Here is a 72089-nt window from a genome sequence, read left to right as displayed (position 1 = left end):
CCAGGTTTTCGACTTGTCGTGGGCTTATACCCTAGGAAAGTTCAATTTTTGTTTCAAAATTTGCAAGAGTGATATGATAAAATTTAATGGTACAGGACTCTAGGCTGGCTACACCCCTGGTATTGTTGTGTTCCGTCTTGAGCCATCCGACTTAACTGCGGTGTAGCAATCATGGTCTTTAGAAATACGCTAAAACTAACAGACTCAAAGTGTCAGGTAGATGTACATGTTACAAAAACAAAGAAACAAAGAAACAAACCAAAAGCGGGAAAAAAAAACAAAAGAAAGATGAACTACCACTACACGCCTACTCGGATATAGCACAATATGTTCCACTCCAACTATACTAAATTACCGTACAATGATTAGTTCAGACAACTAGGTTACTAATTATTGTTAACATTAAATCTAAAAAAAAGAGACCAAAAACCAGATTCTTTTACTAAGATGTTACCACACGACCATACATATTGATTACTAGAATTATTTTTTTTCTTTTCTTTGAACTTTTCTAGTTTTTCTCCAGCACTCGCAGTCTCCATACTAATGGCAATGTTTTTGGCTCTTGTAGACTGTCAGGCGCAAAAGAAAAAAGCATGCTAATCAATGAATGCAAAAGTTAATTATCGATTAGTTGTTTGTTTGATATACTGACCCGACAATCAGTCAGTCTAGCATTAAATGTTTATATGTCTGCATTGAAGTGTATTGCAGCCATAATATAATCTAGTTAGTAATAACCATGCCCACTGGCCAGGTGGAGAGTTCGGAAAACAGTCAGGCAGATAATCAGCCCATCTGTCAGTCAGCCAGTAGTCATAGCTCAGGTAGTCGATTCAATTTGACGGCTTACCGGCCAGTTCGTCAGAAAGTCAAGTGACCAGACTTTCAGTGAGTAAGCTGGTCAGTGCTTTAAGGACAGAAGGCAGATATGAATATACAAGCATATACAGAGAGAGTACTCATCAGTGCGGCGTACTCGCCACCCAGAAGTTTTTTTTTTATTATAATTTTTCAAATCATACATCAACAAAAGCAGAGAAAAAAGTTGATCAATTTGAAAATGTTTTGGTACCCTTACTGCCAACAATGAAGGGGATAGCTGAAAAAAATTCGTAAGTGACTTTGAAAAAAGACAAACAGCATATTATAGCAATAAAAAAACAGACTTCCTTCTTCATCTCCAATAACTTCAATCATTACAGTTGCGGTGAAATCTCAAATTTGAAATTGGTTTGAATTAGCCAAGGATTTTAAAAATTTAGCATGGAGTTCACCCTACATCTCAAATATTACACGTATTCTATAAGATTAGAAAGATGCATGTAACAAAAAAAAAACATTTTCTTTAGAGGGATTTGTTTTCCACAACCCTTTAGTCAGCGGTATTCAGTATTAAAGCAGACGTAATAAGCATTTACCTTGGTTCGAAAACAAAGAACTAAAGTCTGGTATCAAACACCTCTTCTTCCCCTGGATGGAATACGAAAAGAGATTGAAATACAATGCGCTCATTTTCTTTTAAGCGATACAATAATAATTTTCACAAACACAGAAAAGAGGGCTGCCACTTATCAAAGCTCATTAAATTTTTGCATGTCTGTGTTGAGGTGTTTTGAAAACTGAGGTACACAACATCAAAGTAACCATGTCCTTTCAATGAGCTGGGGTAAGAGGCGGCTATGTTTTCTGTATCTGGGAAAATTATTTCTGTATCCATAAAAAACCCAAACAAACAAACTAGTTAAACGGCTTCATAAATTCATAAATGTTTGATTTTAGCATTGTATAAAAAGTAATGGCTCTTCGTTACGAGGAGGTATAATAATGCCCAGGTGGTGTCGTTTTTTTTGTTTTTTCTCAATGAAGTCACCTCCCGATATGAATTACGACCTTTCCACTAAGCACTTCAAGTGATCTTCAGCCAATTGAGTGGACTGATTATGCATCACCTTATAAAGCATGTGTGGACCAATTTGAATTTATCTCTTCTGATTTATAAAAAATGTTACCTTCCTCTGCGACAACCATGTCAGGCTCAGGCGCCTTCTCTTCTTCTTCAGCTTTTTTAGCTCCTTTAAAAAATGATTTATTTGATACGAAAAAAGTTAGTATACAGTCATTAAATTCTGTGTTTGTACTTAGAAGTTGAAATCATTAATGGTTGGTGACCAATCAAAATCCATTATCTCCTTTACCTTTGTTACTGGACACCGAAATCTCTTCAACCTCCAACTGCTCCTCAGATTTACCAGCTGTGTGAAATCAGATTTATTATTAAAAGTTACGTTAGTTACATTTACAACGCAACTAAGTCTTAAGTCTTTGACGACAACAAACTTTCCAATAAGACTTTTTTAAATTCATCTACCCATTAGGTTTAGTAACTGAGAAAGGGTTTTGTACCTTACCTGAAATAGAGACCGACAAGCCGCTCTCGTAAATTTTTTTATGTGACAGACTTAGAATCGTGATTTGATTGGTGATTAAGCGTTAACATGATAACCCCAGTCTTATTGGTGTGACATACAAAACCATGCAATCAAGTATACCAAGTGCGCCAGCTTGATAGCACCAGCCACCATTCGTTGTTTTTTTTTAGAGTTACGAAATTTCCGAAAAAAAATGAAATGAAAATTGAAAAGGCGTTTACCTTCCACAGTCTTTGAAGTGGCTGGTCTGATGTCAAAATCCTCCTGATAATCTGTTTTAAGGAACAAGTAGAGTAAAATGTTTCATGATACTTATGGTTCATGTGTTATTCTGCAATAAATATCTCTACAAATTTTATTTTAGGTACGTCAGAATTTCAGATGTATTCAATTATTTATTAATTTATGAAATAACACCGAGTTACAAAGCTCACATTTAAATCTGAAAGTTAATTTGGGCACATGAAAATAGTTGCTGAAATAATATCTCTGCCAAATACAGTTGTTAAGACGCATTACCTTTTTTCATTCTGGCGATTCCTATGACCGTTTGTAAAAAGCAATTTGCAGTTGAAGTCACATTGGGCTACTGTGACTTTTGCAGTACTATTACTTCTCTTAAATCAAGCAGTTGTCTACGCCTTCTTTTCATATTTCTTTCATAAATAAATTTTTACCTGAGGAAGATGGATTCGCATCCCCTCCACAGGCTTGTTCAATTGCTGTCAACAGAGCAAAGAATTATCATTAAGTTATTCTTCATACAATATAAGTGAAAACTGGAAACAATGAAAGATCATTGTCAATATATATGTATCATTTATTAACTACAACCGTGTCATATGGGAGACGATGGTATCTTCCGTCCATAATACACTGTACAGGTTACCAATGTAAAGGAATGGGGATCTCATGAGTGGAGGTCTTAAAAAGTGCGTATAGCAAAATAACACCAGAATGTCTGGAGGTAACTTATCAACCAAAAGTAATTTAACCTAATTTCGTCACATTATTGTCATATGGGAAACCATTCCTTAAAACAGGAATTAAGTATCTATCCTTTCTCAAAAGGCACCTACAGAAATTATCAGAGCCGAAAAGGAATGCTATGGTTTCTATAGGTATTTCAATTTGAGAGGACTAATATTTGCTAGGTTAATTGATTAAAATATACACACCTGCCAAGAGAGTTGGATTGCAAAGTCAATTACAGCTTTATAGTTAGCATCAAAACTCATATATTTATTAACTGACCTGGTTGCGGTGCAGGCAATTCAAGGGCTTCCACTTCTGGGGTTTCGTTGTATTCCAATACCTGCTTTTCAATTTCCTCTCCTACGGGAAAGAACATGAAAAAAAGGAATTAATATCTATCCTTTCTTAAAATGCACCTACAGAAATTATCAGAGCAGAAAAGGAATGCTATGGTTTCTATAGGTATTTCAATCTGAGAGGACTAATATTTGCTAGCCTAATTGATTAAACTATAGATACCTGCCAAGAGTTTTGGATTGCAAAGTCAATTACAGCTTTATCGTTAGCATCAAAACTCATATATTTATTAACTGACCTGGTTGCGGTGCAGGCAATTCAGGGGCTTCCACTTCTGGAGTTTCGTTGTATTCCAATACCTGCATTTCAATTTGCTCTCCTACGGGAAAGAAAATGAAAAACAGGAATTAAGTATCTATCCTTTCTTAAAATGCACCTACAGAAATTATCAGAGCAGAAAAGGAATGCTATGGTTTCTATAGATATTTCAATTTAAGAGAACTAATATTTGCTAGGTTAATTGATTAAACTATAGATACCTGCCAAGAGTTTTGGATTGCAATGTCAATTACAGCTTTATCGTTCGCATCAAAACTCTTTTATTTCTTAACTGACCTGGTTGCGGTGCAGGCAATTCAGGGGCTTCCACTTCTGGGATTTCGTTGTATTCCAATACCTGCATTTCAATTTGCTCTCCTACGGAAGAGGAAATGAAAAAAGGAATCAAGAATAGAAAAGAGAAAGGAAAGAAAAGTATCATACAGAGAACCCTACAAAGGCGTGGAGAAGATATTTCGTATGTGACTACACTAAGAAGCACTCTATTTTTTACCCTCTTCGACGTTAGCACGCTCATCTCCATTTCCAATCTGTCCCTGCTGATCATTATCTGCTTCTTTTAGATAAAAAAGTAACACCAGTAAAAAATTAATGACCATTGTCAGGTTTATATATATATAAAAAAAAGCATTCTACAATCCAGAATCTCAACCTTATGATTTAGGACAGAAGTATAGCAATTCATACTTTAAGAATTGTTCGCAGAATGAGTTTTGACTAGCACGTTATTTTAAACATTTGTCGCAAATGGCATCCATTTGTCTCAATGTTCCCTAATACATAGTTTTAGAGAGACTAACCCTCAAAAATCGAACTGAAAGCATGATTTCAATCATTAAAATTGATGATTTAATACATTGATCCCCTCTCTATTTAGAATCACTCCTGTTTCCTCTTTTACGTCTGCTACAACTTTACATATTATCAGTTGTACCTTTGTGGTTTCAATAATTTGCTCAGTTTCTTATTCGAAAAAATTGAAAAATATGTGTGTTTTCCACGATTTTATCCCAGTTTTACTCTCTTCCTCCCCTTGAAAGCCTTGGGAGTAAAAATTACATAAGTTACTTAAAGAAAACTGGGTTGCTCATCCTCAATTCGATAAAAGTTAAAGTTTGTTCATTTCAAGGTTTGGAATATAGTTATTGTTATAATGGTTTTTTTCAATGGAGTTTAAAACTGTACCTTCTTGATTTTGTGCTCTGCTGAAAATAGATCGAAAATTTGACCACAGCTTCATCAGTTTTGCTTTCAACACAGGCTGAACCTAGACATTCAAAATATATTGAATAGCTTGCGTATAAAAGACTTTCAAGTAACGTATTTAGAAGTCACGCTGGTCTCTATGGTTAAAGTCGACGGTGGAGATGCTAAAAGATCTGTCCGATCATTTACTTTTCATGCTTGTTTTGTATGTCAATCGTTACAATTACAAAATTAAATTGCCACCCTGCTCTGACACGAAACCAAATTTGAACATAACGGTAGGTGCTATTCCAAAGAAACAAAAAAAAATTTACCTGCGGAGTAGAAAGCGTATACAGCAATGGGTTGATAGCTGAATTGATCGGCAGAGCAAACACTGCAATCCACACTGCCAGATCACCAGGTGGATCAAATGTTTTCTCGACGTGGGACCGGATGCCGATAGTAATGATTGGCATCCAACACAAGAAATCGGTCAGAATAATGAAGAAGACTCTCTTGGCAAGTGCTCTTTCTCTTTTAGCTTGTGCACTTTGTGCTCTTGCTCGTATTTCACGAACAGTTCCATGTGCACCAAGCCGTCTGCTTGACGACCATGATTTCCACAAGATAGCAACATAACCAACCATGATGAAGATGAATAGGGAAAAATTCAAAACGATAAAGATGGAAGTGGAGTATTCCCAGCCTTCTTGTAATTCAGGAGAAAGCTGCAGGGGCAGGCACACTACATTATTGCCGTAATACCTCTCACTGAAATAGTGCATTCCGGATAAGGGAAGGAATGCCATAACGCCTCCCACCAGCCAGATAACCACGCACATTATACGGGTCTGCCTTGGGGTAATTTTTGCAAAGGTGTAAGGAAACACGATGTTCTTGAGTCTGTCCAATGCGATCAGAGAAATCATCATCACTGACACTTCACTTGAAAAGACAGACATGGCACCATTGAAATGGCAAAACCAACCGGTGCGCCACTCATAGTCATGCAGGTAGTATTCCCCTGACCATTGGAGGTCTTTTATGCCAATAATGATAAGGTATATCCCCATGATGCCGTCAGATACACCCAGATTCACCAACATGATAGACTGGACCACATTGTTATCAGGGTAGAAATACTGCCACCCAACTACGAATAAAGACCCTAGCAACGAGAGAAGACCGACAATCCAAAGAGTTCTCCTTGGAGCATGGTGGCGGAACATGGAGTGGCAGCTTGCGAAATTGTCATTGAAGGAATATTCGCAATCAGCATCCTGCCTGAAAAGATCGAGATGGCAGCACATCAGGTTGGTGTCCAAAGTTCTGGAATTCGAAAAAAGAAGAAAAAAAAAGAAGAAATAACACTATTATTACATCGTTGAAATCCCTTAATAATCATTAATTGATTAATAACATAGACTATTATTAAAATAATTGTTTGAAGGGATGAGTGAAGGAAAGGATCGTCATGGAATCTTACACTCTGATGATGTGCGTCAAATGCTTGAAAAAGCCTTTGGGGAGCTCGGCCATCAGGTTGTAATGCATGAACCTGTGATTTAAAATAATCATAATGTGAATTTTAAGTTGGTTTATATCATAAATAACCTAAAAAAGTGAATCTCAATAATAAGATTCATTAAGTTAATGTTAATGTTCAAATTGACTGTCCAAAAAGACAAAATCAGGAACCTAGCTGAGGATCTTCAGTACGGACCCTAGCTTGATGTTTTCTCGAAGATTCTTTCAAAAGTAGTCATTTAACCTAAGATAAGTCTCGTCTTGCTTTCTTGGAAATTTTCGATGGCTACTGATTTTATGGACGTGGCAGCCCATTCGGTTGAGGTCGTTCGCTGTACAAAAGCCTCTTTCCGGACTCTTCCAGGGAAATATTCCTTTAGTATATTTATGTTATTTTCCAAAATTACTTTGCACGAGTCTTTTCTTTGACAAAACGAAATGAAAAGAATGTTATCTGATGTCAATATATGCAACTAAGTTTAGTTGCCTAGATAAACATCTGTCATTTGCAGTAAACTTACAAAAATCGCAATTCGTGGGCATAGTTGAAAGTCGTGCTGGTAACGTTTTGTATCCTATTGCCGAAGATATTCCTGAAACGAAGAACGTAACTATTTACAACTAACACCAAAACGGGGACTTGCAGCAGTCACATTCCTCATTCTAATAAATTCTCATGGAATTTCAGTTAAGACTACATAGATCTCCACAATGTTTGTTTCCGCTTTTTCTTAATATCCATCTAGGTGCACCAAAAGTATGTTATATAAAAGCACATTTTTAGTGCAATATAAATTAAAAAAACATTGCTTTGTTGAGGAAGATACCTGGCACCACCCCTGTTCTACATCGTGGTAAATTTGTAGACAAAAATCTCAGATTTTGAACACTGATATCATATTCATTCTATCACTTCAAATATTCTGGATTTTTTTGTATGTGATTAACTGTACTTACAGAGATCTGAGCTTTTTAACGCCCTTGAAAATTTTATCAGGCAGAGCCTCGATTTTGTTCTCCGAGAGATATCTTAAACAAAGGAAACAGATAAGGAAATAAATATTAAAGTACAGTAACATAATATGATTGGGTAAGGCAAATTTTATTTGAGCAATGACGGAGTTAACAGTAAAAAAATATTACTGTATACGGTTTGAGATTCAGATCATTATGGAAAATGGTGTAAACTCTAAATGCACTTACAAATCTAATAGCTCCACCAAGCCCTGGAACTGATCTTCATGAAGCTTCTTAATTTTGTTGTACTCCATTTTCCTGAAGAAAGCATTATGTGCAGTTTAGAATGAAATGTGTAGTGATATCTTTAGCTCTACTTTTTTTTTGTAAGATTTGCGGTTAAGGCAGGGAATAACAACGTTTTCCAGTAAAATAGCTCCCAGTCTTTATATCTTAATCTTTAAAGAACACATTAGACTTATCTATAATGATCTCAAGATTAAGCGCGAAGACTCTCAAGTTCACTCTCTGCTACAAATTACAAAACTAGTGCCAGGGTAGCTTGATGTGGCAATACAACAAATTCTTAGATATTGTAAACTCGGATAAAAAGGAAACAAAACAACCTTTGCCTTCCAGAAGTAATTTACAATGTAAGTTGTCATTCACTGAGAAGCTTTTATAGTCACCAAGTGCTGTTATTTTCAAGAAAATCTTTTAAAACAATTCTTAATATTTTGGGACGATATCAATCTTACTTACAGAAATTTTACCGCTCTTATGTTTTTGAAAGCATACGCTTGCAGATTTTCAAGTTCATTGTTTGATAAATCCCTGAAAACAATTATTACACAGTTACTAAAATTTCGCTTATGTTAGAGCTACCAACTGAAATATGGGAATTGTTAAGGTTGCTATTTAATCAGAAGCTATAAAACTCTTACACCACAAAGTAACTTAACATTACTAACCGAAGCACAAGAAATACATAAGATAGCATCGTCTACTTCAATTTAGATTTGCTGATACGAGCTGGAAAACTTCATGATGTTTCAACTATGATGGCTGTGCTTTTAAAAAAAATATTTTAAAAATGATCTTTTGTTTCTGTCCAATTATCTCCTTGGTTAAATAACTAACTCACTTACAAATATGTCAGCTTGGAAAGGCTGTTAAAAAGTCCGTCTGGTAGACTCTTCAACTTGTTATTTGACAGATAGCTGATAGGAATGACGAAATAAGAAAATGCATTTTCATTAAGTCTGCAAACTGAAATTTATAGGTAAAAATACATAAAGATTCTGGTCATCAGAAACAACCAAAGAACAAAAAGAAGTACATAGAGATACACATGTAATGTTTTGTCTTACAGTACAGAGAATATTCAAGAGTCACTTCATTCATTTAGTTTGGTCAATATTTATGACAAAAAGCAATTGAAGGCCGCCGAAAACTTGAAATCTGCGTGCATACTGAACTCTTTTCCCCAACACTGGCAATGGCTGCCTCTTGGATCAATAATGAAATCATTAAGCTCGTGATCTAAGAAAATATGCCAACATGGTTCAAAACAGAGAAAGATAACCCATAAAAACAACTCTGATATTCATAACATGCGTGAATTTCATTGTTGTATGTATGATCGTTGTCACTGAAATGTTAGTTCAGCAACAAACACAAAATTCAAGATGGTTCAATTTTAAAACGTGTTATAAGTGCAGATAGAAATATTTTATAATCTGCAACTGGAAATTTTCTTTCTATATGCTCTAATTAGATAAAGGGACGAAAAGTATGATACCACCAGAATCTGTGTTAAAGACACTAGCAGTGATTTAACAAAAGAAAGGAAAATTTTACTACGTGTTGGAACACTTTATGTAGTCATTGACTTAAAACAAGGGAAAGCTTGGAATGAAATAACTTACAGTTCTTTCAAGCTTTTTAGATCTTGGAATAAATTAGGAGGCAATTCAGTAAAGTTGTTGTCTTGCAACCATCTGTGTTGAAATTTAAAAAAAAATGTATGTGACCTGTATGTAAAATATGTTTAGTTTCATTAAAACAGTTATTTACCGAATCGTCTTTTGACCACTGAGTGGAAGGGAAGAAAAGAGAAAGGAAAAAAGTTAATTTGAAAAACAAGTATAGACAGGGCGCTAAGAGAGGGGAATGCTGCTGCGTTACAAAAACAGTTTTCCTTCCACAGCAGTATTGACACACTAACTTACAGTTCCTCTAGCATTGTCAAGTTTTTGAAGGCACTTCCATTCAACCCTTTCATGTCGTTGTCATTCAGGCGTCTGCGTTATTTACCATATAAAACTGACGATTAGTTTAAAGATCCACCAGAAGTTTATCTGCTTAGATAGGGGTACTACTGAAACCTTTCAGGGCTGTTGTCGAAGACAGTTACGGTTGTTTTGACTTGTGAGCAAAAGTCGGCATCACTGTCATTGAGCGAAGAGTTGTTTGTGCTAACTTCACCGTTTACTCATTTTACAACATAAGATTATAATCAAATTTGACATAGATATGGAAATTTGTTAATGATGGAAATTGGAATGATCTTTTTATTTAATGAAGGCACTTCTTGATGCCTTTTATACAGAGGACAGAATCTCATAAACGGTCAGTCCTGGACAAAGATCCAGAATGCAACAGTAGATATGTGATCTTTATGATATTTCATATTAATTATTGATTTACGAAGCGAAACGAATAATCTGATAAATTTAATAAAACAACGATAACAACAAAAAGAAGTTGGAGGCCTGTAGAACTGTTGTGCAGCTGGTCTGAGATTAGAGTTCTTATTCTGCAGGTGCGAAAGTTGACTAGTAGTGTTAATTAAAGATGAATTTATTTTGTACTTAAATAGCTACATATTATGAATGAAATATTTTAAAATTTTGTCAATCTTATTAACGCTTATATTGCATCACTAAGAATCTAGGAGCGCGGATCAGACAGAAAAAAATGAGGTTACTTACAGAATCCTTAGCTGTGTGTTCTTGTCAAAGATTCCTGGAGGTAGGTGGTGCAATTGTATTTCAGACAAGTACCTATGAATTCGACGAAAATTTAGCACACTAAATAAAGGCCAGAGCTGGGATGCATATAAAGTAATACATCAGATGACTAGTGGAAAAAACTCAGTTTTTAAATGCAGCTTGTGGATTGTGTAGACAACTCAAAATGATTATTATTGAGATTTTACCGTGAAATCAAAATGGTGCAGCCATGTACATATGTTTTAATATTCTCACTTGTCAAGACGAGCAAGGTTTTGTCAGTCGCGGTTATCCTAACTCAGTTATGTACCCTTTGACGGAGAAACAAGCTACTCATGAGGCCTCGAAAACAATCCTCCAGCTACATCGGTCTTAGGCCACCTTTCGGACCTTTTCTCATGATAGATGAACTGAAACAGGCTTTCTTTTTTTTTGGCGGTTCATCTTACGATAATTTCTGGTTCCCCGTTTCCTTTCCGAATCTGTTGCTCCGAAAACATGTAGAAAGGTTATCTTTATGATTCTCGAATACACCATCGTATTTTCCTCCTTACATGATTCCGAAAGTTCTTGCGATATCTTGTCTTGTATTTTGATCCTATTTTCTTAAGAAATAAGTTTCATTTTGACCTGCAGATGAAAATCAAGTACAATACTGCTCTTCGCAGGCGCGGTTGTGCAATTGCATCTTACCTGCAAGGATCATTGCTTTGCTTGATTTTCATCCGCAAAATTTATTTCATCAAAAAATATAATACTCCTCTACGGGATAGGAGAGCCCTCCAAAATGTGCCCTGATCTCAACGAGTGGTGTCTTAGCTCAGTTGGTTGAGGCACCCCACTAGGTTTGGGGAGGCACGGGTTTGAATCTTGTTGAAGTCTGAATTTTTGCTCGGGCTTCTCAGTTTTTGCAATTGTATGAAATACAGGTCAACTTCGAGGATCATTTTCCAATTTATTTTATTTTATACTCTTTCCTTAAAGCCTTTCTAATGTCGTCATATGATCTGTTAGTCTCAGTGTATAATCATAATATCAGAGTGAAATTTTTCTTGTTTTTCAAACTAAAATTGGTACCCAAACATTTATAAACACGTAATAGTGGGTTAATGTGTTTTAAAATACAAAGACAAATATTGTTTGATGTCCCTTAATAGAGGAAAAATTAACTTACAGCCAAATCAATTTAGTATTTGTAGCGAAAATTTCAGATGGCAAACTCTTCAACGGGTTATCAGACAAGTCTCTGAAAGATAAGAAACAAAAAAAATTAGAAATGCAATTTGAAATTGTTAATAGTGGCCTTCTTTAAGCTGTCAGTTTGACATTGTCAAGTGAAACATCGATATGCATAAGAAATTTGTTATACTGATATAAAGAATAAAGAAAATAAATGGTTATCCGATAAAACGCTCTTAACATAAATCGCCTCCTTTACATGTCAGAATGTGTCACTTAATTTACGTGAAATACCTTTACGTTTACTCACGGTCAATCCTCGTGGAATTACAAGATTATGATTATAAATATAGACGCTGACACGGAGTCTGCCTAGTAAAAACATCATACTTCTACCTTCTGTACTTCTAAAAGATTAAAATATAGCAAGTCATAATACAGATTTGCATGGATGCCGTGCTACAGATATAATGAAAGGAGAACTGACTAAAAAATTGGGACGGTTTATTAAAGTTTAAATTCTGTCAGCGATGACGCTTGACGCAAGTGGCGACCTAAGCTATTTCACAACACTGCATTGCCGTAACTAGAGCTTCACTTCAAAAATTCTGAGAGGAGAAGTGCAATTATGATCAGTATATTTCTCAGATTATAAGAAGTAAGTCGTTCCTTTCAATGAAATTGGACTTTAAATATTCTAAAGGCTTGCTTTTTCTTTTTTTCAGTTGTTTTTAAGTGGCTTTGTAATATGTCAATTTGCTTTCCATCTCCGCCAGTTTAAGTTGGAGAACCCCTCGATTATGTCCATCTAAATGAATTGGTTGGTTCATGATCAGTTGATTCTCGATGAGATTGATTTCCGACCGGACATTTTGGACCTCAGAAATAATTCCACTTTTCGACGAAGCTTTCGGTTGCCCGGTGCCACGCACAAATTTCTCGTGGTCCTTGTTCACACTTTTAGATCCCATCTGAGCGTTTTCAACTGTCGTCGTATTTCTGGAAGTCCAGTAGACTTATTGCGTACAGAATCTATGGGCGATTTCTTGAAAATTGTCAGGTGTTACAGAGAGAGACTGGGCCTTACTTGGTATTGCCACATGTGGGTTTGTCTAACTGTTTAGTCTAACTTTTGCAACAAGGAAGCCTTCCGAGATTGTGTTTTTCAAGCTCTGAAGCGTTGAGGGACAAGCCGTCTCTCTCTCTGTCTGGATGTCCTTGAAGTAGTTGTCTGGAAGGTAGTGATAGGTATGTGGGCGTTCGACCTCTACTTCTGGGGGGGAACGCTCACAGTCCTTTATGTAACCTTTCCTAGGCTTGTAGCGTATCTTGTAGTCATACTGCTGAAGTCGCGACAAAAGCAGTCCGCAGGATGAATTTCTTACCGAACACATATAGGTGGTTACGCTGTATACCAAGGACCGGGCCAAAAAAATTCCTTCTCGATCTTTGAGCACTTCCTCACTGCCAACGGGAGTGCCCCACTTCTAGATGTCACTGGTTGACCATGCTCCATCAGTAAAAAGCTAAGCTTATCCTTGGACGCATCTCCTTAGTCCTTTTTTGGGTCACTCTCGCTGAAGTACTTAACTATTGGTGCTTTGAATCTCTTGAGTTCAGATCCACTCGCATTCTTGTGTGTCAGGCGGCGTAATGGTCTCACATTTCTGAAAGGTTTTGAAGGAATTTAGGAAGGTGCCTCACTAGCCCTATAAATCTCTGCACTGCTGATACATGTGCTGTTCGCTCCATCTTGACTGTTGCATCCGATTTCCTATGCTCTGCCTTCGAATTCAATCCATTCTTTGTCATCACATGTCCAATGAATGGCACTTTGCTTCATTTGAATTCGAACTTCTCCTTCTCCAGCTTGATGAATTTTGCTCAACAATGGTCTTACCCTATTATGACTGAAATTTGTTTAGCGCTCGTAAATTGTGTTCGTCTTGCCTACGCGGTAATTAGTCAACGACTCTAAGACTTTATCGATCCTACCTTTCTCTTCCTCGGAGGCAAATGGTGAACCAGAGTTAATATTGACGGCTTCTGACCTGATACATTTGATGAAAGACGCTACTCGGTACTGCGAGTGTAAATTGAGGGTAAATTCCATGTTTGAAGCCAATTTTTCCAATTATTTTCCAGATCCACAAAAAGATCTAGCCTCAGAAGAACTGGTAAACAGAAGTAAAGATTTGCTGCGGTGTTTGAGGCTTAGAACTAATGCGCCGCAGCTGCTATCTGCTTGGGACGTCATATTTGTCTAGGTTCTGTCACCGTGTCTCGGTTTAAAGTCAGCTTCAATTCGACTAAAACACAAGTTAAAAGTTGCTATATGTCTTGCTGAGAATTTGCCACGCCACCATTAGCGTTAGCAGCCCGACATATCAGAAAAGACAGGGTAAACAGAACTTTAAAAAAGAGTTGATGGCCTACCATCTCAAAACACATAGTTCTACTAGGTCACGATAGGACTCTTAGAGAGCCTTACTGAGAGACTCGAATAAATGTTATGAGTTTTCTTGTTGTTCTCCAGGCCTTGCACATTCATAGAAAATAGGCACCTTTCATGCGCTTTACTTTTTACGCGAACTAATACAGGTTTAACTGGTAAGTAGTTTTGACCTCTAGAGGCTTCAGTTAAAAACCGGTCACATTGAGAACATTTTTTACGGAACGAGGAGTAACTCGGATGCTATTATCAATTAGTAACCTGTGTACTTAAAATGTGACCAGACTTTGCTTTGATATGTCACATAGCAGCCTTGAGACTTTGTCATGTTACTGCATTGATGTTTTTTTGTTTATCTTCCGGCCTAAGTAACGAACTTTTCCCTATAAGCACATTCAAAATCAAGCTCGATTCAACGAGACAACGAGGCGCCCTTTCCTTAAAATAGCAAAAATTGGCCTCTGGTGGCCATTCACTACCCCCTTTTCCCAACTCGACGGTCTAAAGGGAATCAGGCTGAGAAGTGCTTGAATGAATTACTATATATTAATAATTAATGATTGATCAGATTTTATCAGGGTAAATATTCACCAAGTAATTAAAAAATTATATTACTCCTTCATATAAGATAGATTCCAAGCTTAGCTTTTTTTATTCGGAGCTGAAGAGTCATCAAGACTGATGTATCATACATCAATATAAATCTGTGACTTTGGCGACAAAGTCTATAAATTTTAATGCCTTAAATGTCACTAACTGTCCCTGAAATTATGTGTTTATGTACTCTTGCCTTCCTTTCGACTTATTGATATTTTAGTTTGTTATTTGGGACATATGAAACAGCTCTATAACAAGTTTGTAGAAAAATTATACGCGTCCACTTATTGAAGTTAAGCAACACATGTTCAACATGGAAACTCATCGCGATGGCTTTAACCTGAAAAACTTCGAACTTCGAATTCCTATAGAAACTGCATGCCAAATATAAAGAACTGACTACATGATAATAAACAAATTAGATACTTCATAATATTTTGACGCTCCTTCCTGTGCAAGTTAAACACTATAAGTGTCACTAACAAGTACCTATAACTTTCATGCCACAAAGATAAAGAAATAGGTAAATTAAGGAGTGCCCCACTGATTATTGACCTTACCCTGTATCAATTTGTCGCATGGAATTTAGAGATCGACGCTGTGTAGTGTTCCTTCATTGTATAGATTTCTTTATCTGATTTTCTGGATTTTCTTTAAATAAGCTGAGGCATTCTGTGACTAAGGAAGCTTATCACGGGAAAACTTGTAAAAAGGTGAAACTTAGAAGTGAAGTATTTGACAAGGAAATTGTGTAAAAACAAAAACAAAAAAACTACGGATAAAGAGGAAATTCTCGTTCAAAGCACTAAATTCAGAACATACTAACTTTGAAATAGACGTCAGAAGTTTTCTTTGATAATTTGTAGAAGGAGAAAATTTTTTAAAGATTTATAAATGGGAATGGCGTGATGTGCTCAGCAAAAGTGAGGAAGGGATGTAGCACAAGGGTAGGAGGGAAGTGTCTATGGGTGTATTTGACTCACACCCCAACCCCATTTTACTTGTCGAGGAAATAAATTCCATGTTCATGAAAATAGAAAATTCATACTTCGTAGCAGATTTCATTTGGAGCCAAGAGAACACTGCTCGTATCTACTGTTATTTTTTACCAATGCGCGATGGATTTGAGGCGTTCCTTACACACAAATGAAACAGAATCCAAACTTACATCCATCCAAGCTGGGTGTTGCTACTGAAAATGCTTGATGGTAATTTCTTCAACTGGTTGCTGTCCAATAACCTAACAAAAGTAACAGAAAGGGGCTGGTGGGTGTTGAAAATGTCGTATTTTTCTTAATTTTCTGATCTTCTAACAAAGTCACATGTCCAAGAACCGATGTCTTCTTTTCAGTTACAGATAAAGAGACCTAAGGTAGCATTACGAATCATAATCTAGCTCAAAACTAATTGACTTGGTTTCTTTTTGTTAAGCACTGAAACAACTGAATGCCTTACATATGCCTTTTCTCCCTTCTTTCATCACCCAGCGATGTAAGACACAAGGCTTGTCATTCAGAATAGTCTTCATCATGAGCCAGGCGACATTGATTGCAGGGAGGGGAGGCTAATATACCGCGAAACAAATTATCTGGATAGTTTTGTTTTAGTTTACATACACAGTGTCTTCAGCACAAGTGATAACGCCATGTTCAAACTTATTGCAAAATTTTAAGGGGTTTTCCACTAACTGAAACAAGACTCTTACTGAGGCTCTTACAAAATTTTCTTATATAGTTATAGTTTAAAGTCTTTATCCACGTGATGCCACGTGTGGAAAGCCCGTGAAGAGAGTGGTGTTCAAGGTTAGAAACCAACATTTTAAGCATATTAATGGAGCGGAAAAATTATGCCTCAGAGAAAGATTGAATAATGTATGTTACGAGTGACAAAGGACTGTTGTCGGTCGCGGCGGACTGTTGTAGAAAAGAGAGATGGAGAAATCTTTGTCGGTCACCCAAAGCCAAATGTTTGTCATCTCACCTATTAATCGACCGAACGCCGACAGATCGCAGCACGGTTATTTGTATCGAAATATCTGTTTCAGTAAAAATTGTTTTGTTTTAGGTGTTGATGAAACTTTCTTAAGTACTGTCTGGTCATATCTGTTTTGATATAATCCTACGTGTCGCAAAAACATTTGAACAGCATCACATAAGAGGCTTCATGAGGTTTGAAGATACGCTCGTTTTGTACCCCAAAATTAAGTCATTTCAGCGTATTAGGGCACTGGGAAGCAAAAGTGTGGATAAGCACTAGAAATATTGCATTCTCCAGTGGTTCTAATAGATCGTGGATGTCGGGCAGTGTTCTTAGAAAGTAAGTCCAGCGATGTTTCAAGCCGAAGGTGAAAGGCGTGGCATGCCTTTTGTAAACTCTACGAATTGAACTATTTCACAGACCAAATCAGACACCTTCTCAGCAACGAATTCCTCTCGTGAGCCGATCGTCGCTCTTTAATGGTTCTCCCTTCAATTGTCATATTAATGTCTGTGTCCTTAAATATTTCTTTCACACTTTCTTTCTTTCTTGTCCCGCTTTGCGATAATCCAGCACTTCTTGGCGTTTGAGAAGTAGCCAAAATCTGGACCCAGGGTACTCAACATGTCCCACCATCTCTTGATTTCTGTAGTGGAGCCTGCCCCACCCGCATCATTGGCGAACCAGCACTGCTTTGTTGTGGACCTCACCTGTAGATTCGTGCATAGAGGCTGGATACTAAGGGCACAAAGGACCGTAGCGATGGGATCTCCCTTTGTGGTCCCTTCTTCTCAGTGGCGGGATCTCTTTACCGCCAGCAATAAGTTAGCAATTGTCACTACGTATTAGTCTCGAACGTACTCATAATGTTTACTTATGTTTTTATTGATTTTGTAATGGGTCCTTTGAGCATCACCATGCGTATAGAAGAGCTGAGTTAGCATCCTTTTAGAGAAGTTTTCCTTTTGATTTCGAGTGGCCTACCATTCTTATTCCTTTGTAAACAAAGCTGACGCTGGTTTTCCACCAAAACAACAAACTTTTTTCGCCAGGGATTTGGCCACCGAGGAGGCGATGACCAGGTGTGCCCGGTGCGGCGATTGCGATTTTCGCCAATCCCCGCTATCGGGGTATAAAATCGCCGATATCTGGCATGTCAGATATCGGCGATTAAATTGGCCGGCATTCGCTAAGTCGGCCCGTTCCCGCGATTTTCTCTCCTTTCCTCTGGGAGTCGGCAGGAAAATTAACCAGTCAAGTTGGGCGATATTATCACATGATTTTTCAAAATGGCGGAATTTATCGAAAATTATTTCTGAACCGAAGAAAAAGAGGTAAATTTGACCACATTGTGGTCAGAAAAGCCATGTCTATTTGGTGTAACGTCGAGCGACTACGGTAATCGTCTCAAGAAAGACTGCGTTTCAATAAATCCATGTCTTTGATCATACTTTTCCATTGTCCCACTTTTAAGAACGCTTCCTGGAGCGCTTTGGGTGCAAAATTATGGCAGCAGCCAACGATTTTTCCGCTTTGCTGGCGCCATTCTGTTTGTTTATATTGGTTCGCGCAATTTTTAAACGTCAGCCTATGGAACCTGGGATGAAGTGCCACATTGTCGCGATCGGCAAAAAAAATCGCCAAGTGTGTACGCAGCTATCTGTGGCGATCAAATTGGCTGCAATTGGCGCATAAAATTCCAAGGTGTGTCGCCGGCTTAAGGCAAAAGGTGCTACGAACTTTGTAGCCATATTAAGGATGCTCTACTTCGGTTGATAAATCTACACCTGCTTCTGCAACATATTTTTATATTGTGACGTAGAGGGTTTTAAGGTTTTAGAAGGTTTTAGTGACGTAGACGGAAACTTTTCCGAAAACGATAGTCTTGTCTGTTTTGGTTTGGGTTTCTCCTCGTGAAAGGAAAACAGACAATGGGAATTTAAAAAATGCCACCATTTTGCCTCGATAGTTATGCTATGTTAGTCAAAGGGTGCATTTGACTTACACCACTACTCCATTGTACGTGTAGGACAAAAAAATTCCATGTTTACAAAAATAAAACATTCCTCCTTCGTAGCTGATTTCTTTTGGAGCTAAGACAACGCTGCTCGTATCTGTTGTTATTTTTATCAATGCGCGATGGATTTAACGCGTTCCTTACATAAATAAGACAGACTCCAAGCTTACAGCCCTCTCAGCTTGGTGTTGTTACTGAAAATACCTGATGGTAATTTCTTCAACTGGTTGTTGTTCAACCACCTACCAAAAGTAATATAAAGGGGTTTTAATTACGTTGTGCTTATCAACATGGTGCGGGCACCGTGTATGCTCGAAACTGACCTATAATTTAGAGTTATAATCTACTAACAAAGTCATATGGTCTGATAACCCGATGTCTTCTGTCCGGTTTTACATATAGAGACCTAACATTGCACACTGTCATTTAGAGCAGTCCTCATTATAATCCAGGCGACATTGATTGCAGGGAAGGGGAGTTTAAGAAATACCAAGACACAAATTGTCTGAATAGTTTTTTCAACTTTACATACACATTGTATTCAATTGTACCAGCACAAATGATAACGCCATGTTTAAACTTATTTCGCTAATCAAACTCTAGATTGACGCGATGTGATGTTTCTTCATTGTACAGATTTCTTTCTCTGGTTTACTAGATTTTCTTTTCGACAAGCTACGCCGCTGTTTGACCAAAGAAGCTTATCATGGGAAAACTTTTAAAAGGCGACACTTGGGAGTGCAGTCTTTGACAAAGAGATTATACAATATAATAAACTACGATTAGAAAGGAAATTCTTTTTGAAAACACTAACCTCAGAGCACATTAACTTCGAAATACACTCCACAAGTTTTCTTTGATGATTTATAAAGCGAGCAAAATATGAAGATATATAAATGGGAATGGTATGCAGTGTTCAGCAGAAGTGAGGGGAGAGTGTAGCACAGGGGATGAGAGGGTGGAGTCAGAGGGTGCGTTTGAGCTACACCACTACTCCAATGTGCGTACAGGGTAAAAAAATTCCATGTTTACAAAAATAAAACATTCCTGCTGCGTAGCTGATTTCATTTGGAGCTAAGACATCGTTGGTCATATCTGTTGTTATTTTTATCAATGCGCGATGGATTTAACGCGTTCCCTACATAAATAAGACAGAATCCAAACTTACAGCCATATCAAATGGGTGTTGTTACTGAAAATGCCTGAGGGTAATTTCTTCAACTGGTTGTTGTACAATGACCTACCAAAAGTAATATAAAGGGGTTTTAATTACGTTGTGCTTATCAACATGGTGAGGGCAACGTGTATGCTCGAAACTGACCTATAATTTAGAGTTATAATCTACTAACAAAGTCATATGGTCTGATGACCCGATGTCTTCTGTCCGGTTTTACATATAGAGACCTAACATTGCCCACTGTCATTTAGAGCAGTCCTCATTATAATCCAGGCGACATTGATTGCAGGGAAGGGGAGTTTAAGAAATACCAAGACACAAATTGTCTGAATAGTTTTTTCAACTTTACATACACATTGTATTCACTTGTACCAGCACAAATGATAACGCCATGTTTAAACTTATTTCGCTAATCAAACTCCAGATCGACGTGGTGTGATGTTCCTTCATTGTGCAGATTTCTTTCTCTGGTTTACTAGATTTTCTTTTCGACAAGCTACGCCACTGTTTGACCAAAGAAGCTTATCATGGGAAAACTTTTAAAAGGCGACACTTGGGAGTGCAGTCTTTGACAAAGAGATTATACAATATAAGAAACTACGATTAGAAAGGAAATTATTTTTGAAAACACTAACTTCAGAACACATTAACTTCGGAATACACTTCACAAGTTTTCTTTGATGATTTATAAAGCGAGCAAAATATGAAGATATATAAATGGGAATGGCATGTAGTGTTCAGCAGAAGTGAGGGGAGAGTGTAGCACAGGGGATAGGAGGGTGGAGTCAGAGGGTGCATTTGATCTACACCACTACTCCATTGTGCGTGCAGGGTAAAAAAATTCCATGTTTACAAAAATTAAACATTCCTGCTGCGCAGCTGATTTCATTTGGAGCTAAGACATCGTTGGTCATATCTGTTGGTATTTTTAGCAATGCGCGATAGATTTAACGCGTTCTTTACACAAATGAGACAGACTCCAAAACTTACAGTCATCTCAGATGGGTGTTGTTGTTGAAAATGCCTGATGGTAATTTCTTCAACTGGTTGTTGTCCAACAGCTTACCAAAAGTAATAGGGAGGGGTTTTGATTACATTGTGCTTGTAAACATGGTACAGACCCCGTGTTTGCTCGAAAATGACATTTTTTTGGAATCATAATCTGCTGACAAAGTCGCATTGTCTAAAAACCGATGTCATCTGCCCTGTTTTACGAGACCTACGACCTAAGATTACACACTGTCATTTAGAGCAGTCTTTATTACAAGCCAGGTGACGTTGATTCCAGGGGCGGGGGGAGTTTAACATACCAAGACACAAATTGTCTGAATAATTTTTTTTTTTAACTTTACATACACAGTGTCCTCCCTTGTGATTTTTATCTCTCAATGGATGGATTTGTTATTGAGAGACTCCAAAAAATGATGTTATGCCTTAGTCTTCTTCTTGTCTCTGTAGGCCTCGTACAGTTATCGAAAATAAGTACCTTTCTTCACCTTACATTGAACGTTAAGTTCTATACTTTTCACTGGTGAGTACTTGTGACTCTTAGATCCTCATAAACTTGTCAGATTGAATCAGCTCTTGGACGCAACAAGGTTCAACTGGGATGCTAGGATAAATTAGTAACCTGCCTATTTTAAATATGACAGGACTTTGTTTTGACATGTCACATAGAGGTTAAAGACTTTGTGATGTCATTCCATTGATGGTGTATCGTTCATCTACGGCGTAACTAACAAACTCATCCTTTTAGCAGATTCAAAACCAAGCACAATTGAACGACACAACGAAGCGCCCTTCTCTTCGGGTGGCAAAAAAAATAGGCCTCTAGCAGTGGCCATCTCCCCCCTCCTCCTCATCCCTTTTCATAGAATGTTCTTTAACTCTTTTTCTTTCCATGACGTTGTATCTTATCTTTTCTTGCCTTATTAAATCCTATGATATCGAAATTTATCGCATTTCAGTGACAAGGCAGCCGGTGTACAGTCCGAGTGTTAAGGTTAGCAAACAAGGGCCCATTTTGTGGAAGGAAAAAGCAACCATAGCACTAATAACAATGATAATGATGAGAAAGATACAATTATGACAGTACTTTCGAGTACTATCATATTTTATTCTTATCGAAGTCACTCTTCCTGCCGGTGGCGGCAAATATGAGGAATGTTAATGTTTCGTATTAAATGTCGAGAACTGTCCTTGATTAGTGGTGCTTCTTCTTATTCTAACGCATATCTGTGGGTCTTTTGTGACGCTAGGCTCTTACAGGACTCGGCATTTGGGTGGCAAACCCTGACATCAAAGAATGCCGATCATTTGTGCTCACAGAATCCACGTGCACGAATGACTAGTCTTGTGCTTTGTTAGATCCCCTGTTCAGCTGTAATATCATCCACTGGCTAGTCTTATTGTAGTTTGACAGCAGTACGGAACTCCTGTTTAATCAGGTTGGCGCCCAAGTCTTGGAAAGGAGGAATTGACAGCCTTTTCCAGATACTAGGTCAAGCACTCGCTTGATCTTTTGTGGTTCTCCTGGTCTTTCGAAAGTGACTACGTTCTGTGCCGACTTACTAAGAGACTCGCCTTTTAGCTGTTGTGTTTGAAATGAATGAGATACTTAACGAGGTGCGTTGACACTTTGACTGATGAAGCGTACTTCCGGCTTCGATTTGCAAGGCACAGGCGCCTCCAAGGAGAACATTAGAGCTAGCATGTCTGTATCTAGCTGATGACACTTGCGTTTCGACATTCCAGGAATAAGTCTCAGAGTTATTGCTTTCTCCAGTGGCTCTAGTAAATCCTGATGCCTCGGGCAGTGTTGCCAGAAAGTACGTCCACCGATGTTTTAAGCCCAAGATAGAAACCGCATAGCATGCCTGTGGCTGTGTCAGAGCGAACTCTGACAATTACCCTACTTCACTGACCCAATCAGACACCTTCTCACTAAAGAATTTTTCTTGATACTCTCGTGAGCCTATGGCCGCGCCCCGTTGTGCCTTCTATTCTACAATGTTATGTCAATGTCCTTTTCTTTAAATACTTCCTTCACACTTTCCGTCTTGTTTGAATTTTCGATAATCCATTACTTCTTTTTGTCTGGGAAGAAGCCAAGATCTGGACCCAGATTTTGGCTTCACATGCCTTACTACCTCATTTCTGTAGTATAATCTGTCCCACAAGCATCATTGGGGAACCAGCTCTGCTTTGCCGTGGACGCCACCTGTAGACACCTGATCAATGGCTGGACGCTAAGAACAAAAAGAGCCACAGCGATCGGATCTCCCTGCGTGGTCCCTTCTGCCCAGTGACAGGATCTCTACCGTCATTAATAAGTTAATAATTGTGTTCACGTCTCAGCCACGAACGTACCTATAACGTTTAATTCTGTTTTTTTGTTTTGTTTTGTTTTTTTCTTTGTAATCGGTCCTTTGAGCATCACCACGCGCATATAAAAGCTGAGTCAGCATCCCTTTCAAATAATTTTCCCTTTAATTTCGAGTGGCCTTGACCACCTGGACCTCTTGATGCTTTTTGACTCTTGACCCTAGGCTCAAGCAAGACCGATATGTAAGTGCCTTTGTAAGTTTGGTTTTAGGTCTTTGTCTACAGCTATGGGCAAACATTACAAAGGAACATATCTCTTTCATGTTCTACATGAGGCCCTAAAACACACCCGCTAACAGACTCTTTTGTTTCAGAGCGATGTTTTCTCTTCGCATTTCATATTAATGCCTTAAAAAGATTAAAAAGCTGCCCAAAAATGCATGTAACGGGTAAGATTATGTTCAGTCACGTAGTGTTGTCTTCATAATGTACCACAAAACATTGATTGCAGGGGAGGCTAGGGGTTGATAACCGATAAAGGAAAAGAGTGGGAAATTTTAAAATAATGACGCAAAATGTCTCAATTGTTCCATTTAAAATTATGTGAAGCGTGTTCAATCCAGCAGGTGCAAAGAAGAGCGCTACGTTCAGGTTTATACTGCCAGGTATAGTCATGACCTGAAATCAAAATTATGTGCAAAATAATCTAATTTTTATATTTAAGAGTTCAAAAAAGTTGATTAAAAGGGAACTGGTATGTTGGTCTCCTGATCAGGCTTTATGAAGCATAATTTGCATGCCCTATAGTCCCTGATCAGATCTAGTGGTCCGACATCCACTACTTAGGGCTTGTCCGGTATTACAGACAGAGACTGAGCCTTACTGGTGTTGTCACTATGACTTTGCCTTGTTGTGAAAATAATACTTGAGCGTCTGCTGGCAGAGGTACTTGAGGCTCGTCTGGAGCGCCTGGGATGGATTGTCGTAAGGAGATCATCTTCTGCAGTAAAGAAGCCATTCTTATTTGGTGGATACGCTCAATGCCAAGGACCGACGCCAAAAATTACTTCTCGACCTGTGAATACTTCCTCTCTGCCACCGAGAGCGCCCCACTTCTACATGTCTCTGGTTGACCATGTTGCATCATTAAAAAGCAAAACCCATCCTTGGACGCATCTTCTTGTCCCCTTGTTGGGTCGCTCTTACTAAAGTAACTGAGTACTGGTGCTTTAGAAACAGCGTCTTTGAATTCTTTCAAGGCATCTTTCTGCTCATGAGTCCAGATCCACCAGGCATTCTTGCGTAACAGGCGGCGTAGCGGCTCTAACATTCTTGAAAGGTTTTATAGGAATTTAGAAAAGTACCTCAGTAACCCTAATAATCACTGCACTGCTGATACATGTGCTGGTCACTCCATCTTGACTGTTGTATTCGATTTCCCTGAAATTTGTTGAGCGCTCGAAAATTGTGTTCGTCTTACCTAGGAGTAATTAATCCACTCTAAGACTTTATCGATCCTGCCTTTCTCCTCTTCAGGGTAAAGGGTAAACCAGTGTGGATATGGAGGGCTTCTGACCCGATACATGTAATGAAAGATGGTACTCGATAGTCGTCCAGCTTCAAGTGTAAATGGAGGATAAATTCCGTGTTTCACGTTATTTATTTCAATATTTTTCTAGATCTCCAGGAAGTTCTAGCCTTGGAAGAACCTGAACATTAGAAGTGAAGATTTGCTCCGATGTTTGTGGCTTGGAACTGATGCATTGCCACTGCTATCTGTTAGCGACGTCATATTTGTCCAGATTCTGTCGCTGTGTCTAGGTCCAGAGTCAGCCTTAATTCGACTGAAACACAGTTTAAAAGCTACTACATGTCTTACCGAGAATTTCCAATCCCACCATGTAGCATTAGCGGTTCGAATTATCAGAAAAGACAAGGTAAACAGGACTTTCAACCGGTTCCATGGCCTACCAGCTCAAAAACACATAAGGTCACCAAGTCACGATATCTCGCACTACAGTCCTACCATTGTAAGACCCTCTTACAATTTTGGAGGGAAAACAACATAACATGCATAGTTTTAAGCAAGTCGAGGTTCTTACTCTGCATTGGATGTTTTTTCCGTCATAGTATATCAAAAAGCTTTTTCAGATTTTCTTTAATTAAGAAATTGTAACTTTCGACCGATATCCTCTCCTGATTATAAATAATTATATTGCAAATGAAGAGAATGCAACTAGAGGGTATACCACTCGACAGCTTCGCATAGTTAGTATTCTAACATAAATAACTTATACCTTGTTTAAGATAGATTGTCGTTATATCGTACAATTCAACCTTGCAACCCGCATTCAAAAGCGATAATCACATCCTCTAGAGTAAATGCACAGTCAATAGGACTTTTAGAGAGCCTTATCGAGAGACTTGAATTAATGATATCGTGCCTGAGTTTTCTTGTTGTCTCTCCACGCCCATCCGTTGGAAATAAGCACATTTCATGCGCTTTACGTCGTACGCTTAGTACTACAGGTTTCACCGGCGAGTACTTTTGACCAAAATCGGTCTGGAGATAAATTTTTCCCGCAATAAGTTGCAACTCAGCTGTTAGAATAATTAATAGCCTGCGTACTTAGAATGTGACCATAATATATAACCTTCGCGACAAAGTTTAATCATTGTTATACCCTAAATGTTACAACTGTCCCTCAACTTACCTGTTTATGTCCTCTTGTCTTCCCTTTACAAATTCAGTAGACCTGAAGTAAAACTATTGAAAGTACTCTTTACTTTTTTACTTACAGCTCTATTAGGTTGATATTGTTACTGAATATGTCTTTTGGCAAGTCCTCCAACTGGTTGTTGTGCGAGTACCTTTCAGCAAAAGACGACAGTTAGTATTTGTAACAAGTATTGAGTACCTCTATCAATCTAAACGCATTATCATTATCATTATCATCAATATTTTGACCAGCTAGAGTTGTTTTGGATAAAAACCGAACAAATCTATTTCTAAATCTCGCTCTTCGTTTGCTGATGTCTATAACAACATCCATCTATGATTTTTTCGATTACATCCTTCTTAGGAGGAATCCCGATAAACACAATTGATTCCCTTTTTACCATTTGCGACTAATTTGTGGTAGGACTGCCAGGGAAAAGGCTAATTACTGGGATACCTGTGGTAGCCCAGTCATAAAATGCCTTTGTTTTTTTGTCGTCTTTTTTTTTTTCCTCCGCCACAAAATGGAAAAATTGCGCAATAGTACCCAAAGGTCATTGGGCCCCCAACACCATGACAACTAACTGTGATCCAATGAGGTGTTCACATACTGATCACGCGTGTTATCCCTCAACACCATGACAACTAACTGTGATCCAATGAGGTGTTCACATGCTGATCACGCGTGTTATCTTGATGATGATTGACGTTGTCATGCACAGACAGGGCCGGGTCACATGACGAACACGAGATTTTGCTTATAAAATTCTTTGGTCAGTTATTTTGTATTTCAACGTATTTGGATTGCGATCTCCTGGAGCATTATAGCGCAAACGCGCAAAATACATACAGACGCATATACGAGTCGTATTAATCGCGGCTAATCCACACTGAAAGATGTTATTGAGCAGTAGTTTTGGAACGGATTGAGTCGCGAACGCTTGAAAGCCATGAAAGCCTCGAATGCCTTGTATGCTAAGTATGCCAATGTCTTAGTTGAAAAACGTTCACTTGTAAAAAGCAAAATCTGAAATCTGAAACCAAACTGCATATACTCTATGCAATCTATTGAACAACGCTACTACCGTGAGACTGAAGAACATAACTATAAGGGATGCAAACTGCTTATGAAGAAAGACGACATGTTGGATTCACTCGATGGCAAGGAACGTAGCTACGATAACAGTACGAATAGTGTTAATTTCACGATCAGAAAGGTGAATCTTATGTTTGTTTTCATTGTAGTTGTATGGATATTCTTTTTTAATAAATACGTGACCCAAAACCATGTGTTTTTTTGGGTATAATGTTGTTATGTTAAATATTGTTTACGCAATTGTCTTGTTACAAGCGGCCCAAGCTCACGTCTCGAGAAAAAGCCAACGATTAATTCATGAACGCGTCACGCGTTGTGTGACTCGGTGTTAAGTTACGAGAAGAACTGCACGTTATAAGGAATAATACAGGGAACGAAGTATGATCGATTTACAACGATACATATTTCGAAATATGAAAATTTTTCTCGTAAAGTCAATAAAACTTACTCATACCCTGTGTATCCGTTGTATTTTCTGGCGATTTCTGCCGTTTTAAGCTCGCTTTACCATCACTGTTGTTCACATCATCTACTTTTATTACGTTGATAAAATCTCTTCAGACATCAAACCAACCAACTCGCGCGCAAAGTAAGAAGACTATTTTGAAGGCTTGAAATAATATTGCGATCGATTTTCATCAAGAAATGGGCCAGGAATATTCCACAATAGTGCAAATAATCGTGAAGGAGGATCGCAGAAAAGCGATTGCGTGACGCTCGGTAAGCTGTAAGATGACATGTTATTATATACCAGACGTAAAAACTCTTCACATTCTTAGTCTGCATTTTGTACCCACTCTGCAGTCTGCAGTGTATATTTTGTATCCGGTCTGCAGTCTGCTGTCTGCATTTTGTACTAACAGGTATCCGTGGCACCAATACAGTTTATTTTTGGTTACATTTATTCGCAAAACACACATAATCTACCACAAAATACCTGTGAGTGAGGTAATTTGACATTTTCGTTCTTTCCTAAATTAATATTCTTCTCTCCTTTTGTAAGAATGTAGACATCACTCACAATGTTTCAAGTAATCCACCCACCCTACAAAAAAGGAACTCTTGCACGCATAGCATGCCTATGTTTTGAAATAGGTGTATGCCCTTGGCCAGACTTGAGCGCACTATTTCAGTATACTAGTCCGACACCCGTAGTATTACTATACTTGATTCCAAGGATCCAGTACCATCCAGGTATCCCAGTTACCCTTCTCACAGGGTCTAGTTTCCCATGGTCACGGCAGAATAAAAGAGCCGCAAATAGTGTGTAATTTTACAACATTAGAACTGCAGTCATCTTTGAAAATAGGCTTCTGAGTTCTGAAGCTGATAAAGTTTCACAGAAATATCAATTTATAATTAATACCGATAAGGAACAATCGTAACTGCAATTTAAGTTGTCTCCAGTATTAGTACCATAACCGCAAACACAGAACTTTGGCTTACGAAGGATCTTACTTGAAGGGTTAATAATCTTTAGGGACGCATGAACCAGCTCTATAAAAACCTAAAGAACACTTCTGGACTCAAAGCGAGTACTTCCACTTTGTTCTAAACCATTTTCGTATTTTGCCCAATGGTCGTATTGAGACTTGGTTCATAATCCACCGACAGCTCGTAAGCGTAAAGCTGTAAACTCTTATAGTTGATTATTTGATAGCGGTACACATAGCACGTTCTTTAACTCTTTTTCTTTCCCTGACATTGCATTTTATCTTTTCTTGCCTTATGAAATCCCATCAAATCGAATATTGATCGCATTTAAATGACAGGAAGCTGGTGAATATTCTGAGCGATGAGAATACCTAGCAAAGGCCCATTTTGATAAAAAAGAAAAAAATTGAAAATCAAAGTGTCAAATAAATGATACAACCACAGCTTTGACAACAGTGGTAATGATAACAGTGGTATTCACAATAGCAGTTGTGACACTACTTTCGAGTACAATCATATTTTATTCTTATCGAAGTCACTCATTCTGCCGGTTGTGGTAAATATTAGGGATGTTAACGTTCCGAGTTCAATGTCGAGAACTCTCAGCTCATTATGTCGTTGTTTGACAAATCCGCCTTGTTTACAAATCACGGCGTTGTCTAACGTACAGACTTGTCCGCATACACTCGTGGATACGTGGAGGGAATGTCATCGACTGGCCAGCCATATTGTGGTTTGACAGCATTACAGAACTCCTGTTTAATCAAATTGGAGCCCATTTCTGGGAGAGGAAGTACTGTCAGCCACACCGATGACCCTTTTTCAGCTGCCAGGTCAAGCACCTTACCTGGTGTCTTTGTGTTTTCCTGGTCTTTCGCAACTGATTACCTTGTGTGCCGACTTACTAAGAGACTCGTCTGGTAGCTGGTGCGTTTAAGATGTTTGAGATGCTTAACGACGTTGCGTTGTCACTTTGACTGAGGAAGCGTACTCCCGTCTTGGATGTGAGAGGCACAGGCGTCCCCCAGGTAAATACGAGCGCTGGATGTTAGTATCTAGCTGATTACACTTGCGTTTCGTTATCCCAGTGATAAGTCCCAGAGATATTACATTCTCCAGTGGCTCTAGTAGACCCTAGTACCTGAGCAGTGTTGCCAGAAAGTAAGTCCACCGATATTTTAAGCCTAAGGTGGAAACGGCATGGCATTCCTGTGACTGTGTCTAAGCGAACTTTGCCAATTAACCTATTTCACCAACCCAATCAGGCACCTTCTCATTGACGAATTCCTCTTGATGCTCTCGTGAGCCTATCGCTGCGCCCCGTTGTGCCTTCCATTCTATACTGTTATGTTAATGTCCGTTTCTTTAAATACTTCCCTCACACTTTCTGTCTTGTTCGGCTTTGCGATAAGCCATCACTTCTTTTTGTTTGGAAAGAAGCCAAAATCTGGACCTAGGGTACTCTGCATACCCTACTATCTCATTTCTGTAGTATGACCTGTCCCACCAGTATCATTGGAGAACCGGTACTGCTTTGCTGTGGACGCCACCTGTAGACACGTGATCATAGGCTGGACGCTAAGAACAAAAAGAGCCATAGCGACCGGATCTCCCTGTGTGATCCCTTCTGCTCAGTAACAGGATCTTTTTACCGCCAGTGATAAGTTAATAATTGTCTCCACATCTTAGCCACGAACGTACCTATAACGTATACTTTTGTGTTGCTTGATGCTTGGATAAATTAGTAACCTGCGTACTTAAAATTTGACCGAGCATTGCTTTGATTTATCATGTAGTGGCTAAAAACTTTGTGATGTTGCTTCATTGATGGTTTTTTCAGTGTCTATCCTCGGCGTAACTAGCAAGCTCATCCTTGTCAGCAGATTCAAAAATCATGCACGATTGAACGACACAACGAAGCACCCTTTTCTTCGGGTTGCAAAAAAAAAGGCCTCTAGTGGCCAGATCTCTCTTCATCAACCTCCCTTTGTTTTTCTTACCTCGACGTTCTAAAGGGAATTAGGCCGAGAATTGCTTGAATGGATTACTATATCTAAATTGTTAAAGAATAATCAGGATACATTATCGCCGAGTAATTAAAAACTATAAGGCTGGTCCCAAAATGGACCTTGTGGAACCCCGGAAGTAACTGGTAGGTCACGTGAGAATGCACCAAGTACGGTGACACTTTACCACCGGTCTATGAGGTAGGAACTAAACCATCTTGGTAAGTTTCCGCCGAAAGCCGCTTCTTGGAGCTTGTGCAATAAAAGGTCGTGTCTGACTTGGTCGAACGCCTTAGACATGTCGAGGTTAACAGAGCCTATCTGACTTCCCTTATCCCAAAGTAAGCCGATACCGTCCAGGGATTCGAGCAAGTTGGTTATACATGATTTGCCACTCCGGAATCCATGTTGCCCGCCAGATATAAGCCCGGACAGTTGTTCCTTGATATTGTTAAGAACACAACGTTCCATAACTTTGGAAGCAATACCGAGTAAGGAGGTAGGGCAGTGGTTTTCGACGTATGTCTTATCATTCTTCTTGTGGAGAGGCACTATGTATGCCAGCTTCCACTTACTTGGAATGTTATCCTCACGTAGAGATATAATGAACAACACGGTTGAAGATGGAGCGATGATAGGAGCGGTCTCTTTGAGGAGTCTGTTAGGAATCTCATCGGGACCGATAGCTTTTTCAGGTTTTAACGCCTTAAAAATTGATTGAACTTCTTGAACAGCCAGAGAAATGTCCGAAATGACGGAGTTTGATGTAGAGTCCTCTTTAAGCAGGATGGGTTTGTATTTGTATTGTCTACAAAAGCCGGTGTGAAGTATTGATTAAACATCCCTGATATATCTTTAGGGGTATCAGCAGTTGATCTTGTATTGCCTGTTTCCATGGAAACCTGCTCTGGGATGCTACGTGTCATGGAGTTTATGTTAAGAACTGACCATAGGCGTCCAGGATTGGATTTGAAGTCAATGTTCACAGACTCAAAGCTTGATCTGATCTGATCTGAGCCCGTAAGCTACGAAATTTCTCCCTCAGCTTGACGGATGGATGCTACTTGAGCTTCCTCCGTACAGACTCCTTTTTCTTGACCAGGTCGAGAATTCCACTTGACAGCCAAGGAACAGGGCAACGACCTTTCACGCGTTTTGTAGGAATAATGTCGTCTACAGCAGCTAAAAAACGGTCTTTCCAAGGTACATATATCCAGCAGGTATGCACTGTGATGTAATACTAATCTTTATGAAAAAAAAATTATTAAAATAAAACGATATGTGGCTAGAAATTGAATCCATGTTTAAAATAACTACGCTTAAAATATCGATCAAAAGCTGATGAAATCTAAAATTTCAGAGTCGAATTCCTTCTCTCCGTTGTCTTGACGTCAAACCCAGCATTCTTTGCATCGCAAGGCACTATTCGCGTTAGAACCCCTCGAGCAGGTGTAGGCGCATTTTATTAAGGAAAAAGATGTTTTTGCCCTACTTTGCATATTGCTCTCTCTTCGTTAAAACTCTCATTTTCACGAGATGACTGTGTTATTTGAAGCTGAGCATTCTTAGCCCATTCCACCGGTTGTGGTAAATATTAGGGGTGTAAATGTTCCGTGTTCAATATTTTGTGGCTCTAGGCTCTCGTACGACATGGTATTTGGTTGGAAAAGCCTGACATCGAAGGATGCCGATCGTTGGTGTTCGCAGAATCCAGGTGCAAGAATGAGCAGCCTTGTGCTTTGTTAGCTCCTCTGTTCAGTTCTTCTCTGCTGATATCTTGAGGGATGGGTTGGCCTTCCACATTGTTGCATACTGCACTTAAGAGTTCAGGGTCCAGGTCTCTTAGCTCATTATGTCGTTGTGTGAAATCATGGCGTGGTCTAACGGAAAGAGTTCTCCGCCTGCACACCTGGAATTGTGGAGGGAATATCACCGAATGGCCAGTCATATTGTTGTTTGACAGCATTACGGAAATCCCGTTTAGCCTGGCTGGTTACAATTGTGTTCCGTTATTGCAACAACAAGTAGTAGAGATTTTGCATTCTCCAGTGGCTCTAGTAGATCCTGGTTCTTAGGAGGTAAGTCAACGGATGTTTTAAGCCTAAGGTGAAAGCAGCATAGCATGCCTGTGCCTCTTATCTGAGAAAACTTTGCCAATTGAACTACCTCACTCACCCAATCAGACGCCTTCTCACTGATGTAATCCTCCTGATACTCCCGTGATATGGCTATGAACTCTCAAGCGGTAGGTGGGTGGGGTTGGTGTTCTATAGTCTGCCATTCCGTTATAGTTATGCATGGTCCTGCAAGTAACTTGACGGCTTTGACAACCGTTCAGATCTAATGGTCTGGTCTCCACTGCTTGGAGCTTGTCAGGTGTTACAGAAAGTGACTGGCCAGTTCTTGGTTTTGCCGCTGTGGCTTTCTCTAGTTGTTAGGTCATATTGTAGCGTCTGCTAACGGAGGTGCTTGAGGCTCGTCTAGAGCGGCTCGGATGGATGACTGCTGGAAGATCATCTTTTGTATCAGGAAAGCCATCCAAGGTTGTGTTTTTTAGCCTCTGTAGAGTTGGCTCACAAATTTCTCTCTCTGGGTTTCATTGAGTTGAACGGAAAGGAAATGGTTGGTATGAATGCGATCGACCACTTGTTCTGCGCGGGTAAGCTCCCAGTCCTTCATGAAAGCTCTCGGCAGCATCCTTTTCCTACGCTTGTTGCTTATCTCGTAGTCATACTGCTGAAGTGGTAACAAGGCACTCTAGCTTCTTGGGTGCTGATGCGAAGGACTTCTGCATAATAAAGACCAGGGCTTTTTGATCGGTCCGCAGGATGACTTTCTTAACGAACACATATTGGTGGTTATGCTCCGTGCCAAGGCCGGGAACAAAAATTACTTCTCGATCTTAGAGTACTTCCTCTCTGCCAACGAGAGTGTCACTGGTTCACCATGCCGCATTAGTAAAAAGTCAAGTCTATTCTTGGACGTATCTCCTTGGCCCTCAGTTGGGTCACCCTTTCTGAAGTACTTAAGTTCTGCCGCTTTTTTTTTTACAGCGTCTTTGATCTCTTCGAAGGCATCTCTCTGGTCAGGAGTCTAGATCCACTTACATTCTTACATGTCAGTCCGCTCTACTAAGACTGAAATTTGTTTAGCGCTCGAAAATTGTGTTCGTCTTGCCAAGCAATAATTATTCCACATCTCGAAGACTGTATCGATCCTACCTTTCTCTTCCTTGGAGGTAAAGGTTAAACCAGAGTGTATATATTGAGGGCTTCTGACGCGATGTATGTGATGGGAGACACTACTCGATAGATACCAGCTTCGAGTATAATTCGAGGGTAAATTCCATGTTTGACAGGTTTGATGGCCTACTAGCCTAAAAACACATGGTTCTACAAGGTCACGATATCTTGCACCACAGTCCTATCATTACAAGACCCTCCTACAATTTGGGAGGAACAACAACAAAACATGCATAACTTTATCAATCATAGCATATCGATTTTATCGATCATAGCATATCATAAAAATCCTATTCGGATTTTCTTTAACTGAGAAATTGAAACTTGCGACCGGTATCTATACTTGATTACAAGCAGATGTATTGAAAATGAAGAAGATGCTACTAATGGGTACATCTCTCGACAGCTTCGTATAATCAGCATTCCAGGATAAATAAAGTTTACCTTGTTTTATACAGATTGTCTTTTTATCGCAGAATTGAAACTTGCAACCCGCATTCAGAAGTGATGGTCACATCCTCTGGACCAAAATTAATGCACAATGAATAAGACTCTTAGAGAGCCTTAATGAGAGACTCGAATAAATGATGTAGTGCCTGAGTTCTCTTTTCATCCATCGAAATCAAGGACGATTGAACGACACAACGAGACGCACTTTCCTTTTGGGTAGTAAAAATAGGCCTATAAGGGCTATTCCCCCACTTCCCCCTTTTCCCAACTCACCGCTCCAAAGAAAATAAGGCTGAGAAGTGCTTGAATGAATGACTGTATAAATCATTAAAGATTAATTTGATTTTATTGGGGTGAATAATCACCAAGTAATTAAAAACTACATCCTCCCTGCATGTAAGATGGATTCCGATCTCAGCTTTTTATAGCGGGGGCTGATGGGTCTATCAAGACTAATGTATCAAGCAATAATACAAATCTGTAACTTTAGCGACACAGTCTAATTGTTATAAAGCCTTGAATGCCACTAATTGTCCCTGAAATTATCTGTTTACGTTCTATTGTCTTCCTTTTAAAATGTCAGCAGGATTAAGACTAAGAAGAATAGTCCTTACTTTTTACTTTACATATATTTTAGTTTAATATTGGGGACCTATGAAACAGGTCTATAAAAAGTCAGAAGACAAACTATGTGCCTCCACTTATGAAAGTTAAGTGCAGGAACTGTGTATGCTAGAAATTTCTTATTTTTTTAATGTTCTAATATCCTAACAAAGTCATATTCTACAAGAACCAATGTCTTCTTTTCCGTTTTTTACACAAAGAAACCTAAGGTAGCATTACGAATTATAATATGGCTCAAAACTAATTGAAACTTGTTGGTTTTTTTTTTTAATTTTCAAGCACTGAGAACAACTGAGTGCTTTACACATTGTAAAGCTGGAAAAGTGAGATAACATCTCTTCGCAAGAAGGTTCAACTTGAATGTTAGAATAAATTTGTGACTTGCATAAGTTAAATTCGACCTGACCAGTTGTCTTGTTTTGTGTTGCTTCATTGATGGTCTATTGTTTATTTTTCTTTCCCTAACAAACGTATACTTTATAGCAGATTTAAAATCAAGCGCAACAAGAAGAAACTTTCTCATCTGAAGGCATTCTTTACAAACAGAAGAAAGAGTCCGAACTTACAGGCCATACAGCTTGGTATTGTTACTGAATATGCCTGATGGTAATTCCTTCAACTGATTGCAGCTTATATTCCTGCCAAGAATAGATAGAGGGTGGTGTTTCACGATGTATTCCACAATTACGTTGAATTGAAGGGTGTATCCGGTAATGCTGTATTTCCTTGTATGCTTTGATATGATATCTATCTTGCCCTGTGCGAGATGGATCTTAGGCATTCTTTATAAAAAGAAGAAAGGGTCTTAACTTACAGGATGGACAGCTTGGTATTGTTACTGAATATGCCTGATGGTAATTCCTTCAACTGGTTGTTGCTAATATCCCTGCCGAGAATTGGTAGAGGGTGGTGTTCATTACCATGTATTCGATAATTACATTAAATCAAAGGGTGCATCCGGTAATGCTGTACTTTCGTGTGAGCTTTGATAGGGGGGCTCAAACAAATCTATGTAATAATTTCTTTTCTATCAGCTATGAATATAGCCTATTTTGTGCTTAACCAGAACTGTAAGTGAGCTCGTTCCATTTTCACGTTAGGTATTTTTTCTTTATTTTTGGAGACTGTGCCTTAATTCTTAGATTTGGGAGCTCTATGTAAACCCAGAGCCTGAAGGAGGGGGAGGGGCATTGGTTAAATACCCATTAACACTAAAAAAGCAGGGGTGGGGGGGGGGATTTCGAAATCTCTAGCGGGAAGGCTCCTCAAATTAAGAAGAATTTATCGGGTAATTATTATTGTCCGGGTGAAAGTTGTGCTTCGAAGGATTGTGTTCGGAACCAATTCCAACGTTTTGATAAGTCCAGCGGAGGTTATCCTAAGGGTCGAGTAAAGAAATATTGTCAGTCGACAACTATCCTTCGCAGGACTACCCCCATCCGGACGATCAGGCCACAAGATCACACGTCAGTCCGTGTCACTGACACAGTGACTGAAATAATGAGTCCAGGTACACTTCAGGTTTTCATGTAAAGGTTGGGCGAAGCTAGTCATGATTTTTGGGAGCTAGAAAGACTCAACATTACAACCGCAGATTACTCGGGGAGGAGTCCTTTAGTTCACTGTTACTCAAATTCCTATCATAGAATCATTACAAACGTGTCTGACACAAATAACAAATAGTCTTGGCTTACAGCCACTCCAGCTGGGTATAATTACTGAAGATTCCTTGGGGCAAGTCCCTCAGCTTGTTGTGTCTTAAGTGCCTATCAAGATAACGTTAGAACGTGTAAAGTACATGCTGAGTACAACCGTTACGATATGTGTGCTGCAACCGTTGTTGAAATCGAGAGTTAAGACTTAAAATGAGTTTAGATTCTTCGTTAGCGTGGCTTGACAGCTAATTACACTCTTTGATCAACCCGATAAAGCAAATCCTTCAATTCCCACTTTGTTATTAAACTACACGCTGTGTTTATAACTGTTTAATTACACTCACAATTTTGACATAGCAGGCGGAAATTTCCATGCAATTGAATTAAAGCTTTTTCCACGGCAATTCACACTAACGATAGTTAAGTGGAGGACGTCACATTCGCAAGAGCCTGGGCACTCTAAAATGAGGCAAGAAATTATTGGCCGTTAAAATTCGTCAACAAAGGCTTCAAATTTGTAAGACTTAAGTCAGTTGTTTGGGCAACGAAGAATATTTCACTTTGATAGAACATTACTGTAAAATCAGAATTACCAAGATTAAACGAACACTTCAGAGTTACGATATAAATTAACTGATCATGAATCAAAGATGAAAACTGGATTGAAAACACGAACTTCAGGTACACTCTATGCAGGCGCCAAAATCGACAAACTGATAAAGTAACTTCACTTGGAATAGAAACAAGTTTAAGCGTACAAATGTGAATTTCCTTTGGTTATCATCATATACGCCTTCCCCTTCACCAGATAACTATCATACCAATAATTAACATTCAAACCTAAAAACAACATACAAATTAAATTAAAGGGATATAGAAAGATCACTTTTGAAAGTTCAAATAAGATCCAACCACCAAAGTAGCTTAAACGTTTTTGGGGTGGTTAGAATTTTGAGCAAATGAAAAAGTACAGGTTTAGACAATCCAATTATACAAAGTAATGATATACTTCAACAAAACAATAATACCTCACCTTCAATTCTGAGGCTGATGTTTCTTCTTAATACCTCTCCATCTCTTCTTACCTCGCAGCTGTAATTCACGTTGTCTTCTGAAGTTACTTGAAGCTTAAATGTTATGCTGGTACTGTTTTGAACAGTGACACCATCTTTTCTCCATACAATGTATGGAGCTGGTACACCTTTCACTGGGCACCACAGTTTAGAGGTTCTGTTCAAAAATACATACTGCGTATTTGTAGCTTGATCCAACGTAGGATTAACTATATTAGATTTCAAAGAAAAAAGGAAAGCAATTGTTGGAATTATTATGGTGTATGTATGCAGAAAACCTTAGAAACAGTTCGGGAGGATAATTCGTACACATGCACATCAAAAAATATTCTAACTCTGACACAATTCAGTGTTCAGGCCAAAGTAACATACGGATTCTATTTGTATCCTTCCCATTTCTTTGTCTCCACCTGTCTGTCTGTGGATTTAAGGATACGGTAGACCTTCGAGTGCCAACTTTCTATTTTTTTATGTTTTAATTTTTTTTTCATGTCAAACTAAGCATTATTGATTTCACTGTGATTTTCAAGAACATTTTGGTGAGATATTGAAATGCGGGCGAAAATCTCTGTTATCCGTCTGCGTTTAAAACTAAAAACTTTAAACTTTGAATGGAGAAAAATAAAAAGGAAAAGAGTCCATAGGTGAAAGTAAAAAGAAGCCTGGCTTTCAGCAAAATAAGTAAAGAAATTCCTCGCGGAATGGCGAAATAATCTCACAAAGTGGATAAAACCTTGTAGTTTTGGAAATTTTCATTTCTTCGTTCCACGCTCGAGACCAGACCAAAAGCATCTTTTTCTACTTTTTTACCAAGCTCAAAACCTACCACTTCTGTTACTCTATTAACTAAAAGTCTACTTGTTTCTGGAATTTAAAATTAGTAATAGATATATATCTATATGCATATATATAGGTATATATTGATTAATTGAAAGAAACATCATGCCTGTTTCATTGATGGATCTGGCAGTATAGAATACGTCGAAGTTATAGAGATCTGCCCGGATAAATTTCAACCACATGTATCGTCCACTGGATCTCACTACTCCAGTTCCGTAATCTCCACAGAATTCACCAAGAAGATTGTTTGACTGACTACTGCCATCACGAATTTCAAGATTAAATCCCAATAGACATAGTAGTGGAAAGCGGCTGCGTATTGTAAAGTTTAGTTCCACATAATTTCCCCGTGAAACTGAGAGAACTTTTTTCCCGTCAAACTCCTGGACTCGTTTCCAATCTTGTGCACGTGCTTGCTTATCATACTCAATCAAACCTGCAAAAACTGCAACGAGTCAATTAGGCTGGTTGCAACAAAAACAGTTGATAGTTATTATGAAGAAATTATAAATGATACATTAAGACCAAGAAAAAAGACAGAGGCTTGCAAAAAAGCTGAGCTCTGTCTTGCGAGCACAATTACTCCATTTATTGAATTTTAGACCATTAAACAAATCCTAAATAAAAATATACTTTACTTTATTTTATACTCCGCGCAGGAGAGAGTGAAGTAATACCACAAATCGACTTCTGCTCCAGCTGAGACAAAACGAATGACGATTTCAAACATTCGAATTAAATTAAATCTTAAAAAAATCCATTTATTACCCCGCAGAGGTTATCCTAGCTTGACAGAAACAAAACAAACAAAAGCTAAATGAAGAAATAAGCACAGACATTGTGTGAAGTAACTAGCTCAATAACACAATATAAATCGTCGATCAGGGCTAGGGATCACCAAGCTTGGAGTATAGCCACAGCACCAAAGAGTCTCCGATTCCAAATGGAAAAAGTGCCAGCGATTTAGAATTAAGACCGTAAATCTAGTTTCCTTGTGAAAAAAAGTGTATCGAGGATAGAGAAAAGTTGGTTTATCACTGGTTTTCAAATACATTTCATTGGAACTATTTTATTGAATTTTAATTTGAGTTAATTTTGTTGAACTTAAAAGAGATTGAAATCTTATAAAAATTAGTGCACCAGCAAAATATGCAGGAGATCCTTATTTCAACCTCAGATGAGACAATCTTGACGTCTTAGACAATTTGTAACAAAGAAAGCGCCCATTTCACATGCATAGTTTTTAAACCTAAAAGTTGCATGATACATTCTTTCAGCAGATGCCGTCTTCGTTCATCCTCTAACTCTTCAGTACCCTCCTTCGTCGAATATCCCACTCATTATCTCTGTTTCCTTCCCAGTGGCGCCCACCCCACCCATGGTACCTCCCCTCCTTCATAATTAAAAAAAAAAAATGAGAAAGCTTAGAATTTTTAGATAATGGTTGTAAACAGCCAAGGCGCTTACAGAAAACAAGGATGAAACTCCACTTGGCCATTGAAGATACCATCACAATGTTGTGTGCTCTAGAAGTAAAGTTCATATGCTTAATTTTTCCTTATTCACTGTAAGCTTACATCAAGCCAACAGAGATTTGTAAACAAAATACATGTAGACACAATGAAATGCAATAATTGTATTCAAATAGAAAATTATGTTTATGTATGCTTTTATCTTCGACGAGATTGATTGACAGTTTCTTTTCTATAGACCATTACTTCACCTGAGTTTTGGAAATCATTGCTAGTGTGAGAGCCAACTCTAGAAAAAAGTGTATTGAAAAGAAGCCGAATCTCTTGATCGGTCCATTACGTAGTTTGGGACCAAGATTGAAAACAACAAGATCGTTTATTATACGGTTTATTCTGGATAGTCCATAAATGATGAATTTTGTTTTTCTCGACACCTATTTCCTGAAAAAAACATGTTTATATGATGAGAGAGTTAACTCTTTTTTAAATCTGAAATTGGGATAATGTACTTTGGTTGCTGAGGCTGGTGTCATCTGATATCAGCATAAAAAAATATTAATTCTTGGAACCCTTATGACTGATGGATGACTTTTCTGCATTCAGAATCTAAATAGAAATTGAATTCGATTTTTTAAGCTTTCAATATTTCATGGTAGAGGAGAAAAAAGTCCCTGCCTATGGTCAGCAAAAACCAACAAGAAAGATTAATAAACCGGTTGTAAAATCTTATGTTGGACTAAGAATTCCAAAATAGGAACACGGAATTAAAAGAAAAAAAGATTGAAAGAGCAGCTTTGTGAATATAAGTTTTTGTCTTGTTTTAACGCGTGGAGTGATATATGTATCTAAGAAAGCTGTAGGATTAGGCTTTGCATTGCATGCTGGGTTAAAGGTCGGCCATCATGAATAAACCTCGTGCTAGATTGTGTTTAGTCGAAGTCTCCTTTCTTCTTCGTCTGATACTACAGAAGCCATATGTATTCACCTTTTAAGAAAGCAATTTTTATATTAACTTCATCTACATAGAGTCGGCAATTTTCGAATAAAAATCGCTGTTTCCCTTTTATTTTGATCATAGACAGGTAGTAATAATAATCCTTTATTCACTGTAATTACTAAAAATATTTACAAAATAATAATAAAATCCATAAAAATCGAAAAAAACATGAAAATGTCAAATAAAAATCTAAGAACAACTAACGGATACACGCTTCGTTTACGTTTACTTCTTGAACTTTGAATAAGAAGATAATTGGAAAAAAAGTAATAATGCTAATGTGAAGAATATTAAAAGTTTTAATCCTAAAAAATCTTGGTAGTTCGCTACCGATTTCAAAGCCCCTACTAATCCTAAATGTGAAGGATAGTAAAAGGTAGTAAAAGCTAGTTCCACTTTGATTCCCTATCACTATTCTTGTCTTTTTAAAAAAAAATGACCTCACCTACACGTACGAAATTTTGTAGAGTGGATAATTATTCTTCTTTTCCTTCCTTAGCCGAAATATCTTGGAAAAGAGGCAATTCAAAGTATCTCGATAAGTTCATATTATCAGGTTTAAATTACGCAGTCCATCAACATGCACCCGAAATGAATCAGTCTCTCAATTCTCGCTTACAGACTACTTAACAACCCAATAAAATAAGAAATAGGAATTCCAAGGTGATCACTGAGCTTAGTTAGAATTCAGTTAGGAGATGAATCATTGATAAACTTATTGCTAATTCATGGCGACCGATAAAAATATTCCACACTATATTTGGCGCTTTTCATCCTCTAAACATAAAATATAAAGGTGATTTTTATTCCTTTGGAAAAGCTGAACAAAATCCCGACCGTTGCGCAAAGTAAATGTTATGTTCATGCATTTTTAATGTAAGGAAGAAAGAATGTACAAATTTTTTGGAATTTTCCTTCCTACAAAGAAAGTGCTTCTCTTTTCCCTTGTGGTGTTCTCCAACCTCTTCGGCAAGAATATTGATGACGCATTTAGAGTTTTGGAGGAAATAAATTGAAATCCTCGCGCTGGGAATAGTTATCCTTTTATCCATCACTCAGCTGATAATTGTACAAGCTGCATGCTTTTTGTTTGTGCTCTGATGTTTTTTGAATTTTTCATTTGATCGAGTTGATCTTTTTCCAAAATTGTCAACACTAATTTTCTTGACAATATAACGATTTTGGCAGAGGGAAATGAGATTTCGATGAATTGACTGAAGTGTTATCATGAATTGAGTCAAGTTTTACTCATTTTGTTGTGTACTGGTTTTGACAAGGCGTAAAAATGCACATCTAGAGCATAACTCACACATACTATGGTTAAAAACTGAAATGAATCGAGTAGATTTTGTAGTGGAAAAATATTCTAGACATATTAGAAACTATATTGTGGCAAAGCACGTAGCATATTCATCAACAGGATCGACATCTGTACTGACTGTGTACATGTAGTTATCTCGCAATAAAAAAAGGAAGGCTCGCCACCTTTAGATAAAAAGAGCTCGTAATAAAATAACGAGGTTCTTCATTGTTTGAAATTTATCTTAAATTCGAAAAACCGTCGCTATTCGTTCTTTTTGGCAAGAAAATGGCTACTTCCCTTTAAACAAGAGATGTTTCAATGTCTATATAAATATTCTAGCCATATTTTGCATAGGTTATGGTGCGAACGTCGCGAGAAACTATTTAAAAGTGTTTTTTAATCTTTAGATGAAGAAAAGCCGCAGAAATGTTAGGTTTGCGATTTTGTGGTTTAACCGGTCTCGTTCTTCTCAAAGTAAATCTGCTTAATATCATCATATATTGAAGATAGAAGGAGAAATTGCGCTTTTATCACTCTACTGCATAACTGTGTAACTGACAACACATCATAAAAGAACTGACAGAAAAAAAGATCAGTATGCGTTGCGCGCATAAAAAAGACTAATTGATTCAGCAATTTTTCAGTTTCTCATCAGGACATAGATTTTTGAACAAGGCTTATGGAAAGACAAAATCGAAGAGTTGTAAACTTTTTTTTTTATGTCCGTTACTCTGTAAATATAACTGTTTATCGTTCACTAACTGACTTCTTCGTTTCTTTTTTCTCAGGTGTCATTTGACTTTCAAATTAACGTTTTACAATGAATATGTTTCCCTTTCAGTAAAATTCGCATCTCTATTGTAAAATACCATTACAAAACATACACTCTTGTTTATTATTTCGAGGATAATACTACTATTTGTGTTTTTCGAAGAATTTAGCCCCTTTTCTATGTCGATCAATCAGTCGATTAAAATGTTTAACTTTTTTCGTGTCCTTTGTTTCTCAAAAAAAGCGGAAAATTCACCTAACTATAACATAAAATCACAAAAATAGAGAAAACAAACTAAAATGATCGAATTACAGAACTTCAGAGGCTAGAATATTTTAGGATAAATTTAGTGATAACAAACAGAACAAAAATAATGTCATCGAAAGGATCGCCATGTGTCAATATCTAGGAAGCTTATTTCCTATGAACAAAAAAAATTCTCTCTACTTTCAAATCTAACTTTTGTACCGTATAGAGAGCGAGAGATGAATTAAACTATTATGAAATAAGAACAGAAAGAAACGAAACACCTATGTTTAGTACCTGAATGCTGATTTCCCTTTACTCTGTAAGAATCTGATCGCGTTTATCCGCATAAGCAGAAGATAATTAATTCACACAGAGGTATAGGCTTTTACAGCTGTTTTCATTGTTGTTTTTAATAAATTGAGAGTTTTAGATAGACAAAAATTTCCATCGTGTCTACCTCAAAAGAGAACTGAAATAAGGTTTATTTGTTTTTTTTTTCTTCTCCCTTTTCTTCTTTGAGCAGTTTTAATAACTAATTTATATAATGTTGCAATGAACTGAATAAACTGACTAAATTATATGACTAACGTGACTATTCATCGGCAAGCAACGCTTTTATTATTTCTCATAACAGTATTTGACTTTCAAATCCAAATTATGCCAAATCTTCTTTACGCTAAATATAGTTTTCTTCATGAACACTGACTTACTTTTTTGAGCCGCGAATCCAAAACTACGGATCTCATCTCAAAAGCATTTTCATTCTCTTCTTTTATCGACTTCTCGAAAAGGAAAACTTATTGCCGCAGTATTATGTTCTCGGATTGAAAATGTCATGTCAGTGGAAATCTCCGCTAGAGGGCAGCATTTTCAAGTTTCCACCATACGGACCTTCCCTTAGACGGTTAATAGCTTACCATTAGTTTGTCTTTTTTTCTCAGCTCGTGAGCGGGCGGAATTTTACAATTTTGTGATTTGATTGGTTCTAGGAGCGGGCAATCCCCCTTCTCCCCCCACCCCCACCCCCCTCTTCCACATACGCACACACACTCTCACGCTCGCAGCGGGTGATATCTGTCGGGTGATGAGCTGTGTCATATATAAATATCCGTTTTTTTCCGGCGGGACAGCGTGTTTAAAACCTTGCTCGTACTTCACTTCTAGTAGGGTCCACCTTCATCAGGCAAATTACTTATCTATATTTTTACTCCTTCTTCTTCTAAAGCTAAACTTTGGGTAAGTCTATAAAAGTTTTTTTCAATACAGGATTCCACATCAGAAACCGAAAGAATTCAGTGAGCGAAAGCCGAATTAAACCGCCTCTTTTCTTGTATTAGTTATCTCATTTAACTTCAGTTATCCATTGGAATAGAGATAGGATGTATAAGCACCATTACGTCGTACAAACGGATAAATTCTTACAACTCCAACATAACCATTTGAACCTACTAACCGTGACTTTCTTTGTCATTTAGCGAGTAGCGTTACCATTGAATAATCGTCAATAGAGGCGGATAATACTTTACGATAAATTATTTGACTGGTTCTTAGAAATTATCGATTAAGAGCAATTTTTCGGTGTCTAAAGTAAGTGTGAAGAGTCGAAAAACAAGCCAAGTTCTCTTTGGGTTTGCTTCACTTTGCTCTGTGATTGGTCCAGAAAACTCGCACCATCCTGTCAACCAATCAGATCTTGTGGTGGTGGTCTCCTCTTTAACTTTCCAGGCACCAGTATCTTGTTTACTCAGCATCATCTGTTGTGACCTCCTTTTCGCTGCAGATTGATGGCAAAAAACTCGACTTACGAACACTAGAAGGAATGTAGTTCTTAACATAGGAAGGTAAGTAAAAGCTTGAAGTTGAGTTCAATCAAATTAATTCGAATTAATTTTGTAATAGTTAGATGTTCAATTTAATTGCAAGGAAATCGCAGAACATCTGCTTTAACAAGTAGTTTTAAGCTGCAAGGTTTTTATCCCCGGTGAAAGTATGATTCGTGTAGGTCAACATTATCTATTTCATATAATTATGACCTGATTCCTTTACGGGAACGAATAACCTTTCAAAATTTGTCTCCCTCAGTTCATGTGGCTTCACAGCGCAATTGGTAGCAGTCCCCAACTATTATCTGGGAGGCCCGGGTTCGAATCTGATCGAAGTCGGAATTTTTTTAAGGGTTCTTTTCTGAGATCACTTTGATTGCAGCGGATTATCACTTCGTTACTTGTAAAGTCTTTTTGTATAAATTTTGCCCTTTTACTTTGTTTTTAAATTTGTTTTTTGGCCAGTTGGGGAGCAGGCACAGATGCATGGGGACCAAACAAAGATGTATGTAATACCTCATGAATTTGGTAGTGATATCTGCTCATATTCTTAGCACCAAACAGCTGATAAAATAACCATGACATGTTGTCCTCAGAAGGTGAGGTCTGGAAAAGACTCTAAGATTCAGCGCATCTGCTAAGAAGAAGCCAACCATGAAGTTATCACAACGGCCGATCAGAACCGACGAAAGTTGAAGAAGCCAATAAGTACGAAGAGAAGAATGGCGCAAACTGCCATTAGCGCGGGAAGTTGCGAATGACCAAACCACTTTTGGTTTTAATTTTTCCCATGATTGGTTCAGATAGTGGCTTGAGTTATCTGGACCAATCGCAAAGCGAAGTTATACGAAATAAGTGCAATCCCGGATTCCTTTTCCACACACAATTGAAATTGTTTGAATCTTTTTGCAGGGTTATGCCTCAGCTTGTCACTGTGACGGTCTTGTCGAGGTGGGTGGACTTCAGGGTATAATGCACCTAGTGAGTCAGAATCACCACCATCTGTACCCGTTCGACCCTAGCATCAGCAGGCATATTCACCATACTGTTCTCTCCAATCTGCTCCACGTATTTTTTCTACTAATAGCCACAATTTTTGTATCCTGCCTTTTCCTTTTTTCTTAAGTATTTGCATAGGAAACGTTTTTATTTAGCAATAAAAATGGTGCATTAGCTCTTAATTGAGACGAATTCTTTATTGAAAGGGTCAAATTCAAAGTGGAATCAGGAATGGTATTCGGCTAGCACAGGGAGCCCAGGTATAGATGTCTGGTTGTAATACAGTAAATAACATAATGAAGCCATAAGTTGATTATCCTCGTACTATTCTCTTGTTATTTCTGTTTTTCACGTTGCTATGTTCCCACCAGTGGCGTAGCGTCATTTTTTCTGCATATTTACTTTATAAAATCAGTTGATAAAAAAAACTATCATGTAATACTACCCCTTCCCTCCCCCCCTCCCCCCACAACGACGCAGAACCACAATTTTCTTAGAAATTACTCTCTTCATCCATCCGCTTCAATGCTTTTTTTTAATTGATGACAATTATTATTACTTCATTACAGATCAACATCAAATTAAAATCAGAGATGCCCGGACAAATAGATGGTGAAGCTTGGATGCAGCCTCCTGGTAATGTGATTGCACGGCCCATATATACTAACACAGGTATTAACAGAACACTGTGTAACGACGCTGTAAAAGATTACTTTTTAGGGAAAATGAAAGGCTTATGATTGGACTTTCATATCTCAGTGTTAAAAAAGCACATCCCGAAAAAATCAATTTCGTTTTAGCTTTTAACTTGAGAAACTTTTTTGTTTTTTTTTTTTCTTTTGTCATAATTTTCATCCAAGAATTCAATAAAACGTCTATAACCGGACGACTTTGGTTCGGAATTCTTTGAAGAATTAAGAAAATATTACTAGAACCCAAACGGCCATCGAACACTTCTCGAAATTTCATCGTAAGTTCACTTATTTTTTTCTTTAGGCACTGATGGTATCAAAGGGGAAGTTTAAAGTAAAAAACAAAAGAAGACCCAAAAGTTCGTCTCGCCCTACTACAAGCCCCAGTGCAACAAGAATTATTTCTTATGACGATTAAACACTTACCCCGGGCTTATGGCAGCTTAATTAGAAACCATACTGGATATTTTTTCCAGCTCTGAGTTATACTTAACTTGGTAATCTTGTAACGTTACATCTAGTTAAGTATTGCTTTAGCCGAGAAAATGTAATTCGAAATTGTAAAGGATATTATTGTCATTTGTATCGCTTTGGGTATACGCTGTATTGTAAACAGTGCAGACTAAAATTCCATCTTTATAGTGCGTTAAATTGAACCTATTGTGAAATTCTACCAGCACGAAATGCATGCTGGTTGAGCGATCACATGAACATCACGTGCTCGTCATATAGGCTGAAACAAGGAGAGCGGCTCAGTCCTCACCATTCGAACCTCTTCAGTATACATTACCATTCGTGCTATTGGAGTCAATTTCTATCACCGGCCATGATTTGTTTATCGAAGTGGAATAAAATGATTCTGGACTAGTCTCGGCCACATTCTGTCTTTCCCCGTTCCGCCCGTAAATGCGCAAAAGCGTTGTAGTCGACGCTACGCGCTAACGAACCAAACTCGTAACCTGGTATTCCATAGTCGTATGTAGGAAAAAAGGGTGGCGCGAGATTTCTAGACGAATCACAGTTTATTAAAGCTTTCATGCTTAAGAAAAAGTGGGAAGAGTACGATTAACTAACGCAATTTCAGATAGGAATGAAAACACTTGAGAGTCGAAGATACGCGTACTCTGGTGTTCCACAATCGTATATTAAAGGTGCAAACTAAAATGTTGAAATCTCTGTCTGGAGGTGGAGTTCAAAGCTTAGCTTGTCCCATCAATGGAGTTTTTACAGAAGACACCGATGAATTTGAAGATAACATAAGTTCGAGTATATTTCAAATTAATATTGTATTTGTAATTATATGTAAAAAGTGGTTTAACTGCAGAAGTATTCATTTACAAGCTAATATGCATGGCCGCCTTCTATTGATTTACCTTTTCTCCATATGTTTCATTTTTAAAATGATCAGTTGATGTAGATGTGTTCCGAGTGAATTAAATTTGAGAGAGAACCTACTTGTGGCTTTTTTTTTCTGGTCACAAAAGGCATAGCTGGTGATAGGTCCTCGGTAAGAGGAGAGAAGAGTAAAAGAGAGCGAGCAATAGTCGGCGAGGTTCATGGAAGGCATGACACTTTCCTTCATCCTAATTAGATTTTTCTCTCAGTTACCCCACGTTTATGCTCGTCCTCACTGTGTCAGGCTTCCAGAGGCAAGGTTAGCTGTGTAGCACGAGGAAGAGTGTAGAATGGAAGGGAAGACTTTTCGGTTTGCTTCTAGTGAGTTGTACAGACGTTAAGTTAGTTAAGTTAAGTTAGTTTTACTCAGTTTTTTGGCTCGATTTACTCAGGTTTAGCTGAAGGTCTCTTTCAAGTTTGGTCATTATAACTGTGTAGCTCTACATGTTACACCTTCGAGTCCTTCACTGGCAATGTAAATTTGGAGTGTAAATTCTATTCCCCTAGTAAATTAAACCGAAATGGCAAATTATTGAGTTTCTTAAGTTATCTCAGCGGTTGACAAGAAGGAAATATCACAAGCAGTCACTAAGGACAAAAATTCATGAAGAGTCAACACCCTAAAAGGCAGAACAAAGGGTAGTTCGAGATTTCTAAACCAATCACAGTGCAGTAAAGATTTCATATCTGAGGGTTTTTTAAATACTAACCGTCACTCCCACCCACCCTTGGTGGAAGTCTTTGGATAGAAAATGAAAAGCTTAAAAATGTTTTCCAACCTCCCGGAAATATATATTTGTTACGCATTATTTTACATGGGGGAGGGGGGGGGGTAACCAAAAACCCTCAAGAGAGTCGAGTCAAGGAGATACATTATGGTGTCAAAAGAAAACGGCTCAGTTTTTGGGAAAAACTCAAACTGAATAATTCATTAAAAACAAAAATTTCAACATTATGAGAGTTACAGAAAGCAATTTTGTATCAGTTTACTTGTCACAGGTCATTGTGGCATATAATCCACACTGTGGATGAACCTGAAGCGTGACTTAGAAACCTTTATAGGGTAAACTGAGAACGGACTCATGTGCAAGGTCTTAAAGATGTTTTATTGAAGTCTTCGTTTATGTTTTACAGTAGATCTTGAACCCCTGTTCGCAACTCTGTGTGACTTCCCTCAAAAAGCCACTTACACATTCAAGTTTTTCCTCCTGTAGAAGCCATGTTAATGACCCCGTTTCAACAAAGATTTAAAAGAATGCCACGCACAAAAAAAAAACTAGAATTCTCGTTGTGAGTTAAAAAATCTAGAAATGGGCTACAAAATTAGACTTAACAACACTACTAAATATCTAAGTTAGTGGTATTCTAAGACCTTTTTTCTTTCTTCCTTTTTTTTGATTTTCGGGTTAATGTTAATAATATTGACGAATTATGTAAAGAAGTAGGCTTCAGCCATGACAGAGGTCACTAATGCTCGCAAACGAGTTATAAAAACTCTAAGACACGACCTATTTAAATCATTTTCACTCTATAAAAACCTCTAACAAACGAATTCTGACCTTGTTTATTTTCCTCTAACAATTCTAAACTCAGTTTGAACGCAAAGCACTCACAAGCTTGTTGTGGAAGAGAACTATTCAAATTATTGTTGTACCAATAAATATCCTATATCTGACTTGTTACTTGTTACCACAATATCTTTCTAATTTCTTTTTTAAGGAATTTGCGTTCATAAAGAAGTCAGTAACACAACGAAAATAGACGTCACTCTACCTTTTAGCCATCATTATGTTCTCATACGAGTTATAAAAATTCTAGAAATGAGCTACTTAGGTCTTTCAATATATTGTTAAATCTCTAATGCGTGACGTCTTATCCAGTAACTGTTTCTCTTTTTTTGTGTCACATTTTTACCTTTTTTTTTCACCTAGAGATACTAAGGAAATTAAACAACTCGACACGTACTCTGAATACTCGCTGGACGAGTTGTGATAATGTTCGAACTATTCAGATTATTTTTGTACCGCCTAATGTCTACTAACTGTGGAAATCTTAACCGCAAGTCTAAGTTCTTTGATATAATATCCAACCCAAAATTACCGTCACTTTAACTCCTTATGACTTTAATGCTCGCGGATGAGTTCTAACATGTTAAGAAATGAACTATTTAGTTTACCAGCGTATCATCAAATATCTATTAAGTGGACGTGTTCGACCCATGCATTTTTCTAAGTTTTTCTTGTCAAATTTCAGATGATTTTTCGTGTTTAAACAAAACCTAGAAATGAGCTATCTAAATAGTTGTTATACAGATAAATCTCTGATAATTCTTATTCAAAACCCTTAGTGTTCTATTATTATCACATTATTTGCTCTTTTCTATATTAGGAACTCTAAAAGAAAGTTCTTCAGGGACATCAAATCCCCTCTAAACTAAGAGTAAACTCCGAATAATCCCAACAATTTCCATGGAAATAAACTTACACATTACTTTTAAAACCAGAGGCATTCCTAATCAAAACACTTACTCAGCTATAGTGTAATTAATGATGGAAAGATCAGCATGCAGAATAGAATATCTTATCACATCAGGACCATAGCCAGCTTTTCGACTTGTCGTGGGCCTATACCCTAAGAAAGTTCAATTTTTGTTTCAAAATTTGCACGAGTGATGTGTTAGAAGTTAAGAGGTACAGGACTCTAGGCTGGCTACACCCTTGGTACTGTTGTGTTCCGTTTGAGCCATCCGACTTAACTGCGGTGTAGCAATCATGGTCTTTAGAAATACGCTAAAACTAACAGACTCAAAGTGTCGGGTAAATTTACATGTTCCAAAAAGAAACAAACAAGCAAACCAAAAACGGTCAAAACAAAAAAAAAGGAAGATGGACTGATAGAAAGAGTGTAAGGTATACAATAATTGGCTCGGACAACAAAGTTGCTAAGTATTGTTAACATTAGATCTAAGAAAAAGAAATTACACGCCCACTCAGATATAGCTCAATATGTTCTACTTCAACTATACCTTGTTACCATACAATGATAAGTTCAGACAACAAAGCTACTGAGTATTGTTAACATTAAATCTAAGAAAAAGAAATTACACGCCACTCAGATATAGCGCAATATGTTCCACTCCAACTATATCTTATTACCATACAATGATAAGTTCAGAAAGCAAAGTTACTGAGTATTGATAACATTAAATCTAAGAAAAAGAAATTAAAGACTAAGATGTTACCATAGACAGTATGTATTGATTATTAGAATTATTTTTCTCCTTTTTCCTTGAAATTTTTTAGTTTTTCTCTAGCCCTCGCGGTCTCCATACTAATGGCAATGTTTTTGGCTCTTGGAAACTGTCAGAGGCAAAGGAAAAAGCACGCTTATCAGTGAACGCAAAATTAACTTATCGATTAGTTGTTTGTTTGATCTACGGACCCTAAATTCAGTCAGTCAAGCGTTGAATGTTTGCATGTCTGTATTGAAGTGTTTTGCAGCCATAATCTAATTCAGTTAGTTATAACCATGCCCAATGGCCAGGTGGAGAGTCCAGCAGACAGTCGGGCAGACAATTAGCCCATCTGTCAGTCAGCCAGTGGTCATAGCTCAGGTAGTCAATTCAATTTGACGGCTTACCGGCCAGTTGCACAAATAGTCAGGTTACCAGACTGTCAATCAGGAAGCTGGTCAGTGCATTAAGGACAGAAGGCAAGTTTGAATATACAAGCATAACCAAAGAGAGCACTCATCAGTGCAGCGTATTAGCCACCCAGAAGTTTTTTTTTTAAGTTATACTTTTTCAAATCATAATCAAGCAGATAAAAAATTGATTAGTTTGAAAATGTTTTGGTAGCCTTACTGCCAACAATGAATGGGCTGCCTGAAAAAATTTGCAAGTGACTTTGAAAGAGACGAGCAGTATATTATGGCTACAACAAATCAGACTTCATCTTCTTCATCTCCAATAACTTCAACCATTACAGTTGCAGTGAAATCTCTAATTTGAACCTGGTTTGAGTTAGCCAAGGAGTTAAAAATTTAGGATAGAGTTACGCTTTGTGAATGGCATCAAAAAAGTCACTTTTGATTCAGAATATAGATCGGGTTCAACAAACTGATAGTTTAAGTAATCATGAGTCAACTATACATGCATACACACCGTAACGCATCAAAGATTTTCACTCTAAATCTCAAATATTACACTTATTCTGATTGGATACATGTAACAAAAAAAAACTACCTTCTTTAGAGGAATTTGTTTTCCGTACCCCTTTAGTCAGCGGTATTCAGTATTAAAGCAGACGTAATAAGCATTTACCTTGAAAGTACTAAAGCGGCCTGGTATCAAACACGTCTTCTTCCCCTGGACGGAACACGAAAAGAGATAGAAATGCAACACGCTCATTTTTTCTGAAGCGATGCAGTACTAAATTGCACAAGTACAGAATACAGAGCTGCCACTTATTACAGCTCATTTAATTTTGCTTGCTTGTGTTGAAGTGTTTTGAAACCTGAGTTACACAACATCAAAGTCACTATTTCCATTCAATGAGTTGTGGTAAGTGGCGGTTCTGTTTTCTGTATCTGGGCAAATTATTACTGTATCGCTTAAAAAACAAACAAACATTTAAAACGGCTCAATAAATTCATAAATGTAGGATTTTAGCATTGTATAAAAAGTTATGGCTCTTCGTTACGAAGAGGTATAATACTACTCAAGTGGTGTGTTTTTTTCCTCAATGTAATCAACTCCAGATGTGAATCGCGACCTTTCGACAGAGCACTTCAAGTGATCTTCAGCCAATTGTGTGGACTGATTATGCGTCACCTTATAAAGCATGTGTGGACCAATCTGAGTTTATCTCTTCTGATTTATGAAAAATGTTACCTTCCTCTACGACATCCATGTCAGGCTCATGCATCTCCTCTTCTTCTTCAGCTTTTCTAGCTTCTTTAAAAAAATATTTATTTGATACAATGTAAGTTAGTATACAGTCATTAAATTTTGTTTTTGTACTTAGGAATTAAAATCATAAATGTTTCACCAATTTCAACACTAGAATTTTTCCAGTGACTACCAAGGGAAAACAGATGTTTTAATTACTCATAAAATGCCTTACTCTCTTGAGTGACCAATCAAAAACCATTATCTCCTTTACCTTTGTTACTGGGTACTGAAATCTCTTCAATTTCCACCTGCTCCTCAGATTCAACAGCTGTGTGAAATCAGATTCATTGTTAAAATTCGTAAGGTTAGACAACGCAGCCCATTGCCCGCTATCAAGTCAGAAAATTAGCCTTGTTGCTACTTACACTGTACGCTGGAATAAATGAGACCCATGTGGGACAAATGTTCAGTTCCTAAAAAGCAATTCATTGTTTTTACCTTCCTCAGTTGTCTTTTTAGGTTCATGCTTACTTCCTCCTTCTTCACCTGCACACAAATATTAAAGATATCTTGACGTTATAGAAAGTAAAGTATTTTGCTCACTGAAATCCGCAACAATCGCCTTATTCTTCAACTATTATCAGAAGCTATAAGTAACACTGAAGATGAGTGTCCATCATTAAAAAGGTTCTTGTAAGTAGCTTAACCTTCGATCACTTCTGATAATTTTTTTAAAACCTTTCATATGGTTAATTGCAATTGGAACTAGTGGTTCCTTAAAACTGGGCGATTCTCAACATCAAAAACTTCTGTTAGTGTGTAGAGACACTCCTACTTACAGAAAATGTCAACTATTACCTTCTCTTTGTGTTCTTCGTCGATACTGGCTCTCGCGATGATGAACAGTGATTGCATTAAAGAATACCATCCATTTGAATAAACCGCGAGTTATTCCGGAAAGGCTCAAACGTTAATAACGCAAATATGTCTTAAGTCTTTGACAACAGCAAACTTTCCGACAGGACTTTTTTGATTGCATAGACCCGTTAGGTTTAGTAACTGAGGAAGGGTTTTGTGCCTTACGGGAAATAGTGGCCAAAAAGCTGCTCTCGTTAATTTTTTCATGAGACAGACTTAGAATCTGTGATTTGATTGGTGATTACGTGTTAATATGATAACCCTAATCTTATTGGTTTGACATACAAAACCATGCAATCAAGTATACCAAATGCGCCAGCTTGTTAGCACCAGCCACCTTTCGCTGTTTTGTAGAATTATGACATTTCTTTAAAAAAAATGAAAATTGAAAAGGTGTTTACCTTCCACAGTCTTTGCAGAGGCTGGTCTGATGTCGAAATCATCCTCATAATCTGTTTTAAGGAACAAGTAGAGTAAAACATGACATAGTGCTCATGGTTCATGTTTTATTCTGAAATAAATTTCTTTACAAATGTATTTTACGTACGTTAAATTTTCATATATTTATTCAAGTATTCATTGATTGATCAAATATCACTGAGTTACAAAGCTCAAATTTAAATCTGCAAGTTAATTAGTGCGCATGAAAATGGTAACCGGAGTAATACCTCTGCCAAAGACAGTCGGTTAAGACGCATTACCTTTCTTCATTTTGGTGATTCTTATGATCGATTGTAAAGTGCAATATGCAGTTGAAGTCACCTTGTATAACTGTGATTTTTGCAGTACTTCTTTTGTAAATAGAGCGGTTGTCTATGCCTTCTTTTGATATTTCTTTCATAAATAATTTTTACCTGAGGAAGATGGATTTGCATCCCCCTCACAGGCTTGTTCAATCTCTGCCAACAGAGCAAAGAGTTATCTTTAAGTTATTTTTCATATAATATAACTGAAAACTGGAAACAACGAATAATCATTGTCAATATATACGTATCATTCATTTACTACAACCACATCATATGGGGGACAATGGTATCTTCCTTCCATACTGGAATACTACATACTTTGGCACATTAGAGTTTACTAATGTAAAGGAATGGTGATATCATGAGTGGAGGTGTTAAAAGTGCATAAGGCAATTTATCACCAGAATATCTGGAGGTAACTTATCAATCAAAAGTAATCCAACCTAATTTCATTACATTTGTGTCATACGAGAAACCCTTCCTTGATCTCTCCTTTCTCGAAGTGCACCTACAGCAACTATCAGAGCAGAAAAAGAATACTGTGGTTTCTGGGCATCTTATTTGAAAGAGCTCATATTTGATAGATTAATTAATTGGACTATACACACCTGGCAAGAGAGTTGAATTACAAAGTTAATTACAACATTGTCTTTGGCATAAAAAATTCTACACTTATTTACTGACCTGGTTGAGGAGCAGGCAATTCAGGGGCTTCCACTTCTGGGATTTCGATCTGTGCTATTAATTGCATTTCAATCTGTTCTCCTAGGGGGGAGAAAAATGAAAAAAAGAAATTAAGTACAGAAAAGAGAAAGGAAAGAAAAGTATCGCACATAGAACCCTACAGAGGTGTAAAGAAGATATGTGATTAGATTGAGAAGCACTATATTTTTTACCCTCCTCGACGTTAGCATGTTCATCCCCATTTCCAATCTGTCCCTGCTGATCATTTTCTGCTTCTTTGATATAAAAAGGAACATCAATAAAATAACGCTCAGACAAACAATTCAGAATGGATCGTCATCTAATTATTTCAGGCAGAAGTATAGCGATTCATATTTTGAGAATTGTTTGTAGAATGAGGTTTTGCTAGCACCTTATTTTAAAAATTTGTCGCAAACGGCACCTATTCGTCTCAATGTTCCTGATGGTTAGTATCTCTAAAGCTGTGTATTAAAGAAAATCGAACTGAAATCATGATCCCCTCTCTACTTAGAATTATTCTGGTTTTCTCCTCTACGTCTGCTACAACTTTACATATTGCTATATGCACCTTTGTGGTTTCAATAATTTGCTCAGTTTCTTATTCGAAAAAATTAAAAAATACATGAGTTTTCTACAATTTCATACCAGTTCCATCCTCTCCCCCCTTGAAAGCCTTATGAGTAAAAATGACATATGTTACTTAAAGAAAACTGGGTTGCTAAAACTCAATTTGGTGAAAATTAAAGTTTGTTCATTTCAAGGTTTGGAATACAATTATTGTTATCATGGTATTTTTCAATGGAGCTTAAAACTGTACCTTCTTGATTTTGTCCTCTGCTGAAAATAGATCGAACATTGGACCACAGCTTCCTCAGTTTTGCTTTCAACACAGGCTGAACCTAGACATTCAAAATACATTGAATAGTTTACGTAAAGACTTTCAAGTAACGTATTTAGAAGTCACGTTGGTCTCTATGGTTAAAGTTAACGGTGGAGAAGCTAAAAAAATCTGTCCGATCATTTACTTTCTTCATGCTTGTTTTGTATGTCAATCGTTACAATTACAAAATTAAGTTGCCAGCCTGCTCTGACACGAAACCAAATTTCAACATAACGGTAGGTGCTATTCCAAAGTAACCAAAAAAGAAACGTTACCTGTGGAGTAGAAAGCGTATACAGCAATGGGTTGATAGCTGAATTGATCGGCAGAGCGAACACTGCAATCCACACTGCCAGGTCACCAGGAGGATCAAATGTTTTCTCGACGTGGGACCGGATGCCGATAGCAATGATTGGCATCCAACACAAGAAATCGGTCAGAATAATGAAGAAGACTCTTTTGGCAAGTGCTCTTTCTCTTTTAGCTTGTGCACTTTGTGCTCTTGCTCGTATTTCACGAACAGTTCCATGTGCACCAAGCCGTCTGCTTGACGACCATGATTTCCACAAGATGGCAACGTAAGCAACCGTGATGAAGATGAATAGGGAAAAATTCAAAACGATAAAAATGGAAGTGGAGTATTCCCAGCCTTCTTGTAATTCAGGGGAAAGCTGCAGGGGCAGGCACACCACATTATTGCCATAATACCTCTCACTGAAGTAGTGCATTCCGGACAAGGGAAGGAATGCCATGACGCCTCCCACCAGCCAGATAACCACGCACATTATACGGGTCTGCCTTGGGGTAATTTTTGCAAAGGTGTAAGGAAACACGATGTTCTTGAGTCTGTCCAATGCGATCAGAGAAATCATCATCACTGACACTTCACTTGAAAAGACAGACATGGCACCATTGAAATGGCAAAACCAACCGGTGCGCCACTCATAGTCATGCAGGTAGTATTCCCCTGACCATTGCAGGTCTTTTATGCCAATAATGATAAGGTATATCCCCATGATGCCGTCAGATACACCCAGATTCACCAACATGATAGACTGGACCACATTGTTATCAGGGTAGAAATACTGCCACCCAACAACGAATAAAGACCCTAGCAATGAGAGAAGACCGACAATCCAAAGCGTTCTCCTTGGAGCATGGTGGCGGAACATGGAGTGGCAGCTTGCGAAATTGTCATTGAAGGAGTATTCGCAATCAGCATCCTGCCTGAAAAGATCGAGATGGCAGCACATCAGGTTGGTGTCCAAAGTTCTAGAATTCGAAAAAAGAAGAAAAAAAAGAAGAAATAACACTATTATTGCATTGTTGAAATCCATTAATAATCATTAATTGATTAATAACATAGACTATTATTAAAATAATTGTTTGAAGGGGCGAGTGAAGGAAAGGATCGTCATGGAATCTTACACTCTGATGATGTGCGTCAAATGCTTGAAAAAGCCTTTGGGGAGCTCGGCCATCAGGTTGTAATGCATGAACCTGTGATTTAAAATAATCATAATGTGAATTTTAAGTTGTTTATATTATAAATAACCTAAAAAAGTGAATTTCAATAATAAGATTCATTAAGTTAATGTTAATGTTCAAATTGACTGTCCAAATACACAAAATCAGGAACCTAGCTGAGGATCTTCAGTACGGACCTTAGCTTGATGTTTTCTCAAAGATTCTTTCAAAAGTAGTCATTTAGCCTAAGATAAGTCTCGTCTTGCTTTCTTGGAAATTTTTGATGGCTACTGATTTTATGGACGTGGCAGCCCATTCGGTTGAGGTCGTTCGCTGTACAAAAGCCTCTTTCCGGACTCTTCCAGGAAAAAATTCCTTTAGTATATATTTGTTATTTTCCAAATTACTTTGCACGAGTCTTTTCCTTGACAAAACGAAATCAAAAGAATGTTATCTGATTTCAATATATGCAACTAAGTTTAGTTGCCTAGATAAACATCTGTCATTTGCAGTAAACTTACAACATTCGCAATTCGTGGGCATAGTTGAAAGTCGTGCTGGTAACGTTTTGTATCCTATTGCCAAAGATATTCCTGAAACGAAGAACGTAACTATTTACAACTAACACCAAAACGGGGACTTGCAGCAGTCACATTCCTCATTCTAATAAATTCTCATGGAATTTCAGTTAAGACTACATAGATCTCCTCAATGTTTGTTTCCGCTTTTTCATAATATCCACCTAGGTGCACCAAAAGTATGTTATATAAAGGCACATTTTTAGTGCAATATAAATTTAAAAAACATTGCTTTGTTGAGGAAGATAACTGGCACCACCCCTGTTCTACATCGTGGTAAATTTGTAGACAAAAATCTCGGATTTTGAACGCTGATATCATATTCATTCTATCACTTCAAATATTCTGGAATGTTTGTATGTGATTAACTGTACTTACAGAGATCTGAGCTTTTTAACGCCCTTGAAAATTTTATCAGGCAGAGCCTCGATTTTGTTCTCCGAGAGATATCTTAAACAAAGGAAACAGATAAGGAAATAAATATTAAAGTACAGTAACATAATATGATTGGGTAAGGCAAATTTTATTTGAGCAATGACGGAGTTAACAGTAAAATAATATTACTGTATACGGTTTGAGATTCAGATCATTATGGAAAATGGTTTTAACTCTTAATGCACTTACAAATCTAATAGCTCCACCAAGCCCTGGAACTGATCTTCATGAAGCTTCTTAATTTTGTTGTACTCCATTTTCCTGAAGAAAGCATTATGTGCAGTTTAGAATGAAATGTGTAGTGATATCTTTAGCTCTACTTTTTTTGTTGTTGTAAGATTTGCGGTTAAGGCAGGGAATGGCAACGTTTTCCATTAAAATAGCTCCCAGTCTTTGTATCTTAATCTTCAAAGAACACATTAGACTTATCTATAATGATCTCAAGATTAAGCGCGAAAACTCTCAAGTTCATTCTCTGTTACAAATTACAAAATTAATGCCAGGGTCGTTTTATCTGGCAATACAACAAATTATTAGATATTGTCAGCTCGGATAAAAAGGAAACAAAAAAACCTTTGCCTTCCAGAAATAAATTACAATGTAAGTTGTCATTCACAAAGAAGCTTTTATAGTCAGCAAGTGCTGTTATTTTCAAGAAAATCCTTACAAACAATTTTTAATATTTTGGGCCGATATCAATCTTACTTACAGAAATTTGACCGCTCTAATGTTTCTGAAAGCATACGCCGGCAGATTTTCGAGTTCATTGCTTGATAAATCCCTGAGAACAATTATTACACAGTTACGAAGATTTCGCTTATGTTAGAGCTACCAACTGAAATCTGAGAATTGTTAAGGTTGCTTTTTAAACAGAAGCTATTAAATTCTTACACCCCAAAGTAACTTAACATTACTAACCAAAGCACAACAAATACATAAGATAGTATCGTCAAATTCAATTAAGATTTGAAAATACGAGCTATGTCAGTTATGACAGCTGTGCTTTTGAAAAGAATACTTTAAAAATGATCATTGGGCACCATCCAGTTATCTCCTTGGTCAAATAACTATTTCACTTACAGATATGACAGGTTGGAAAGACTGTCAAAAAGTCCGTCTGGTAGACTCTTCAACTTGTTATTTGACAGATAGCTGATAAGAATGACGAGACAAGAAAATACAATTTCATTAATTCTGCAAACTGAAATTTATAGGTAAATATACATAAAGATTCTGGTCATCAGAAGCAACCAAAGAACAAAGAGCAGTTCGCAGTCGTACACATGCAATGTTTTGTCTTATAGCACAGAGAATATTCAAGAGTCACTTCATTCATTTAGTTTGGTCAATATTTATAACAAAAAGCAATTGAAGGCCGCTGAAAACTTGAGATCTCCGTGCACACTCTCTTTCAAACTCTTTTTCCCAACATAGGCAATGGCTGCCTCTCGTGGACCAATAATGAAATCATTAAGCTCGTGATCTAAGAAAATATGCCAACATGGTTCAAAACGGAGAAAGATATCCCATAAAAACAACTCTGATATTCATGACATGCATGAATTTCATCACTGTATGTATGATCGATGCCACTGAAAAGTCAGTTCAGCAACAAACTCAAAATTTCAGATGGTTCAATTTTAAATGTGTTATAAGTGCACATGAGAAGATTTTAAAATCTGCAACTGGAAAACATTTTCTTACTATATGCTCTAATTAGTGAAAGGGAAGAAAAGTATGATACTGGCAGAAACTGTGTTAAAATACACTAGCAGTGGTTTAACAAAAGAGAGGAAGATTTTACTAGGTGTTGGAACACTTTATGTAGTCATTGAGTTAAAACAAGGAAAAGCTTGGAATGAAATAACTTACAGTTCTTTCAAGCTTTTTAGATCTCGGAATAAATTAGGAGGCAATTCCATGAAGTTGTTGTCTTGCAACCATCTGTGTTGAAATTAAAAAATATATATATGTGACCTGTATGTAAAATATGTTTAGTTTCATTAAAACAGTTATTTACCGAATCGTCTTTTGACCACTGAGTGGAAGGGAAGAAAAGAGAAAGGAAAAAAGTTAATTTGAAAAACAAGTATAGACATGGCGGTAAGAGAGGGGAATGCTGCTGCGTTACAAAAACAGTTTTCCCTCCACAACAGTATTGATACATTAACTTACAGTTCCTCTAGCATTGTCAAGTTTTTGAAGGCACTTTCATTCAACCCTTTCATGTCGTTGTCATTCAGGCGTCTGCGTTATTTACCGTATAAAACTGACGATTAGTTTAAAGATCCACCAGAAGTTTATCTGCTTAGATAGGGGTACTACTGAAACCTTTCAGGGCTGCTGTCGAAGACAGTTACGGTTGTTTTGACTTGTGAGCAAAAGTCGGCATCACTGTCATTGAGCGAAGAGTTGTTTGTGCTAGCTTCACCGTTTACTCATTTTACAACATAAGATTATAATCAAATTTGACATAGATATGGAAATTTGTTCATGATGGAAATTGGAATGATCTTTTTATTTAATGGAGGCACTTCTTGATGCCTTTTATACAGAGGACAGAATCTCATAAACGGTCAGTCCTGGACAAAGATCCAGAATGCAACAGTAGATATGTAATCTTCATGATATTTCATATTAATTCTTGATTTACGAAGCGAAACGAATAATCTGATAAATTTAATAAAACAACGACAACAACAAAAAGCAGTTGGAGGCCTGTAGAACTGTTGTGCAGCTGGTCTGAGATTAGAGTTCTTATTCTGCAGGTGCGAAAGTTGGCTAGTAGTGTTAATTAAAGATGAATTTATTTTGTACTTAAATAGCTACATATTATGAATGAAATATTTGCGAATTTTGTCAATCTTATCAACGCTTACATTGCATCACTAAGAATCTAGGAGCGTGGATCAGACAGAAAAAAACGAGTTTACTTACAGAAACCTTAGCTGTGTGTTCTTGTCAAAGATTCTTGGAGGTAGGTGGTGCAATTGTATTTCAGACAAGTACCTATGAATTCGACGAAAATTTAGCACACTAAATAAAGGCCAGAGCTGGGATGCATATAAAGTAATAAACCAGATGACTAGTGGAATAAACTCAGTTTTGAAATGCAGCTTAAAGATTGTGTAGACAACTCAAAATGATTATTATTGAGATTTTACCGTGAAATCAAAATGGTGCAGCAATGTACATATGTTTTAATATTCTCACTTCTCAAGACGAGCAAGGTTTTGTCTGTCGAGCTTATCCTAACTCAGTTATGTACCCCTTGACGGAGAAACAAGCTACTCATAAGGCCTCGAAAACAATCCTCCAGCTACATCAGTCTTAGGCCACCTTTCGGGCCTTTTCCCATGATAGATGAACTGAAACAGGCTTTCTTTTTTTTTTGGCGGTTCATCTTACGATAATTTTTGGTTCTCCGTTTCCTTTCGGAATCTGTAGCTCCGAAAACATATAGAAAGGTTATCTTTATGATTCTCGAATACACCATCGTATTTTCCTCCTTACATGATTCCGAAAGTTCTTGCGATATCTTGTCTTGTATTTTGATCCTATTTTCTTAAAAAATAAGTTTCATTTTGACCTGCAGATGAAAATCAAGTACAAAACTGATCTTCGCAGGCGCGGTTGTGCAATTGCACCTTAACTGCAACGATCATTGCTTTGCTTGATTTTCATCCGCAAAATTTATTTCATCAAAAAATATGATAATATTCCTCTACGGGATAGAAGAACCCTTTAAAATGTGCCCTGATCTCAACGAGTGGTGTCTTAGTTCAGTTGGTTGAGGCACCCCACTAGGTTTGGGGAGGCACGGGTTTGAATCTTGTTGAAGCCTGAATCTTTGCTCGGGCTTCTCAGTTTTTGCAATTGTATGAAATACCGGTCAACTTCGAGGATCATTGTCCAATTTATTTTATTTTATACTCTTTCCTTAAAGCCTTTCTAATGTCGTCATATGATCTGTCAGTCTTAGCGTATAATCATAATATCAGAGAGAAATTTTTCTTTTCCCAAACATTTATAAACACGTAATAGTGGGTTAGTGTGTTTTAAAATACAAAGACAAATATTGTTTGATGTCCCTTAATAGAGGAAAAATTAACTTACAGCCAAGTCAATTTAGTATTTGTAGCGAAAATGTCAGATGGCAAACTCTTCAACGGGTTATCAGACAAGACTCTGAAAGATAAGAAAGAAAAAAAATTAGAAATGCAATTTGAAATTGTTAATAGTGGCCTTCTTTAAGCTGTCAGTTTGGCATTGTCAAGTAAAACATCGATATGCATAAGAAATTTGTTATACCGATATAAAGAATTAAAAAAATAAATGGTTATCCGATAAAACGCTCTTAACATAAATCGCCTCCTTTACATGTCAGAATGTGTCACTTAATTTACGTGAAAGACCTTTACGTTTACTCACGGTCAATCCTCGTGGAATTACAAGATTATGATTACAAATATAGACACTGACACGGAGTCTACCAAGTAAGAACGTCGTACTTCTACCTTCTGTACTTCTAAAAGATTAGAATATAGCAAGTCATAATACAGATTTGCAAGGATGCCGTGCAACAGATATAATGAAAGGAGAACTGACTAAAAAATTGGGAAGGTTTATCAAAGTTTAAATTCTGTCAGCGATGACGCTTGACGCAAGTGGCGACCTAAGCTATTTCACAACACTGAATTGCCGTAACTAGAGCTTCACTTCAAAAATTCTGAGAGGAGAAGTGCAATTATAATCCCAGTATTTCTCAGATTATAAGAAGTAAGTCGTTCCTTTCAATGAAATTGGACTTTAAATATTCTAAAGGCTTGCTTTTCCTTTTTTCAGTTGTATTTAAGTGGTTTTGTAATATGTCAATTTGCTTTCCATCTCCGCCAGTTTAAGTTCGAGAACCCCTCGATTATGTCCATCTAAATGAATTGGTTGGTTCATGATCAGTTGATTCTCGATGAGTTTGATTTCCGACCAGACATTTTGGACCTCAGAAATAATTCCACTTTTCGACGAAGCTTTCGGTTGCCCGGTGCCGCGCACAAATTTCTCGTGGTCCTTGTTCACACTTTCAGATCCCATCTGAGCGTTTTCAACTGTCGTCGTATTTCTTGAAGTCCAGTAGACTTATTGCGTACAGAATCTATGGGCGATTTCTTAAAAAATTGCCAGGTGTTACAGAGAGAGACTGGGCCTTACTAGGTATTGCCACTGTGGGTTTGTCAAGCTGTTTAGTCTAACTTTTGCAACAAGGAAGCCTTCCGAGATTGTGTTTTTCAAGCTCTGAAGCGCTGAGGGACAAGTCGTCTCTCTCTCTGTCTGGATGTCCTTGAATTAGTTGTCTGGAAGGTAGTGGTAGGTATGTGGGCGTTCGACCTCTACTTCTGGGGGGGAACGCTCACAGTCCTTTATGTAACCTCTTGACAAAGTGTTGGCTGTCAGCATACCTTTCCCAGGCTTGTAGCGTATCTTTTAGTCATACGGCTGAAGTCGCGACAAAAGCAGTCCGCAGGATGCCTTTCTTACCGAACACATATAGGTGGTTCCGCTGTATACCAAGGACCGAGGCAAAAAAAATTCCTCCTCGATCTTTGAGCACTTCCTCACTGCCAACGGGAGTGCCCCACTTCTAGATGTCACTGGTTGACCATGCTCCATCAGTAAAAAGCTAAGCTTATACATGGACGCAACTCCTTAGTGCTCTTTTGGGTCACTCTCGCTGAAGTACTTGACTATTGGTGCTTTGAATCTCTTGAGTTCGGATCCACTCGCATTCTTGTGTGTCCGGCGACGTAGTGCTCTCACATTTCTGAAAGGTTTTAAAGAAATATAGGAAGGTGCCTCACTAGCTCTGTAAATCTCTGCACTGCTGATACATGTGCTGTTCGCTCCATCTTGACTGTTGCATCCGATTTCCTATGCTCTGCCTTCGAATTCAATCCATTCTTTGTCATCACATGTCCAATGAATGGCACTTTGCTTCATTTGAATTCTAACTTCTCCTTTTCCAGCTTGATGAATTTTTCTCAGCAATGGTCTTACCCTTTTATCACTGAAATTTGTTTAGCGCTCGTAAATTGTGTTCGTCTTGCCTAAGCGGTAATTAGTCCGCGACTCTAAGACTTTATCGATCCTACCTTTCTCTTCCTTGAAGGCAAATGGTGAACCAGAGTTAATGTTGACGGCTTCTGACCTGATACATGTGATGAAAGACGCTACTCGGTACTGCGAGTGTAAATTGAGGGTAAATTCCATGTTTGAAGCCAATTTTTCCAATTCTTTTCCAGATCCACAAAAAGATCTAGCCTCAGAAGAGCTGGTAAACAGAAGTGAAGATTTGCTGCGGTGTTTGAGGCTTAGAACTAATGCGCTGCAGCTGCTATCTGCTTGGAACGTCATATTTGTCTAGGTTCTGTCACCGTGTCTCGGTTCAAAGTCAGCTTAAATTCGACTAAAACACAGGTTAAAAGTTGCTATATGTCTTGCTGAGAATTTGCCACCCCACCATTAGCGTTAGCAGCCCGACATATCAGAAAAGACAGGGTAAACAGAACTTTAAAAAGGAGTTGATGGCCACGATCGGACTCTTAGAGAGCCTTACTGAGAGACTCGAATAAATGTTATGAGTTTTCTTGTTGTTCTCCAGGCCTTGTAAATTCATAGAAAATAGACACCTTTCATGCGCTTTACTTTGTACGCGAACTAATACAGGTTTAACTGGTAAGTAGTTTTGACCTCTAGAGGCTTCAGTTAAAAACCGGTCACATTGAGAACATTTTTTACGCTATTATCAATTAGTAACCTGCGTACTTAAAATGTGACCAGACTTTGCTTTGATTTGTCACATAGCAGCCTTCAGACTTTGTCATGTTGCTGCATTGATGTTTTTTTGTTTATATTCCGGCCTAAGTAACGAACTTTTCCTTGTCAGCACATTCAAAATCAAGCTCGATTGAACGAGACAACGAGGCGCCCTTCCCCTTAAGTAGCAAAAGTTGGCCTCTGGTGGCCATTCACTTCCCCCTTTTCCCAACTCGACGGTCTAAAGGGAATCAGGCTGAGAAGTGCTTGAATTAATTACTATATATTAATGATTAATGATAAATCAGATTTTATTAGGGTAAATAATCACTAAGTAATTAAAAACTATATTACTCCTTCATATAAGATAGATTACAAGCTTAACATTTTTTCTTCGGAGCTGAAGAGTCATCAAGACTGATGTATCATACATTAATATAAATCTGTGACTTTGGGGACAAAGTCTATATATTTTAATGCCTTAAACGTCACTAACTGTCCCTGAAATTATCTCTTCATGTACTCTTCTTCCTTTTAAAAAATTAGTAGGATTAAATCTGGGAAGAATGGTCTTCACTTTTGACCAACAGATATTTTAGTTCGTTATTTGGGACGTATGAAACAGCTCTATAAAACGTTTGTAGACAAAATATGAGCGTCCACTTATTGAATTTAAACAACACATGTCCAACTTGGAAACTCATTCGATGGCTTAAACCTAAATAACTTCGAACATCGAATTCCTATAGAAACTACATGCCAAATATGAACGAATGACTAAATGATACTAAAGGAACTAGATACTTATTTATATTTTGACGTCTCTTCTTGTGCAAGTTAAACACCATAAGTGTCACTAACAAGTACTTACGACTCTCATATCACAAAGATAAAGAAATAGGTAAATTAAGGAGTGCTCCATTGAACATTGACCTGACCCTGTTTCGATTTTCATTACATTGCTTCATTGAATAGATTTCTTTCTCTGGTCTACTTGGTTTTCTTTAAAATGAGCTATGCCACTTTTTTGACCGAGGAAGCCTACCATTATAAAACTTGTAAAAGGCGAAACTTAGAAGTGAAGTATTTGACAAGGAGATTGTGTAAAAAAAGAAAAAAAACCAGAGATAGAAAGGAATTTTCGTTCAGAGCACTAATTTCAGAACATACTAACTTTGAAATAGACGTCATAACTTTTCTTTGATAATTTGCAGAACGAGCAAAATTAAAAGATCTAAAAAATTTAAAGATTCGTAAAGTAGTGTTCAGCAGAAGTGAGGACAGGGATGTAACACGGGGATAGGAGGGTGGTGTCTGAGGATGCACTTGACCCACACCCATACCCCATTTTACTTGCAGAGGAAATAAATTACATGTTTACGAAAATTAAACATTCCTACTTCGTAGCTGATATTTATTTGGAGCCAAGACAACGCTGCTCGTATCTGCTGGTTTTTTTTCAACAATGCGTAATGGATTTGACGCGTTCCTTAGACAAAAATAAAACAGAGTCCAAACTTACAAATATTCAAGCTCGGTGTTGCTACTGAAAATGCCTGATGGTAATTTCCTCAACTGGTTGCTGTCCAAAAACCTACCAAAAGTAATAGAAAGGGGGTGTCGGGTGTTGAAAATGTCGTATTTTTCTTAATTTTCTTATCTTCTAACAAAATCACATGTCCAAGAACCAATGTCTCTTTTTCAAAAATAGATAAGGAGACCTAGGGTAGCGTTACGAATTAAAATCTGGCTCAAAACCAATTGAGACTTCTTGTTTTTTCTTTTTAAGCACTAAAAACAACTGAATGCCTAACATATGCCTTTTCTCCCTCCTTTCATTACCCAGCGATGCAATACGTAAGGCTTGTCATTCAGAAAAGTCTTCATCATGAACCAGGCGACATCGATTGCAGGGAGGGGAGGGTAATATACCGCGACACAAATTATCTGGATAGTTTTGTTTTAGTTTACATACACAGTGTCTTCAGCACAAGTGACAACGCCATGTTCAAACTTATTTCAAATTGTTAAAAATTTCAAATTGTTTTCCACTGAGACTCTCACAAACTTTTCTCAGATAATTGCAGTTTACAATCTTTATCCACGTGATGCCACGTGAGGAAGCGCGTGAAGAGAGTGGTGTTCAAAGTTAGAAACCAACATTTTAAGCATATTAATGGAAAGCGGAAAAATTATGCCTCAGAGAAAGATTGAATAATGTATGTTACGAGTGACGAAGGACTGTTGTCGGTCGCGGCGGACTGTTGTAGAAAAGAGAGATGGAAAAATCTTTGTCAGTCATCCAAAGCCAAATGTTTGTCATCTCACCTATTTATCGACCGAACGCCGACAGATCGCAGCACGGTTATTTGTATCGGAATATCTGTTTCAGTAAAAATTGTTTTGTTTTAGGTGTTGATAAAACTTTCTTAGGTACAATCCGGTCATATCTGTTTTGATATAATCCTACGTGTCGCAAAAACATTTGAACAGCATCACATAAGTGGCCTCATGAGGTTTCAAGATACGCTCGTTTTGTACCCCAAAATTAAGTCATTTCACCATTTTAGGGCACTGGGAAGCAAAAGTGTAAATAAGCACCAGAAATATTGCATTCTCCAGTGGCGCTAATAGATCCTGGATGTCGGGCAGTGTTCTTAGAAAGTAAGTCCAGCGATGTTCAAGCCGAAGGTGAAAGGCGAAGCATGGCTTTGGTTATATCTGAGGAAACTATACGAATTGAACTATTTCACTGACCGAATCAGACACCTTCTCATTGACGAATTCCTCTCGTGAGCCGATCGCCGCTCTTTAATGGTTCTTCCCTTCCATTGTCATATTAATGTCTGTGTTCTTAAATATTTCTTTCACACTTTCTTTCTTGTCCCGCTTTGCGATAATCCAGCACTTCTTGGTGTTTAAGAAGTAGCCAAAATCTGGACCCAGGGTACTCAACATGTCCCACCATCCTTAGATTTCTGTAGTGGAGCCTGCCCCACCCGCATCATTGGCGAATCAGCACTGCTTTTCTGTGGACCTCACCTGTAGACTCCTTGATACAAGCTGGATGCTAAGAGCACAAAGGGCCGTAGCGATCGGATCTCCCTTTGTTTTCCCTTCTTCTAAGTGGCGGGATCTCTTTACCGCCAGCGATAAGTTAGTAATTGTCACTACGTATTAGTCTCGAACGTAGTTATAATGTTTACTTATGTTTTCATTGATTTTGGAATGGGTCCTTTGAGCATCACCATGCGTATATAAAAGCTGAGTAAGCCTCCTTTTAGAGAAGGTTTCCTTTTGATTTCGAGTGGCCTTTTTTTAGTGACGTTTTTTGATTCTTAACCCTTGGCCCACCTTCGTTATTTTGTTTAGGTTACGTTTGATAGTTATGGGCAAAAAATACAAGAGAAAATATATATTTTCATGTTCTACCTGAGGTCCTGGAACATACCTGCTAAAAAAATCTTTGTGCTAATGTTACTTGTTAAAGAGTGGGACAATTTAAAATAATAACACAAAATGTCTCAACAGTTTTATTTGAAATAATGCCCGTAAGACACAGCGACAAAATGACTGCGCATGCTTCATTACTTGTGCCTTTTGAGCGTTCAGGGCTATCATTCTTATTCCTTTGCAAACAAAGCTGACGCTGGTTTTCCACAAAAACAATAAACTTTTTCGCCAGGGATTTGGCCACCGAGGAGGCGATGACCAGGTGCGGCGACTGCGATTTTCGCCAATCCCAGCTATCGGGGTATAAAATCGCCCATATCTGGCATGTGAGATATCGGCGATTAAATTCGCCGGCATTCACTAAGTCGGCCCGTTCCCGCGATTTTCTTGCCTTTCCTCTGGAAGTCGGCAGGAAAATTAACCAGTCAAGTTGGGCGATATTATTACATGATTTTTCAAAATGGCGGAAGGCATCGAAAATTGTTTCTGAGCCGAAGAAAAAGAGGTAAATTTGACCACACTGTGGTCAGAAAAGCCATGCTTATTCGGTGTAACGTCGAGCGACTACGGTAATCGTCTCAAGAAAGACTCTGCGTTTCAATAAATCCATGTCTTTGACCATACTTTTCCATTGTCCCACTTTTAAGAACGCTTCCTGAAGCGCTTTGGGTGCAAAAGAATGGCAGCAGCCAACAATTTTTTCGCTTCGCTGTCGCCATTCTGTTTGTTTATATCGGTTCGCGCAATTTTTAAACGTCACTCGATGGAACCTGGGATGAAGTGCCACATTGTTGCGATCGGCAAAAAAAATCGCCAAGTGTGTCCGTAGCTATCTGTGGCGATCAAATTGGCTGCAATTGGCGCATAAAATTCCAAGGTGTGTCGCCGGCTTAAGGCAAAAGGTGCTACGAACTTTATAGCCATTGATATTAAGGATGCTCTACTTCGGTTGATAAATCCACACCTGCTTCTGCAACATATTTTTATTTTGAGACGTAGAGGGTTTTATGGTTTTACAAGGTTTTAGTGACGTAGACGGAAACTTTCCTTAAAACGGTAGTCTTGTCTGTTTTGGTTTGGGTTTATCCTCGTGAAATGAAAACAGACAATGGGAATTTAAAAAATGCCGCCATTTTGCCTCGATAGTTATACTATGTGAATATTGTCGTTCCTATTCCTTTACGCGCGTAAAATTTCTCGTGTGTTACAAGCATGTACACTCATTTATCCGCTTTGTCTACACCGTGTGTTCATTTGAGCATGCGCAAATGAAAACGCTATGCTTTGGTTTAACTGGTAATTTGGTGTTATCAACTGACTTCAAACATAAGCCGGCCCCCGTAGAGGGTAAAGCCTTTACCCTCTTTACGGTGGCCAATTTACGTGTTCAACTCAGTTGTTAACACTAAATTACCCTGTTATACTTTCCCACCAACGCAGCACCACAGTTTCTTTAGAAACTTACCCCCTTTATTCGTGTTTAGGTTTATATTGTCAGCTATTGTCATGATAATTATAAAATATGTATCCTGTTTAAAAAAATTTGTCTGAGACTTTAAAAGAGGTGATTAAAAGGGAACCGGCATGTTATCCTTCCTTTCAGGCTTTATGAAGCATAATTTGCATGCTTTATAGTCAGTGATATATACTCTATGGTTTTGAACTCTCGAGTGATGGATAGGTGAGGACTAGGCACATTATTTCCTCTTGGTGAAGAATAACGTCAAAGATAGTGGTCCACAGTGAAAAAACCATGTTGAATATAGCTGGTTCTATATTATTTTTCAAAATATTTGAAATGAAAATACCCGAGGTTGTTTAACCATAAAATATCCATTAACAATTCTCTCGGTATCAATTTTTTTACACCTTTCTAATCCTGTTAATGGCCAAGAAGCCCTCACATATTGAAGAAACTTCTCGGAAAAAAAAGCTCAGTAGAAGGACGTATGGCATCTTATTTTTCATTAAGTGTGGTCGCTTGGTAGGTTTAAAGCTGCCCGTATCCCAAAGTTTACTTGATCAGAAATGCAATTGGTAGTGGGCCTGAACCTTCAAAGGAAACAGGAAAAGAAAAATTCCTTGAAAGTCTTCACGTGTAAACACTGTCGTGATGAGTGTATATAAGCATTATTACTACTAAGCCCTAAGCCCTCGAAAAAAAAGACGCTTTAACCCTTTAACTCCCATGTATGACCAAGACAGAATTTCTCTTCAAAATATCCTTACAATATCAAGTACACATGTGATGAGAATAGAGAAAAAGATGATTTAGTAGATTATTAGTCGATCCAATGCCAAATTCTCCGCACGAACATCTTAAGGATTTATGGCAGACAGTAGAGAGAGTTAATGATGAAATCTTGCGAGCTATGCCACTGTTTGACCAAAGAAGCTTATCATGGGAAAACTTTTAAAAGGCGACACTTGGGAGTGCAGTCTTTGACAAAGAGATTATACAATATAATAAACTACGATAAGAAAGGAAATTCTTTTTGAAAACACTAACTTCAGAACACATTAACTTCGGAATGCACTTCACAGGTTTTCTTTGATAATTTATAAAGTGAGCAAAATACGAAGATATATAAATGGGAATGGTATGTAGTGTTCAGCAGAAGTGAGGGGAGAGTGTAGCACAGGGGATAGGAGGGTGGAGTCAGAGGGTGCATTTAACCTACACCACTGATCCATTGTACGTGCAAGGTAAAATAATTGAAATTGGTAAAAAAAAACTGGTTGTTGTCCAAAGCCTACCAAAAGTAATAGGGAGGGGTTTTGATTACATTGTGCTGGTCCAAATGGTACAGGTCCCGTGAATGCTCGAAAATGACATTTTTTTTAAAATTATAATCTGCTGACAAAGTCACATTGTCTAAAAATCGATGTCTTCTGCCCAGTTTTACATCTTGA

The 72089-nt window shown here is 37.8% G+C and overlaps 3 protein-coding genes across 3 annotated transcripts; 1 reads left to right on the top strand and 2 right to left on the bottom strand.

Moving 5' to 3' along the window:
* Positions 1-1441: 1441 nt before the first annotated feature.
* Positions 1442-9999, bottom strand: LOC149053542 (G protein-coupled receptor GRL101-like). The gene is made up of 17 exons (XM_089183261.1): positions 9947-9999; positions 9644-9715; positions 8864-8935; positions 8478-8549; positions 7962-8033; positions 7716-7787; positions 7280-7351; positions 6718-6789; positions 5564-6560; positions 5229-5310; positions 4537-4599; positions 4320-4400; positions 3110-3154; positions 2654-2704; positions 2199-2255; positions 2013-2075; positions 1442-1473 (listed from the first exon to the last, which is right to left on the bottom strand). The coding sequence occupies exons 1-17, from the start codon at positions 9997-9999 to the stop codon at positions 1442-1444; spliced, it is 2028 nt and encodes a 675-aa protein (XP_089039387.1).
* Positions 10000-46179: 36180 nt separating this feature from the next.
* Positions 46180-48352, top strand: LOC149053541 (diacylglycerol kinase theta-like). Its single transcript, XM_089202933.1, has 4 exons — positions 46180-46188; positions 46413-46466; positions 46776-46872; positions 47201-48352. Exons 1-4 carry the CDS (start codon positions 46180-46182, stop codon positions 47314-47316), a joined length of 276 nt encoding a protein of 91 aa, XP_089059059.1. The 3' UTR covers positions 47317-48352.
* Positions 48353-51114: 2762 nt separating this feature from the next.
* On the bottom strand, positions 51115-65321 carry LOC149053540 (uncharacterized). The gene is made up of 18 exons (XM_089183249.1): positions 65060-65321; positions 59994-60114; positions 59623-59694; positions 59103-59174; positions 58857-58928; positions 58422-58493; positions 57862-57933; positions 56709-57705; positions 56371-56452; positions 55745-55807; positions 55533-55613; positions 54957-55001; positions 54504-54554; positions 53683-53730; positions 53456-53512; positions 53185-53247; positions 52615-52659; positions 51115-51652 (listed from the first exon to the last, which is right to left on the bottom strand). The coding sequence occupies exons 1-17, from the start codon at positions 65319-65321 to the stop codon at positions 52625-52627; spliced, it is 2265 nt and encodes a 754-aa protein (XP_089039375.1). The 3' UTR covers positions 51115-51652; positions 52615-52624.
* Positions 65322-72089: the final 6768 nt, after the last annotated feature.

The sequence above is a fragment of the Pocillopora damicornis genome, chromosome 1 (assembly GCF_964200805.1).
Source record: "Pocillopora damicornis chromosome 1, jaPocDami1.2, whole genome shotgun sequence".
In the NCBI taxonomy this organism is placed as follows: Eukaryota; Metazoa; Cnidaria; class Anthozoa; order Scleractinia; family Pocilloporidae; genus Pocillopora; species Pocillopora damicornis.
The sequence above is the reverse complement of the archived record's forward strand: the minus strand, read 5'-3'. Positions and strand labels throughout refer to the sequence as shown.

What these genes read in the sequence shown, in the direction of transcription:
- LOC149053542 (XM_089183261.1), bottom strand. Translation starts at nt 9,999, where the DNA reads ATGAAAGGGTTGAATGGAAGTGCCTTCAAAAACTTGACAATGCTAGAG. An exon ending in ATTGCCTGCACCGCAACCAG is followed by an intron (nt 3,155 to 4,319) that starts GTCAGTTAAGAA and finishes CTCTGTTGACAG; the next exon opens with CAATTGAACAAGCCTGTGGA. An exon ending in TGCGAATCCATCTTCCTCAG is followed by an intron (nt 2,705 to 3,109) that starts GTAAAAATTTAT and finishes TCCTTAAAACAG; the next exon opens with ATTATCAGGAGGATTTTGAC.
- LOC149053541 (XM_089202933.1), top strand. An exon ending in GGCTAGCACAGGGAGCCCAG is followed by an intron (nt 46,467 to 46,775) that starts GTATAGATGTCT and finishes ACTTCATTACAG; the next exon opens with ATCAACATCAAATTAAAATC. An exon ending in TGCACGGCCCATATATACTA is followed by an intron (nt 46,873 to 47,200) that starts ACACAGGTATTA and finishes ATTTTTTTCTTT; the next exon opens with AGGCACTGATGGTATCAAAG.
- LOC149053540 (XM_089183249.1), bottom strand. Translation starts at nt 65,321, where the DNA reads ATGACGTTCCAAGCAGATAGCAGCTGCAGCGCATTAGTTCTAAGCCTC. An exon ending in TGCCTTCAAGGAAGAGAAAG is followed by an intron (nt 60,115 to 65,059) that starts GTAGGATCGATA and finishes TATAAATTTCAG; the next exon opens with TTTGCAGAATTAATGAAATT. An exon ending in ATTAGAGCGGTCAAATTTCT is followed by an intron (nt 59,175 to 59,622) that starts GTAAGTAAGATT and finishes TGCTTTCTTCAG; the next exon opens with GAAAATGGAGTACAACAAAA.